General features: G+C 35.1%; 1 pseudogene; it reads right to left on the bottom strand.

Annotated features, from left to right (window-relative positions):
* Window positions 1-15928: 15928 nt before the first annotated feature.
* Window positions 15929-17026, bottom strand: LOC123845333 (heterogeneous nuclear ribonucleoprotein D-like; annotated as a pseudogene).
* Between the last annotated feature and the right edge of the window lie 55063 nt (window positions 17027-72089).

Below are 72089 nucleotides of genomic sequence, written 5' to 3' on the forward strand. Positions count from 1 at the left end.
TGTACCTAGAGGTAGCTAACTGTAGATATTTTTTCAGGCTGTGATTAATTCACCACACTTGAATCATGTATCCTCAATCTTAGTTCAGTGGCAGAAGCCATCACAAGGATGACTTGCCAACTCAATTTCCTGTGATGTAGTTATGGTACCCAGTAAGCCTGCAACATATATGAGGAAGTAATCTACTAAAACCCCTAACTGAAACTAACAGGTGCAAGCTGCATTTATGAGAGAATCTGTGCATCCCTTTTCCTAATGTCTGTTTTTTCAGCTATACTGTAATAGCAGTATAACCACCAAGACGTCTTTATGTGAGTGATAAATTGATTAAACAAGGAAGCCATTGGACAGAGGTGATTCTAATACCTTAGCAGTCTATGTAAGCAAACCAAAACCTAAGCCTGTAAGTGCTTCAAGGTTAAGAAATCAAAACCTAAGGACGATCAGGCAACTAGGTTTTCTCAAATAAGGCAAATGTTTAAGCTACAGCCCAATCATTTCCTTGTTCTGCCTGTTTTCTAAACTTCTAGTTTGGCTCTGCCCAATTAATTTTAAACTAATGATTACTACTGAAGATGTCAAAATCACAAATATATGAATGAACGCATGCTGGAGTTTTAATAAGTAATTACAACAATATTATTTAATCTTCCTTTAACCTTTTATCATAGGTCCTTGAGCTGAATTCATTTTGTGAAGTATCTTGACCCTGTAAAGGGAAGGGTATCAATATCTCTCTTATGAGATAAATAAAGTAAAACAAAGAAATCAAGTTAATTGTAGGAGGTTGACTTTTTTTAAAGTAAAGCAAAGACCCTTATGTAGTTCAGGGAGCTGGAAAATCACTTGGAAAACAAAGGCTATCAACTAATTCAAGGTCTATTGCTAGAGAAACAGCTTATGCCATTACAATGAAAGCCAACATGTTCAGTGTAGTTCCCATTTTTTTAAGTTTGGTCTGTATCAGTGGTTCTCAAATTTTAGTATGCATCAGAATCACTTGGAAGGCTAATTAAAACATAGGAGCCTAGGCCCTAACCCTAGAGTTTTTGATTCAGTAGTTTCAGGAAGGGAACCTAGGATTTGACGGTTCTCACTTCCCAGATGATGCTAATGCTTCTGGTCCAGGGACTACATTCTTAGAATCACTGGTTTTATTTATTCTTTTCAAATTGAGGTGTGTTTAAGAATCCTTGTAGATCTTGTTTAACATCCTAACTCCATGGCATGGTTTCTCCCCTGTTCAACCTCATTCATTTGGTTTGTGTGTCTTCAGCAATATGTGTGTGTGTGTGTGTGTGTGTGTTTTCAAACACCACAAATGATTTTTATGTTGAAGTAAGATTGCAAAAACACATCTAAATATCTGGGGTGGAGAGGAGGAGAATAAAAGAATGGTTGGTTCTGTTTGCCATAACTATATATGTGTGGAGCCACCTAGGTACATGGTAACACTTTTGTGGTGCTGACCCCTGGATAAATTGGACCATCCTCGTTTTCCCATAGGACTGCATTTCTGTCATGGTAGAACTGTGGCTTATTATTGAAACTGCTTAAATAAAAATGACTTAAGAATTCAGTCCTTGGACACTCAGCAATCAAAACAACTGCTGTAAGTAACTCTTACTCATTTTGAAGACAGAAGGTTCCTGTTTGGAAGAGGATGATGGAGTTTGATGTTTTTTTTTTATTAGAAATCTTCAATTAATAAACCAGAATTTGTATCAAGAGGAAGCATATATTTCTTTTAGAGCAATTTCAATTCCAAGAGACTCTTCAGACAAGTATGAGGTGCAATTGTTGCCCTTGTTTTCATGATTCACACATCTTTCTTGGATACCAATAGAGCACCTTTGAAAAACATTGTAATACAATTCAGCTTCATAGTCTCAGCCTTAAATATTAAGGTTCTTTAATGCTTTTCCACTTCTGATTTGGATTGAAATAAGTTCATGGTGAATAAGGATCATTTTAGAAATAATTCAAAGTTCAAAATGTAAAATGGTACTTATATATTATGTAACTTGAAGGTATATTTTACTTCTTGATTTCTGAGAACTGAATGCCAGTTGAGGAAGATATTACTGCCCCCAAACCCTCACAAGAATGCTGCAAGAAGATTTAAAATTGATTTTGGAAGATTTATGGATGACAAACTGAAAAGAATAATGTGAAGTGTCATTAAATATTTCCTCTATCAAAAAATCTGGAAATATTATATGTTATTTCCACTTCTTAGAGAAAATGCTGAACTTAATGTTTCCAGCTAGTATGTAACTTATATTTCTAGTTATTCCCATACTTCACAACCCGCAGTTCCTGAGGCAATATCAAAATGGACAAATAGTAAGCCTAATCAGATAGGACTATAATACAATGTTGCACGGGGTAAGCTAAGCGTGTTTTCTGTGTAAATGCAATATTTCCATAGCTCCTATAGGAATATGTACTTCTGATATAATACCATTTTCTATGAAAAATGTGTTAGTTTCTGAAGGAAATTCTTCATAATTCTCAGAAAAGTCATTAAAGTTAGCAGACAACTTCATGTAAGGATGAATATCCATTTGAAGTAAATAGCAGAATTACAAAACTAGGGGGAACATCTGAACAGCCCATCAATTCAACCATATAACCTAGGGCATTTTAAATACAAAGCATTTCATAGACATGCACGTTTCAAGTGATAGAGGTTTATTTATTGATATTTTTAAACTGATAAGAACATGGCTAAATGGCTTAGATGTCAAATTAATTAATCTGAGCATGAAAACTCTAATTCTTTAAAAACAAATTAATGCACAAAAGTAAGGGACTTAAATGTTCAGATGAATAAATGTTACTAGTCATCTTAAAGATAACCCTTCATTTACTGAATATTTATATATATAGTTATTGAAACATATAATTTATTATCACCTACACAGTGTAAAGTGAATACTGTTCATACTTTCAAAAATGTTTTATTATGACTATTTTGTAGAAATGTTGACAGTGCTTCTAGATGTAGTATGCAAGACTAGTTCTTGTATAATCTTGGATTAAGTGAAAAAAATGATTTCAAAGAGTAATTGAACTGACATCTAACAATGGAGTTATTGGCACTAGAAATTGGACAAAATATAATTTTTATTCAGGTACCACAGGACTGCAATTCCTCAGGGAAGAGAAACTCACAAGTGAGGCCCATTTCATTTAGCTCTTGAATTTTAAGGATTGAAGTATTACAAGTGCAAAAAATACACTAATAGATATTTTTGTAAGAATTCAGAAGGTTGATGAATTTCAGAGTGCTTTATAATTATGTAGTTATTATAGCTGGAGTTGAAATAGAGATGCCAAAAATCAGAACGCAACTGTTGTGTAGTCTGAACCACTTTTGAGAAAAGTACAGGGGATCTCTAACTCACAGAAATCAGTTGCAAATAATCTGGCACAAATTAGAACTGCTGCTCCTTTAAAACTCCTTTGTATATGTTTTTTTTTTTTCTCTTTGAAGCAGGACTCTTAACCCTAAAGTTCAAAATATCACATTCTATAAAAGAAATCCCTCTTTGGGAATTTTCCTCTGAATTTCCATCAAATTTCTCTCTTATATCTATACTCACTTCCCTTCTGATTTCCTTACTAAAACACATACAGCTATAAAATTTTAGTGGCAAGAGTAAAATTACTTGGGTCTTCTTTATATTTTTGGTCAGTATTATTGGCTTTGTGTGTTAAAGATATAGGATATAGTTTGGGACATGTGGAATTAGACCATGAAGACATAATGTGTATTATTAAATAGAATATGTTTAGCCAGAGACAGAGCTTGAAATGTGGTGATCAGGCAATAGTGATCCATAATTTGGACTCTGAATGATTATTGAATATGACTTTGAATCATCCAAGTGGGTAGTCCATGAAAAAGAAAATACAAAAAGGAGTGCCAACAAACAGTAGATCAAAAACCTGAACACTGCTGTGAAGATATTCTAATGGGATGACCATAGAAGGAAGAAACAAAAAGGAATACCAGAAGGAAAAAAAAAAAAAGAAAAATGAAAGAGGTGTGATTTCTCCCACATTCTCTACCTCATATGGTCCCTTTACAATCTTTTGGCTAGAAAAAGGAGGATTTATTTTGCAGTTTTGGCTGAGTCCACTCACGGTTCAGTCTAGGACCCAGCTCCACCCTCATGTCAAAATGGAGAAAAAATTGAGAAAAACAACTGTGAAATTTGACCACTTGAGGATCACAATGTTTAGGCTGTGGTTTCCTCTGTGATCCACCTGCTGCTGTTAACTTTTCATCATCCTCTGGTAGTTACTATTTGGGTTATTATGCCCTGAGCTTTGAGGTTATAATGAGCAGGGGGGATAAGCTATAGGGATTTCACTCCATCTTGCCTGGCAAGGTTGCCAACCCCATGAGTAATATATCAAATACAACAGAATTTGCATAGACCAGGAATACCAACTAGAATGTAAGAACTTTTGGGTTAGATGGTGTTTGAGAAACAAGATAGAGGAAAATAAGACCGAATTTCAAGTGAGTGCCTTATACAAGGGTGAACTCTAGATGGAATAAGATGATCTGTAAAACTGCAAGTAGTGTGGACAATGTGTGGACGATATTACTGCATCATAGTGTTGGAAAGTATTTCTATATACATGAAAAGCAAAAGGTATAAACTAAAAACCAAAAAATGAATTTGAATGTGTCAAAATTAAGAATTTTTATTCAATAAAACAAAGCATATCATAGAAATAATTATCAGAAGGTAACATTTTGAGAAAATACTCTTATTGTCTAAAAATGAGAAAGGATTATAGTATACAAGGGACTCTTGAAAACCAACTAGGAAAATACTAGAACCCCAATGAACAGGCAGTTTGTAAAAAGGAATCTCAGGAAGCTGAAAATCATATGAATACCGAAATTCATTTATAACCAGAGGAATACAGAATAAACTAATGGTGGATATTACTTTATGTTGATAAGATTAGAAATGTAGAGAAGGAAGTATCTACATAAGAACCTTCATGCACTACTGATGAGGATGTAGTTTGGAGCAGTCATCCTGGAAAGCAATCTGGCAGTATTTACTCAAGAATGTGCATGATTTATTCCATTCCTCAATATATATTTCAAATAAGTTCTAACACTGGTCCACAAAAGGACACATTAAAGGATATTCAATATGGCATTATATGTGGCGTTTTTGTGACATTGGAAAGTTGGAATCAATCTGTCCAGTAGTTGGAGAGTATATCAATTATTTATAGATCCGTGAAAAATGGAGTGGTTAGAAAAAGCAGATTCAATGTGCTCATACAACATGAATGAAGCATAGGAATATATTTGAGTTAAAATATGTATATTTAAAAATATATATAAATTTAAAATTTAACATGTCCCAGAAAGAACACATATAAATAAAACAATATATTAAAATCATTAGAATTATTATCTTTGGGGACATGGGGGAAACAGAAAAGGTGAGTGGAAATAAAGCAGAATAAATACATAAGACATTTATTTAATTTATATAATTTAATTAATTAACTAATTAATTAAATTAGAGTGAGAGAGACCATGAGGCGGGGGAGGGTAGGAGAGAGAAGCAGACTCCTGCTGAGCGGGGAGCCCAATGCAGGACTTGATCCTGGGACTCCGGGATCATAACCTGAGCAAAAGCAGTCACTTAACCAACTGAACCACCCAGGCGCCCAAGACATATTTTAATATATAAGAAATTACATAGTATTTTTTATAATTTTCCTTGAATTCTGAAGTACGATTAGCTCAACCCCCAATAACTCATGTTTTTTTTAAACACAAAAAATAACAATAAAATGCTCTTGTCATAAGTTTCAAAATATTTTGTATGAGACAGTACAATAGCAAGTGATTAACTTTCCTTAGGGAACTCCTGCTGTTTCCTGAAGAACTTTTGATGTGTGTCTTGAAAAATAAACAGAAGTTGACCATCAATGTGAGACAGAACATTCCAGAAATAAATGTTGGCACTATATCCTAGCTTTCTTCCTATTTTGTAGTCTCTCTGTCTTTCAGTATAAATGTACTACCACCTGAGTTGTTTTTATAAAACACAAGTTTGACCATCTCATTCCTCCACTGCTTTAAAACTTCCGCAGCTCTCTGATTTCTGAAAATAGATTACAGTTTTTAATTTTGTGTCTCATCACTACCCTCCAATTACCATTGGTCCACTTTATTCACATCTCAAAATGGTAGACTGAAATGTTGGGTTGTGATTGGTATTGGATTCCATCTCTCAGGGTGTCTTCTGTTAAAGTGAGGACATTGAATGGGAATGAATAGGATCCTGAAAATTAGAATGAGGTCATATGTGCTGATGAAGCTGGGGACATTGAACGCCTAAATTTTGCTGAGTCTTTTTTGCCAATAGAAGCAGCTGTTTCACTCCTGAGAAAGTTAACCCTGCTTTGCCTGAAGAATGTGTAATGGTCTCCCCTGAAGTAGTTGTTTAAAAGACAGATGATTCTCCTCAGGACCTACCCCTACCACCCTTCTTTGCTTCAAGACCTATAACTAGATTCCAGTCCCAGAAGTATCTGAAGGGAGAGGTACAAAGTATAACCCATGAGGTGTTGTACTATACTCCAAAATAATTGGATGAAGTTTTCTAATTTATATGGACAGAATGCTGGGTAATAGGGTGGGAGTGGTTATTAATGATGTGGGGCAATGATGGAAGAAACTAAAGTTATATCAAGACAAATTTATTGATATGGGCCACTAAGTAGAGATTCTCAATTCATTGTTGTAGTTCAGGGGATTAGTAAGGGCTCTAACTGTTTGTTTTGTTAGCTCAAAAGGCGGCCTGCACTAAATGAAGCCAAAATCCAGAACTGATTTGGTATACTGTAGAGGAAGGTATCCAAAGGTTTAGAGAGATTGGAACTTTAGAAGAGATTTATCATTTATCATTTATCCACTCCTCTCACTATGACTGTAAGTAATAAATTTGTGAGAGGAGCCCTGGTATTCTCGAAGAGTTCTATAGTTACTCTACTATGCGGGTCATACATTACAGTGGAAACTACTACCCTGGATTATGAACTGTTGCATTGGGGTTAATTGGATATCAGGAGACGGGGGCCAAGAGGCAACCTAATTGTCAAAAATAAGGTCATCATGGTGACTGTATTGGACAGCAATGTCAAAGCACTCCACAGGATAGGGTAAATAACTCACAGAGACTTATGTTGTTGACTAGCTGATCATGGATTCCCATGAGGGAGATCCCAAATAGAAGGGATCTACTAAATTCTTGTTTGACTTTACAAGGGTAAGAGTTCTAGATCCAGTGAGCAGAAGTCCAACTTGAATTATGAAAACAGAGTTACAATCCCTCTGTCAATTCCTAGACTTGCATCAGTTTACTGACACACACTCTGTGAAGGAAGGTGAAGCAGATTTCCTTGAGGAAAGATGCCACGACACTACCAAAAATTTCTACTTTTAACCTGTCTTCCAACCTTCCCCAACAGGACCTATGGCCTGTTGCCACAGTGAATGTGCATTTGGGGAAAAGGTAATAATCAGATTTTACAGGAGCTAATAGATAATGTCTCTGAACTGACACTAATTCCAGGAGATCCAGAACGTCACTGTGATCCACTAGTCAGAGTAGGAGCTAGTGGAGATCAGATGATTAATGGGATTTAGCTCAGGTCCATCTCACAGTGGGTCCGGTGCGTCTCCAGACCCATCCTTTGGTCATTTACCTGATTCCAGAATGCATAATTGGAATAGACATATGTGGCAGTTTGCAGAATCCTCATATTGATTCCCTAATTTTGGTTAAAAACAACAACAACAACAAAAAAGACAAGTGGGAGCTACTGCCTAGGAAGAGTAAACTAAAAGCAACACCCCCATATCCCTGGAGGGATTGCAGAGACTAGTGCCACCATCTGGGACTTGAATGATGCAAAGGTGTTGAGTCCTATGGAATCCTCATTTAACTCACCAATTCGTCCTGGGCAGAAAATGTAGAGATATTGGAGAATGGCAGTGGATTATCATAAATTTAACCAATTAATCCAATTGTAGCTGCTGTATTAGGTGTGTCTTTATTGTTCAGTGCATCCCTGGTATGTTAGCCATTGATCTAGCAAATGCTTTTTTTTCTTTTCTTTTCTTTCCTTTTTCCTTTCCTTTTCTTTCCTTTTTCCTTTCCTTTTCCCTTCTTTTTCCTTCCTTTCCCTTCCCTTCCCTCCCTTCCCTTCCCTTCCCTTCCCTTCCCTTCCCTTCCCTTCCCTTCCCTTCCTTCCCTTCCCTTCCCTTCCCTTCCCTTCCCTTCCCTTCCCTTCCCTTCCCTTCCCTTCCCTTCCCTTCCCTTCCCTTCCCTTTCCTTTCCTTTCCTTTCCTTTCCTTTCCTTTCCTTTCCTTTCCTTCTTTCCTTTCATCTCTTAATAAAAACCACCAGAAGCAGTTTGCTTTCAGCTGTCAAGACTAGCAGTACATGCTCACTGTCCTATCTCTGGCATATCAGCTTTCTAGTTCTGTATCATAATTTAGTAAACAGAGAACTTGATTGCATTTCTCTTCCATAAGACATCATACTCGTCCATTGCACTAAGATTATGCTGATTGGATCTGGTGAGCAAAAACTAACAACTATTCTAGATTTTGGGGGAAGACATTTGCATGTAAGATAGAAATAATTCTGACAAAAACTCAGAGGCCTTCCATCTTCAGAAAAATGTCTGGAGGTACAGTGGTGTGGGACATGTGGAGATACATTCTTTCTAGGATGAAGGATAAATTGTTCCTTCTGGCCCCTCTTGTTTTCATTTCTCTCTCTCTCCTTTTTTTTTCCTTCTTGCTTTCCTGTGGGTTATTTGAACCTTTTGGAGAGTCCACCTGAATTTATTTATTTAGTATTATTGAGAGTATCTCTTTTTACACTTTTTTATCATGATTGCTCTGGGTATTCCTATATATACACTTAAAATAAGTATATATATATTATATACATAATATATATATATATATACTTAAAAGAAACTATTGATAACAACTTCAAGTGAAATGTGGAAATGGTCCATTTAAGTACCTTTCCCACTTTTTTTTTTTTCTTTTTGAGAGAGAGAGACAGAGAGCATGCGTACAGGTGGGGTAGGGGCAGAGGGAGAGAGAGAATCCTAAGCAGGCTACAAACTCAGCTGAGACCCACGCAGGACTTGATCTCGCAACCCTGAGATCATGAACTGAGCCAAAACGAAGAGTCCCATGCTCAAAGGGCTGAGCCACCCAGGAGCCCCTCCCTTTCCCACTTTTAAATATCATTGTATTTGTATTAACACCAAGTATCTGGTGGTGTTAAATATCTTTGTTTTAATCATCAAATACTATAAAACTCAAGAGGAAAGGATAGTCCGTGTATGTACTCATCTTTCTATTCTTTCCATGGCCTCTTTTTTCTTTTTGATGATCTAAGTTAACTTCTTTATCATATCCCTTTTGTTTGAAGAACTTCAAACAAAGTATAGCTTCATGGTTGTAGAATTTGCCAGTGACATCTTTTTTTTTTCCCTCTTTCCCCCCACCCAGCACTTGAAAAATATTGTGCCACTTTCTTCTGGCGTCTATGGTCACAGATGAGAAATTTGCTGCCATTTTAATCGGTATTTTTTTATGGGTAATATGGTCTTTCTGGCTGTTTTAAAGATTTTTTCTTTGTCTTCAGTATTTAAAAAAGTATAATTATAATGTGTCTTGGTGTAAATTTCTTCGGTTGATTATGTTTGCAGTTTGCTTATCTTCTTGGGACCGTACATTTGTGCCTTTTGCCAAATTTGGGGAGTTTTCTGCTATCTTCAAATATTCTTTTAGCTCCAGTCTCATTTTCCTGTCCTTTTGGGACACCAATATACAAATGTTGGATCTTTTGTTATTGTCCCACTGCACTGGACCCTGAGGCTCTATTCAATTTTTTTCTTTTTCTATTTTCTCTGTTCTTTTTTGTTTGTTTTAAGATGGAATGAAATCTATTTTGCTGTCCTCAGTTCACCGAATTTTATCCTCTTTTATCTTGCTCTAATAAAAATCCCATGAGATTTTAATTTTTGCTTTATGTTTTTATATCTATAATTTCCATTTGTTTCTTTTTTACAACTTCTGTGTCTTTGCTGAGTATTTCTATTTTTTCATTTGGTTCAAGAGAATGTGCAAGTGAATGTTGAAATAATTTTATGAGGATTGCCTTAAAATTGTGGTCAGATAATTCCATCTGATTGAACTTGGTGTTAGTGTTCATTGATTTCCTTTTCTCATCCAAGTTGTGATATTACTGATTATTGGTATGATGGGGAATTGTTTATTGTATCCTAGACTTTTTTGTCTGTTATGTTAGGAGGCTCTAGTTCTTATTTAAATATTCTATTTTAGCTGGCAATCAATGTTTAGGGTTAGTATGTGGGTATCGGCCTACTTTGGTGTGATGTGTTTTTAACGACAGCTTAATTTTTAGAGTCTTTTGGTCTGTTTGGTTTATCTAGTGCTGCTTTTTCTCCCATTGGACTCTGATGGTGCTGCATAGCAGAGCAGAAATAGGTTGCTTGGCTTCTCTAGGTGGAGGAGGGGTGTGGAGGGATCCTGCTATCCAAGCCCTCTGGTGGCCCCACGTTCTTGAGCAGGTGAAGATGCTCTTGGGCCTGTGAGGCCAAAGAGGCTGCCTGGATCATGTTGTTGTGGTTGAGTCCCTTCTGCCTATTCAGGTATATCTGGGCAGGCCAGGAAATTCTTGAGCACATAGGACAAATAGGCTTCTAGGATAAGGCCACTTTCTATGAGTGGACCCCTTTCTCTTGTTCCATAGGCTCTCCCCAATATCCTTGAGTGAAGAGGAGAACCTTTGCCTGGAAGGACACGTTTATTGACTGAGATACTTCCTGTAATTGGGTCTCTTGTAGGTACTACCTGCATACTCTAGAATCCCTTGGCCGAAAAGTGGAGGCTCAAACCTGGCAGCAAAAGAGAATGCTTCCCCTGGCCACTTATTTTTGGGTTCTCAGTAGTGTTCCTAATTCATTTCCTAGTAGTGTTGGGTTCTTCTGAGGTTTTCAGAAGGATTCCCATCTAACCTGATAAAGGAATAAGCTTTCCTAGCTGCCTTCTGTTGCTAGGTCAAGAATTGGGATAAGGGAGGTCTGAGTGTTCTTTATCTGTTTGTTGAAGGGGTAACAAGTTGCCCTGACGCCATGATGTTTCTTCAGTCCTGAGGTGGCAAACCAGTTTGCCTTCTTCATGCCACCTTTAAAAGTTTTATCTTAGTTTTATCGTGTGTCATTTCTGGAGTTTGTAACTGTGATTTAGCAGGATAGAGCAGGGGAAAAACATCATCTTTTTCAGACTAGACATATTTGATTTAATAATTATCATTAAAAACATGTTTATTATTTCTAGTTAATTCTTGTAGGATTTCAGCTGATCTCTGCCCATCATTAAAATTATATATTTGCTTAACATCTTCAAAATGAATTCTGTGTTTAGTGTCTATTTTATTGTCTTACTATTTTTTATCTCTTATAATTTATTCTATCTTCATTTTATAATTGAGGAAAATTTGGATTCAGAAATGTAACTTTCCCAGTTTTACTTAGCCACCAAACAGAAGAGCGAAGATTAAAAGACTAATTAGACTCAGTCCTGATACCATTCTCTTTTCTTGGCTTTACATAGCCTCTTTTGTGAGAAAAGCACCCATAAGTGGGTGTTTCTTTTCTTAACACAGAAGAAACTAAATGTCCTTTGTGTGTGTATGTGTTTGTTTAATAAAGTCTTAGATGACACTACTGCTGTCCATTCCTCACAGATAATGTTAAGCATGACATAAACTTTATAAAGGTAGTGTTTTTAGTATTATTAGTGTTTTTGCTTATGTTAGTGGTATGCCCATTTTTTGACTGTAGCATGACTGAGCTAGTTATTGGAGAGACTCACATGCATATTTTCCAATGTGCACTTGACAATACAACCTATCAGTGGCCATATGTATATCTCAATGGATATGTGTTATAAAAATGGGAAATTATTTGCTAATCTAAGAGAATTATATTTCATGGTTATATATTTGTGATCTTCCTTTTTTAGAGTCATGTTTATTATTGTTCAAGTTTAATCCAGTTTCTAAAATACACTGATATATATATAAGAATTCATGCCATCTGGTATTCATTAAAAATTGCATAGAGGCCCCCATATATATACTAATTATTACAGGTTACAAGTTTATCATATAGTATAGATATTATCTATTAGAAGAAAGTGAATTCCTGAAGGAGCATTAGTATTTAAAAGAAGCAACATAAAAATGTTATTATTTATTTATTTTTTGATATACCTAAAAAAAAAAAGTAATGCAGGGCTTATTGTGAACTGTAAAATAAACTTCCAATAATATTAATAAGAAGCATTCTGAGGACTTCTACTTCCAGCCAAGATGGGGAAATAGGGACCAGATTTATCCTTCTGACTGAAATAATTAAAAAATAAATAAAAATGTATGACATAATGGTTTTAAAGCCATGGAACATTAGGTAATATAGAAGAGTGATCCTTAAACACAGGAAACACACAAGGTGAGAGGGAAGACTCCTCAGCTTACCACCTTGAGAGATTTTCCAGGCTGTGGTGCAGGGAGCAGGGGCCAGTGGCAGAGCCTTGCTGACCCTCTGAGTTGGAGGGATGTAGCTGAGAGGTTAGGGAAGCCATTGCAGTTGAAGTTCACAGGACAGGGAATGGAAAGGAGAGGGATCCATAGAGACCTCCAAGTGTCTGCACAAATGTTGAGTATTGAGTAGAATACTGACGAGCTCACACATGAAGTAGTGAAGACCGACTTGAGAATGGGAAATAGTACTCATTTATTAACACAGGCCACAAAACTGGCCTGTTTTCACCATAAGTTACGGAGTTGTGGATATAGTACACAAAAAGCTCTTGCCTTAGCAGTGAGAGATACTTAGAATAAATGCTGCCCTAGACTTGCCTAATATATCTTAAAAACAAGATATAACTATGGAACAATAGGTCATTGTTCAATGTGTATGATGTTTCAGTTATGCTAGATGAATAGGTTCTAAAGATCTGCTCTACCACGTAGTACCTATAGTTAACAATACAGTGTGGTATACTTCAAAATTTGTTAAGAAGGCAGATCTTAGGGCGCCTGGGTGGCTCAGTCGGTTGAGCGACTGCTTTCGGCTCAGGTCATGATCCTGGAGTCCCGGGATCGAGTTCCGCATCAGGCTCCCTGCTCGGCGGGGAGTCTGCTTCTCCCTCTGACCCTTTCATGCTCTATCTCATTCTCTGTCTCAAATAAATAAATAAAATCTTAAAAAAAAAAAAAAAAAAAAAGAAGGCAGATCTTACGTTAAGTGTTCCTACCACCAAAACACCCTCACAAACAGCACCACCAACACAAAAACAATAAAATCAAAGAGATGGAAAGAAACTCTGGTGAAGTCTTCAAAGTGGCATAATATCATTTAGAGATTAATGGAAGGTAGCTAATGATGTATACTATAAACTCTAAAACAACCACCAAAATAAAATTTGTTAAAGAGTGTTGTAGCTAATCAGCCAACAGAAGATATAAAATAGAATAATAGTACTTGATTGATCCAGGGTGAGAGAGAGAGAGAGATGTGAATGGAAGAAGACCAGATAGGACAATGTAAACAAATAAGATGAAAGATTTATACACATACATAAAAATATCATTAATTATAAATGGCATGGTATGGACATCCAAATTAAAAGCCTGACATGGTCAATTGCATAAAAAGCCAAGAAACAACTGTATGCTGCCTTTAAGATGTCCATTTTAAATATAAAGACACACATAGTTTAAAGTTAAAAAGGTGGTGGAGGGGCACCTGGGTGGCTCAGTTGGTTAAGCGACTGCCTTCGGCTCAGGTCATGATCCTGGAGTCCTGGGATCGAGTCCCGCATTGGGCTCCCTGCTCAGCAGGGAGTCTGCTTCTCCCTCTGACCCTCCTCCCTCTCATGCTCTCTGTCTCTCATTCTCTCTCTCTCAAATTAAAAAAAAAAAAATAGGTGGTGGAAACGTATAACTTGCTAGCATTAATCAAAAGAAAACTGAGGTGGCTCTTTTAATATCAGATAAAGTAGATTTCAGAGCAATGGATAAACCAGTTATTAAACATATTTTATAGGGGTGCCTGGGTGGCTCAGTCATTAAATGCCTGCCTTTGGCTCAGGTCATGATCCTGGGGTCCTGGGATCGAACCCCGCATCGGGCTCCCTGCTCAGCCAGGAGCCTGCTTCTCAACCTTTCCCACTCCCCCTGCTTGCGTTCCCTCTCTTGCTGTCTCTCTCTCTGTCAAATAAATAAATAAAATCTTTAAAAAAATATTTTATAATGACAAAGGGTACAATTCATGAAGAGGTCATAACAATACTAACCCTAATATAATTGTACACTTAATAACAGAGCTTCAAAATACAAGGAGCAAACAATGATAGATCTCCAGAGAGAAAAAGACAAATCCATAATTATAGTTAAATATTTTTATACCACTCTCAGTATTTGATAGACCAAACAGACTAAAAATCACTAAGGATATAGAAGACTTAACTGCATTTTAATGAATTGAAATCTGTTACACATTCCATCAACAAGAGAAGACACATTCTTCTAAAGACCACATCAAACATTTAACAAGACTCTCTTTCCATATTCTGGACAATAAAACATGTTTAATAAATTTTTTAAAGAGTTATGCTGTACAAAGTATATTCTCTGAATATAATAGAATCCAATTTGAAATCAATCTTGAAAATTCCCAAATATTTGCATTTTAAATAGAACAATTTAAAATAAAATCCAGACTTTAAAGAAGAAATAAAATTAAATTAGGTTTTTAACTGTATAAAAATTAAAACACTATCCAAATTTGTGGGATTCTACTAAAACAATACTGAGGAAATAATTTATAACACTAAACACTATATAAGAAAAGAAGAAAGGTCTAAAATGAAGAACCACAGCTTTCATTTAAAACAAACAAACAGGGGTGCCCGGGTGGTTCAGTCCATTAAGAGTCTGCCTTCAGCTCAGATCATGATCTCAGGGTCCTGGGATTGAGCTGAAATTGAGCCCTGTGTTGGACTCCCTGCTCAGTGAGGAGTCAGCGTCCCCTCTGTCCCACTGCCTTTCCCTCTCGAGCTCTCTCAAATAAATAAAATCTTTAAACAAACAAACAAAAACTAGAAAATGAAGAACAAATGAAACCCAAAGAAGGGAGGAGAAAGACAATAATACAAATGAGAGTGGCAATAATTAAACAGAAAACAGAAAAGTAAGGTGCCTGGGTGGCTCAGTTGTTAAGCATCTGCCTTTGGCTCAGGTCATGGTCCCAGGGCCCTGGGATTGAGCCCCACATCGGGCTCCCTGCTCAGCGGGAAGCCTGCTTCTCCCTCTCCCACTTCCCCTGCTCGTGTTCCCTCTATCGCTGTGTGTCTCTCTGTCAAATAAATAAATAAAAATTAAAAAAAAAAAAAAGAAAACAAAAATAGTAGGGAAAATCACAATAACCAAAAGTTGGTTCTTTTATATTTATTTATTCATTTATTTATTTCATATAAGGAAATATTTACTTGAGGTTTAACATGAAATCATACAAATAAAATTTGTATGAACACAAGTCCACATAGAGTCATAGCACAGATAGCAAAAGACAAAGTAAAAACAAAGAAAATTAATTGGCAGCTATATACAGTTGATCACAGTTGTGTCTTGTACACTAGAAAGTTTTTTTTACAAAATAATCATCTTAGATCAACAGAACACCAATCTTCAATGTTGTCCTGAAAGATAGGTTAACTTTAGCAATCTTCTCCTGTTTTCTCCAGCATCCTCCTTTAGTGTGGCTTGTAACTATTGTGCTGATTGCCACCCACTCCAGACACCTTGCCATAAGCGCTCTATTAGCCACTGTAGTCTGTATGTCCCTGTCCATATCCATAGTTCCCATAGTTATACCCAGTATAATCATAGCTTCCATAGCCACTATGGTTTTGATCACCACCATAGACACTACTGTAATTTCCATATGCTTGATCATAAGAGTTATTAAATCCCTGGTTCCAGTTTTGGCCCTGACCTCCTCCATGACCCCTAGTACCATCTTGTCCACCAGCTGCAGCACCTCTTCCTCCTTGTTCTTGTTGCTATTGCTGCCCAGGTACCTCTTTGGGTTGTGCAACTTTGATTTCACACTTCCCGGAACCAATTTGATATCTGTTTTCTTTTTCTTTTTTAAGATTTTATTTATGTATTTGAGAGAGAGTGAGCTGGAATGAGCATGAGCACGGGAGGTGTGGGGGGAACAGAGGAAGAGGGAGAAGCAGATTCCCCACCGGGCAGGGAGCCAAGTGTGGGGCTAGATCCCAGGACCAAAGGCAGACATTTAACCGACCGAGCCACTCAGGCGCCCTGATGATATCAGCTTTCTAACAATTTCTTTATTGGCTCCTCGTCTGTATATCTGATAAAACAAAATTCTCTTCTTTCATTTGTTTTTGTATCCATGGAGTTCAATATTTTCAATCTCTTCAAAACCTCCAAAGTATCCATTAATTTGTTCTTCAGAAACTATCTGGGCTAAATCCACCCACAAAAACCTTTTTGAGGGGTTCTTTCCTTTTTAAAGCTTTGGCCCTTTTGAGGCCTATCAATTTGCCATCCAGTTTGTGTTCCTTCAGTTCCCAAACGTTATCAACACTAGCAGCATCTTTGAAAAGCACAAATCCAAATTATCTTGATCTTCCGGTCACCGGATCTATTTTAATCGTACAGTCTACAACTTCCCCAAATCGAGACAAATATTCAGTTGGAACTTTCTTGCTTGTATCCCAGCTCAAGCCTCCAATAAACATTTTACTGTCATCCTGCTGATTCCCGCTCACATTGATCTTGGATCCCTCTGCGAATTCCTCTGTGTTGTTGTACTCCTTCATGTACTCCTTGGTGGTGGGGCTGTCCCCTGGGGTGCTGGTGTGCAGCTGGGGGTCACAGCAGCAGGAGGTAGTGGGGTCTTGTATGGAGCAAGATGTAAAATGGTGTGGAAGAGAAAAGTTGGTGCTTTCAGAAGATCAATAACATTGACAGATCTCTAGCGAGACTGATAAGGAAAAAAAGAAAGCAGACCCACATGACAAATACCAGAAATGAGAAGGTTACATCACTACAGATTCTACAAAGGTTAAGATATTAATAAGGGGGATATAATAAACATTTTTATGACAGTAAGTCCAACAACATAGAAAATAGACAAATCTAGGGGCACCTGGGGGCTCAGTCAGTTGGGTGTCTGACTCTTGATTTTGGCTGAGGTCATGATCTCAGGGTTGTGAAATTGAGCCTAGTCAGGCTCAGGACTGGTGGGGAGTCTGCTTGAGATTCTCTCTCTCCCCCTCCTTCTCTGCCCCTCCCCCTGCTTGCAGGCTCACTCTCTATCTCTAAATAAATAAATCTTTGGAAAATCTAAAAGCCATTCCTAATAAAAACTGTCAACAAATAGAAATACCAGGGAACTCCCTCAACTTGACAAAGGGCCTCTGTGAAAAACTTAATGCTAATATCATGTGTAATGATTAAATTAATTAATTAAATACCTTGATTAATTAAATAAAGATCAGGAAAAAAAGGAAGAATGTCTGCTTTAATCGCCTCTATTCAACATTGAATTGGAAGGCTAGCAAATGCAGTAAGAAAAAAATAAAAATAAAAGCATTCTGGCTAGAAAGGAAGAAGTAAAATAGTCTTTACAGAATACATCCTTGCCCAAGTAGAAAATTCAATGGAATCTAACAAAAAATCTGCTAGAACTTATAGCTGAGAAGAATATGGTTTTTAGATATAAGAACAATATACAAAAATTTTATTTCTATATATTAACAATAGGTACCCTCAAAATAAAATTTAAAAGATACCATTTACAATAGAGAAAAGGTATGGTAGGCTGATTTTAATTTAGAAATTCACAAGTTCTAATATAGACAAAATGACTTTGAAAACAAAAATTTTGAGGATTCACAGTATCTAATTTTAAGATTTATTGTAAAACTCTATGTTTCATGTCAATATGAAACTAACATAAAATATATAAAAAAGATTAACAGATGAATGAAAGAGAATAGACAGTATAGAGATGTGTGTGGATATATGTGTGTGTGTATATACAGAAAGAGCAAGCGAGAGAGAGAGAGAGAAGGTACACAGAGAAAGGATACATAGGGAGAATCACCTTTTAAAACAAAGGTCTTGGGACATTTGTATATCAAAATGCAGAAAAAAAGACAAAAGAAACTTAAATGCATACCAGGGACAGTATAATAAAAATAACTCAAAATGTATCATCAACATGAAAATAAGCTACACATTTTAAAATTTCTAAAAATAAAAAAAAGAGAAAATCTTTGTGTCCTATGTGTGTGCCAAAGTATGATTTATTTAAAAATATATATAAATTGAACTTATTAAAAAATAAGAATGTCTTTCAAAAGATACTGTTAAGAGAATTAACAGACTGGAGGAAAATATTTGAAAATCACGTATCTGATGAAAGACTTCTATCTAGAAGTTTGAAAAAAAAAAATGTAAAGTATAGACCTACCATCATCTGTGTATTTCTAGGTATTTATCCAAGACAAATCAAAGCATATGTCCCAATAAAAAGACTTGTACATGAATATTCATAGCATCTTTGTAATAGCTAAAACCTGAAAACAACCCCAATGTCCAAAAAAGATGAATGGATCAACAAAGTATGGTAGAGCTATACAATGGAATACTACTTAACAGTAAAAAAGAATTTATTACTAATACATAACACAACATGGCTGAATCTCAAAATAATTATTATGAAAGAATCCTGACAAAAATCTTTATAATTGTATTCACATAAAATTCAGTCAAATATATAATGAGAAATAAAAACAGATTAGTGGTTGCCTGGAAAAGGGTTTGGATGGTGAAGGGCTGGAAGAAGGAATTAAATGGTAGGAGAAAATTGTCAGGACTGATGGATATGTTTAGTAATGGATAATGGTTTCATGGACATATATGCCAGAAGTCATAAAATTGAACACTTGAAATAAGTGCAGTTTATTTTTGCAGATCATAAAAAAGTATTCTGGTTCACTATCAGAAAAATATAGAGCCATATTTTACCATATCACATGTACCAACTCAAGAAAGTTAAATATTATTTGTAAAACAATCTCGGTCACATACTTAATCTTAAAAAGATTCACAAATTCTTAATCACAAGCATCTGTGTACAGGTATTTAGGTAGATAATGTAGCTGATGTGATACGTTTATTAAGCCCTATGAGCAATGTTAACAACAATTATACTCCTCAAGCTAATAGAACATTCATGTTTGATGTTTAAATAATTTCATTATCAAGATGAATATAATAGGATTGACTTTGACAACTTTCTTAATTACTGATTTTGACAGGAAGCCAACACTAATTAGAATTTCATTTTTATAAAATGAATACAGTTTGTAATCAGCCAAACATTCCTCAATTAAATCAGAGCTCTAATATTGTCCAAGTTGTCATTTTAATTACTACATAATATATGTAGAAAAATAAGTATTTACGTTAATTTTAAAATATTACTTTATATACAGACTAATTCATATGTGAGTTTTTGGTAGTCTGCGATTTTTGCTACACGTGAAAGAGACATAAAAAGTATGTTTAGCACTTCAGTTAATATTTAAAAACTACAAGTTTCTAAAGATTAACCTTTTCTAATTATTTTGGAAATAAAATTATTTTACTCTCCTATGGAAATGGGGACATTACAATAACCAAAACAACACCCAAAAGTTTTCTTTGAAATTCCTCAAGTTTGACCCGTGGGGCACAGGGTGATAGTGTGTCCAAAGTGCACCCAGAAAACTGGTAGACCATATGGTTCCTAGTTCACTTGGAATTGTTGAATCTCATCTGTTTTTGGAGAAACTGCCTGAAGGAAGTTATTCCAGCATGTCCTTTTTGTTCATGCCAACACCAAGGTGACATTTCCACTCCATGAAATGACTGGGAATGGAAGTAGTCCCACTTGGGGATCCCCAGTAATGGTAAATAATCCTTTCTTTCCTGGAGTACCTTATGTGTCATTGGGATTGTATTTCTGGTACAGAGAACCAGGCATTAATTTCCATCCCTCTGGAAAAATAGTGACTTGCACCGGGAGAGGACACATGGGTTTGCCGACCAGTCTCTTTATTAGATAATCTATCTTTCCATGGCAGCAGATAGATAGGCTTATAAGCACCCCAGTTTAAAAGACTGGAGCTTTCTAAGCTTGAGGTTCCTCGGCTATAATCCAAGACCTCAGCATTCAGGACATCAGATGGGTCTTTTCATATTGCCTGATGGGATGGCAGGTTCTTGCCTCCCTTGCCACATTTCTAACCAAAGCATTAATTCCTGAGGATCAGGTTGGTGTTTCCTTACACAAAGAGATGAAAGAGATGGGGCAGCCATTATAGATTTTTATGTTTATTTGCACATTTGTTGTGTTACTTCATGGAAGCTTGTTTTTTAGGGACCCAGAATCTTTATATTGGCAAAGCCAAATTCCTTGAAATGTTTGGGTGTTCCCATTTTGTGAGTAAAGTCATTCTAGTGAACTGCCATAAGTCCCTTTTTAGGGGAGGACTGAGGGAATCATTACAGTGTATATTTGCCATAACTTTTCCTGGTCCTTCTCCTGGAATCCTGGCTACGTGTTTAGTCAGTCAATTCAAGCTGTGGTTCAACTGGTTCAGGTATGAATTGGCATAAAGCTTGTGACTTTAAACCAGGGTAACTACCAATTGTAAGTTCTTTTGTATAAATTAAGCAATTCCTTTTCTGGTTACTTATTTTTATCTCAAGGGAATCCATGTTCTCTTGATCATCCCCAGGGACTTCTAAGGATTTGTTCACCTGTCCACTACTCACATATTGATATTCTTTACAAGAATTGCAAACAGTCTGCTTCTGATGGTTAAGCAACATTATTGTCTCCTTTATGTCATGCCCTTTACTATCCAGATGGTCAAATCTATGATTGTATATCCTACCATCAGCTCTGACCTACCAAGATCATCCACCACCTTTTTTTCTAATAATGCCAGTACCCCTCTTGCCCAAGTGTCTTCAAGGCACTCTCCCAAATCATAGTCAATTGGTAGGCTGATGTTGTTACTCTCTTAATACAGGAGATTGCTACCATATTGATAATATTTGCCAACTTTATGTTCTTCACCTTTTGTTCTAGCTCCCACCAGATCCATTCTCTTCCTCACCCTGCCATTATATGTGGACTAAGCCCTACAGATATTGAAAGTGTAATATTCTTCCTCCTTTAGCTGATATTTCCCTTTCTTTGTCAGGTCATGTAGTGACAATTCTAGTTATTGATCTTATGGCTACAGTCTAGTCTAAATGAGGCATGTTATCTTTAAAGATAAAGGAATAAGCCACATCTGAAGGTCCTGTGAGTGAAGGAAGCCTGGGATTTCAAGGTTTTCAAGTGTATGTATACCCCAATTTCTCAATCCCATGTCTCAGGGTCCTAGTCCTCTCAGATCAGTACCCTTATATTTTCATAGTGGATTTGCTGGGTTTGAGAATTCAATCTCAATATTCAGCTCCATTGTTGTCAAGGTGGCTTTGTGATAGAGTGTGCTAGTCTCATGTTAGCCTGGAAGTAGAGAAATGCAACCCAAAGTGGGGACAAGGGGTGGGAGTGGGAGCTCTATCCACATACCAGTAGGAATTGTAGGAGATAGAGTTTGAGTTCAGACCCCCGAGAGAGTGGCTCTGTAATCAGAGTCTAAGCTCAAATAGAGTTACAGCAAATAAACTTGGTTCATCTCCAGAATTTGTATATATCAATTTTAGGGAGGTGGGAGGAGAAGTTATTCAGATCTAGCCAGTAACTGGAAGAAGGAGAGACTTCAGTGTTACTGAGGGGAGCCAATAAGCTTGTCCGATCCTAAGTAACACATTCTAGTAATTTGTTCTGAAGTGAATAGAAAGAGCAAGGTAAAACTTGAGCACAGGCCAATTGCCAAATATTGGACTAGCAAGAACAGAGCAGACACTCTTCCTTTTCTTTCTGGCTCCATTCTTCTCTTCTTCCTCTACAGCCTGCAAGTATGGCTTCACCCTTTTCTTCTCTTTTAGCTTCCTTGTCTCTGCAGTGCCCTTTGAGGGATAAAACATTTAGCTCACAAAGTACACAGGAATAAAGAAAAAGATAGAGATTTTATGCAGAAACTGTGGCTGAAACATACTGGGCAAGTAAGGGATTACAAACTACTACCTCTAATCCCTGTGCTTTTGTAAATGCAAAATTATTGGTATCCAGATGGCATCAGGGAGAGATTGGGCAGCTGGTAGTTAGTTCCATACTTAGGAACAACTGAGTTGGAGGTAACTGGAGGCAGGGCTAATAATCTTAATCTTACAAGGAAAAATCTATCTCAGGATTAAGGAGAATGATGACTGGTAATCTTTTTATCGAAACATATTATCAGTGGAAGACAGTGGATATAGACAGAAGAAAATATATGTGAGAGAAGGCAGGGAACTCTAAAGGAGCAATAACTTGATTTATTGTTCATTTATTAGCCTATTTAAGAAAATTAAATGGAACAAATCCATTATTTCATCAACAATAGGATGTTGATAACGGTGCCTTAAGATAAAAGAAATGTATGTTTAAACAATATTAGCAATTAAATAAAAAAATGTTGATGTAAAGCCAATATAGTTAAAAGTATATTTCCTTTATTCCTTTATTGACTTCCCTCAGGATAAAACTAAGAACCATAAAGTCAGTAATTTTACAAACATTTCCTTTTAATGTCATGAGGGCTGTTGAATTCTTGATTACTTTTCTGAAACATGGGGTTTAATATGGACATAAATGTGATTGTTTTCTTCCTTTTCTGAATGTACATAAACTAACTCCATATTACTAATTTGGGTGACAGTTCTCACACAAAAAGTGCATTTCCTATAGATTCCTATTAATAGAAGGATTTCCTAATAATAGAATTCTATTATCTGACGTAGTTTAGAAAAAGAATATATGAGACTTTAGAGAAAATTATCAATTTTCAGAAAGAAGTCTGAGTGAATTATTCTCTTTGGGAGAATAATGTCTAACTATAGAAGGAAAATAGAAATTTTGTAAGCTCAAATTGTATAAACTATAGAAACTAACTCAAAAGAATGTATCATCATCAATACTAAATGTTTAGTGAATGCTTACATATAGAACCTGTTCTTAGTGATGCAAATACAAATATACACACCTTCTCTAGAAGGAATTAATTGTTGTCAAGAGGTAGCATATGCTCAGTTCAAGAGCAAGGTGCCCATGTGGCTGGAATATGGTCATCTGGGAGAGAGCAGTAGAAAAGGATGCCTGAAAAGAGTCCTGTGGCCAGATCATGTAGGGGGCATTTTGGAACATAGTAAAGATTTCTGATTTTATGTGAAATGTGAGATTTGGAGGATTGTAAGCAGTGAAGAGACACCATCAGATCTGTGTTTTGAAGTGATTACTCAGATTGATGAATGAAGAATAGATCATAAGGGGAATGTGCTATAAATTATAAATAAGAATACTGATATGGGGGCTATTGCATAGTTGGATAAGTGACAGTGGTGCTTGGATTAAGATGACAGTGGAATTGTTGATAAATGATCAGACATGGGATATATTCTGAAAGCAGATGACAGGATACTCTTCTGTTTTATCTGGAGTATGACAAAGAGCAGTCAGGATGCTTCCAGGGGTTTGGGCTTGAGCAACTGCATAAATAGGATCAATATATAATGAAATAAAGATTTTGGGGATGGATCATGTTGGGTGTGGGATATCAAGATTTCTGCTTTGGACATGTATACTTAGTGGAAAATCTCTGCCTTGCTTTTCAGTCTCCTACCCTATACTACTTGAAAATTCAACAACAATTTTGGTGGAACATCTTGTATAATTTTGAGCTCAGTTCTCCATTTTTGTTTCACTAGAATTTTCAGCCTTTAGGTCTCTAATTTTTTTTTTTTTTCTGTTCAGCTATGTAAAGCTGTCTACACTCTGCCCAGCCCACACCTAGAACCTCAGACTTGCCTGCCATCAGCAGATGTCCTGTAGGACAATATTGGTGCAATGTGATGGCCTTCTTTTTGAGAGATTTCTCATGTCTGTGTTTTTTTCTGCTAAAGTTCTATTGCCCCAACAGTTTGCCAGTGTCTTCAGTGTTTCTGTTATATATTTTTTTTGTATTTTATGTAAATTTTCTAGCTGAGCTTGGTGGAAGAATCGATCTTTCAAAAGAGACTCATTCTCACTGTGTGATATATTCTTAAATATCAAAAACAAGAGAGTAAGCTCTACAGATCTTGGTCTGAAGACACACATGAACACACAAACATATAATTATTAAAATGAGTGTTGTCCATCAGGAATATATAGTCAATGATATCGTAATAGTGTTAGATGCCGACAGACAATAGCTATACTTACAGTGAGCACAGCATAATGTATAGACTTGTCAAATCGCCATGTTGTATGCCTGAAACTAATGTAACATTGTGTATCAACTATACTTTAATTAAAAAACAATGAGTGGTCTTCACTTTTAATCCAGTCTTATTTTTAATTTTAATTTTGTTGGTTATTATGTTCCTGTAGTTTCCAAAATTTCAAACAATGGAAATGGAAAACAATCCTTAGCAGAAGTAAACTTAGGTAGAGAAGGAATATGTTTTATTAAGGAGATATGTGTGGGTACTATGGAAATTAGATGGCCTAATGTATTTATTTGGAGTTTTTAGATATTTCTTTTATAATGCAATAACAAAAATGTATTTAGTGATGCAAAAGCATTTTGTTTGATTTACCAAAAATGACTTTAAATATTATTATAACATTTTAGCATAGTGAGAGGTGTTATTTATTTATTTTTCATAAGTATAGTTTTTATTATTAACTAGAGTAAGCATGGCCTTCTAAAGACCATTCTGGTTATCTTTGGTTTTCCTTGGGGGCAGGGGGCAGAACTCTGTGCCTGCGTTATTGTTATCTAATCAGTTTTTAGCTATGAACAGTTGAATTACCTACAAGATTGTTTTTTAAATAATACATGAGCTTGAACCCTATGATAACATTTTCAGAAGATAATTATTTGGTAGAGGAGTGTATTAGAGAGTATGTAAGAATCTTGTGAATCCTTGTGTTCTCCATCACTGCAAGTGCCTATCTAAAAAGCTTCCAAATTAAATGTACATTGCTGGTTGATGTTCACTGGTTTGTGGTTATTTTAACTCACACTGACATTTATACACCATCTGTGTGTATATATTGTTTACACATGTGCATATATGCATTGTATATACAGGACTGCATACACTGTGGCTGTTTCAGTTTCAGTGATGCAAAGATCAACATCAAGCAATATATATTGAGAATATTTAGTTTACATAAAAGGTAGTGGCAGAAATATGTTGATTATTTTAAAGCTGTCTTTGTTTATTTGAGAGGAATTTAAACTGTATTCTGCATTACAATGCTTTAGAAGTTTTCAACACTTGATGGCAGAACATACGATTAAATATGATTTAGCTTGTTTTAAAGTATTGGGTTCATAAATATTGTTACCAAGGTGATGATTTCATTTAATGAAAACATCCTTTGACTGAGTCAGATTTGGGACATTAAAAAGTTCAGTTAATAGTAATTTATATAGTGTTTGAAAAACAGAAGTAAGCTGTGCTTATTAGGAGATACTTATTTATTTACTTATTTATTTAGATGAGGGAGCAGCTTTACTGGATTCCCCAAATGCATAATAGTTAGAGAAGCAAATTGGGTCATGATAAATAAATGAGGATTCTGGTACACTTCATTTTTAAAAGGTGGAAGTATTTCCTTATCCAGGGAAAAGGTAGCCAACAATGGGTATTTAGGGAAGACATTATTACATTATTATCACAAAGACTGAACAATGTAATGGGTAAGAACCTAACATCAGGAATGAGATTGCCTTGGCTCATATCCCAGCAGTACCCCTTTTTTTTTTTTTTTTTTTATGTTATGTTAGACACCATACAGTACATCATTAGTTTTTGATGTAGTGTTCCATGATTCATTGTTTTGGTATAACACCCAGTCCTCCATGCAAATATGTGCCCTCCTTAATACAATTAACTAGCTGCATGGTTTTGAAAAAGTTACCATGCCCCCTTTCTTCATCTTTACAGTTGAGGAAATAAATAGTATTCATCAATAGGGTTAGTGTTGGGATTAAATTATTGTACATGAGATGCTTTGAAAAGCACTATGTAATCTTAGATAGTATTATCATTGAGATCAAATAGTGAAATAGTCTCTGAGAAAAAAGATAATATATTCACATTCACATTTTATTTGAAAGACATAACAGACTTTCTTCAATGTATTGTTCTTCTGACCAAAAATATATTCTGAAAAGGTGCTGAAAACAAACATTGGTAATAGTCCACATTATCAGTATTTGCCTTTTGAAATGTTGAGAATCAGTCATATTGTTAGACTTTATTTTTCTTTTCCTAATTAATATTTTATATGAGGTATTTTTCTTTCTGTCATGAGAGTTAATGTTTTTAGTGTAGTGTATGAGAATAGCTATTTGCCATTTTTTACAATGAGAAATTCAAGCAGTCTTCTGTAACCTTTAGATCTGTTTGCATCAATCTTTGCCACATTTTTAGGTCTTTCATAGCAAGATATTCCAGGGCAATCTTATACTTTCTCTGCTCCGCCACTGGGATCATCAATTTCCCCAAGAAACTTCATTTCCTATAAGTATAGTATTTAGAAAACATCTGGGTATTGGTATTTTCATTGCTGCCAGCTGTCATTGCTTCTAGTAGACACGTGTTTATAACAATCTTATCTAGCTATCCACCCACCCACTTACCTACCTGTATGTAGGTATTAAAAACCATAGATACATATTAAAATCCTCCAATTCCAATCTAATTAGCACAGGGTTCTTCTAGCATCTTTATATGTGTGTGTGTGTGTGTGTGTATGTATTTTTAATTTTATTTTATTGTTAGTTTCCTTGTCTAATAGAAAGAAACATATCTTCCATTTCCATCTATCTATCTATCTATCATCTATCTATCTATCAATCAATCTATCTATCTATCATCATCTATCTATATAGATAGATAGATCTTATTTGCTTAATCCTCAGACAGAAATGAAGTACAGGATTCAGACTCACTAATCCACGTTGCTATGGAAAATAAAATTACCATCAGGAGTTCAATATGAGTTTGCAGTTCTTTGATTTTTTAGCTAAAGCACATTTTCCAAATGCCTGTTTGTGTGACATTTGCTGATGATACGTTGGTGAAAGCATGACCATGTAAATGGAAAGGGAACCTCCTAAGTTCACGGATACAGAGAAGAGTGATGCCTGGGGGTAACAGTCCATCACAGTGTGTCACTGGACCCAATGATTCATAACCCTTCACATCTAAGGGTTCATTTATAAAATCCTCAAAGTCTTATCATGGCATCAGGCTCATAATCCATAATTTTGTGAGGATATCAAGCCTGGATGTAGATGAAGCTCTTCTGATGTACCTCCTCTTCATTCAGAGTTCCCTTAAGTAAAAAGACAAGTTATCCAGCCTGTTTACACTCTCAAAATGGTTACACTCTGTGATCTGCAGAATTCTAAGATGTTCCCAAGATTCCCAAGATTCCCTCCTCCTGGTATACATGCCCTGAATAACTCCCTCTGAGTGGGGATGGGACCTGTGAATATGATGTTCTGTCTCTTGTATGATTATATTATTAATCACTTCACTTTCAGTTAATCAAAAGGGTGATTACATTGAGTGGGGCTGACCTAAACAGGTGAGTCTGTATTTATTTATTTATTTATTTATTTATTTATTTATTTATTTATTTATTTATTTATTTATTTATTTGACAGAGAGAGAGACAGTGAGAGCAGGAACACAAGCAGGGGGAGTGGGAGAGGGAGAAGCAGGCTTCCTGCTGAGCAGGGACCCCGATGTGGGGCTCGATCCCAGGACCCTGGGATCATGACCTGAGCCGAAGGCAGACGCTTAATGACTGAGCCACCCAGGTGCTCCAACAGGTGAGTCTTTTAAAAGAAGGGGAAGTATCCGAGGCATGTTCCTTTTGATTTAGAAGGAAGCAAACTACCAGTTTGTAAAGAGAACCATATGGCAGAGAATGAGAGGTGTTCTCTAGTAACTGCAGTCCTTCATCCTGCAACCACAGAAACTGAATTCTGCCAACATTGGATCTTGGAAGAGTTACTTGAGCCTCAGAAGAGATCATGGGGTCTGGTCAACACCTTGCACTGAGCTGGGTGAGACTCTGAGCATGAACAGGGAACTAAGTAAGTTGCTGGTACCCAGACTTCTAATCCACGGACATTATGAGATAATAAAATACAAAATAAATTTGTATTCTGTTAAGGCAATAGTTTGTGGTGATTTATAGTGCAGCAATATCAAACTAATGTGTGCTCCCATTTAAAACAATAGAGGAAGAGCTTTTTTAGAGAAAATGTTAAATTCAGGCCCATGGGTTCCTGGTTTTCCTATTCTAGAAGCAGGGAATTGTCTCAGATTAGGCCCCAGTTTTGCTCCCTAGGAGTATTTTCATAGTCCAGCTTTCTCTGTAGTTCTTGGCTCTACCTTTTAGATTGCCCTTCCTTTTTCAAAAGAAATGGTCCATGTTTGCAGCAAAGCAACCCTCCTGCAGTGTCTGTTTCAAAAATGGGGCCAAGAGACCTCATTTGATTTCAGATTTTCTCAGCTCCTGTTTCTCAGTCCAAGCTGGCAGGGTTCTTAATAGTACACTTATTTAAATAACTTTAAATAACTGTGAGTTTCCTATGACATTTTGGAAGGTTTACTCCCTGCCCCAGAAGTCACATTAATTTCATGACAGATTTATCTCTACCTTAGGGGCATCAGGCTACTATGTAACAATATTCATGTGATTTTTTTAATTCCATTTTTTGTCAAGCTGATAAGATCTATTAGGCATAGCTTAAATCTTTCTGAGATCTTTAGAAAAGACTTTACAACTACAACCTTGCTTTGATCTTTACCTTGAGGCCACTTACTGCTTCCGAATCTTTGCCAGATCCAGAGACTTGAGATGTGAAAGCTTTATTTTCCAAACCAGCTAGTCACGACGCCTCCATTTTTCCTCCAGGTTGACCTTGCAACATGAATGATTCATTGCTCTGTCTTCTCTTTGTTCTCATACCTTATCATATCCAGCTAAAAGAAGCCAGAAGATAGTTTGCAAATTTGCTAGAACATGTGCTTAGCCAGATCCAGGAGTTCATTAGGTACAGTTGCTGTCTTTCTGGGTACTTTCATGTTGGTCAGATGTTTTGTCTCTACACACTTGCATCACCACCGATATCCCATCCTGCATGCAGTTTCTTCCCCACGTTTATAGATACAGTAGCAATTTGTTTGCAGTTCGTCCAGGCTTGACATGAGGCCTCTCCCTGCTTTTCCTCCTTCCCTGCTGATCACCTGCTGATGTCACAAAGACAAAGCAACATTTTAGGTTTTTCTTACGGCAACATTCCATTTCAAGGTACTGTTTCTATTTCAGATATGTATCTATAATTGTACACACACACACACACACACACACACCCCTCAAAAACCAGAAGGCTTAAACCACCAACAGTATTTTTTCTCACAATTCTGTGGATCAGCAATTTGGGCTGGACTCAACTGGATGTTTCTCCTGTTGTTTTCTACTGGAGGGACTCATGTGGCTGGTCATTCAGTTGAGGCTGGATGGACTCACAACACATGAGGTGGTTAATGTTGGTTGTCATCTGGGCTGAATGTCCATGCCAATTAGCCCGGGCTTCTTCCCATGTTAGAAATATTACAAGAAGTCCCAGTGCAAGAAAAGTTTTTTGTGTGTCTCTGCTTGTGTTACCTTTGTTTTTGTCATATTAGGCAAATCAAGTCACATGGCCAAACCCAGAATTAATGTGGAGGTGACTACAGAGGACATATATGCAATAGATACAGAAAGGTTCGTTGGGTGGTCATAACTCTGACACCTTTCAATTTGTTAATAGGAATGTTCTGTAATGTTAAAATGATGAGTTAGAATTTCTGTGACTTCCCCAACCTACAATGACACAATTACTTAAAATTTTTGGTACCATGCCTGGGTTTGCCATGTGTCTTTTTCAACTCTGTTAACAAAATTATTTTTCCTAAATCTCACCGGTCTGATTTTTTTCCTGTCTTCTTATTAATCTGTAATTGAGGGGGGCAGCATTTATCTCTCTTGGTTCCACATGAGTTTCCATAGGCACTCTATAGAACATTCACCTCCGGTCCTGCCATGGTATCTTTTTCTGTTCCACTCAGGTAGAAAGTGCTTTCTTCTCTAAAGAAGAGATACTGTCATCTTTAAGTTACAGCGATGACTAGGAATGAGCTCTTTCCTAAAATAAGTCATATTCTAATTAGAAAGGAAGATTTCTGAACAACTTAATCTTATAGTAACCCTAATTTAACTTACACGGGTATGATTTGGAAAAAGTGAGCTTGAAGGAATCTTCTCTCTCTGCCGTGATTTCCTAATAAAAAGTTATTGTGAGCCCATGGCATAATTATGAGTTTTTCCTTAAATCTCTTCTATCAGTTCATGGCTTCAGTGTATTTTTAACTGACTCAGAATAAAGAAGTCATTTTTTTTTCTTTGATAGTGTAGACATTAGAGTATGATCCCTAAAATTTCAATAGCTATCCTCTTCCACACTAAGTGAAGAAGACAGTCTGAAGAGTGAGAGAATGAAAAGGAGATTAAAAAAAAAAAAAAAAAAAGAAAATCCTAATGACTTTTGAGCCATTTGTTCTGGTCAATTCTAAGCATTACTACAGTTTCTTTCTTTCTTTTTCTTTTCTTTTCTTTTCTTTTCTTTTCTTTCTTTTCTTTTCTTTTCTTTTCTTTTTCCTTTCTTTTCTTTTCTTTTTCCTTTCCTTTCCTTTCCTTTCCTTTCCTTTCCTTTCCTTTCCTTTCCTTTCCTTTCCTTTCCTTTCCTTTTTTCTTCCTCTCTCTCTCTCTCTTTCTTCTTTCTTTATTTTCTGGATATATTTACTAATAATTACTTTCCTTTTATAAGTAGGAATTTTTTTCTATGTCACTTGCAACTAACACTGTACTTGATTAATATAAAACTGTAATTAAAACATCGATTTCAGAGGTGCCTGGATGGCTCAGTCAGTTAAGCCGAAAGGCAGAACTTTGGCTCAGGTCATGATCCCCAGGTCCTGGAATTGAGCCTCACAACAGGCTTCCTGTTCAGTGGGGAGTCTGCATGTCCCTCTCTCCCACTCATGCTCTCTCTCTCAAATAAATAAAACTTAAAAAAAAAGCATTATTCCATGGTTTAAATAATTTTTCTAGAGAGGTTATTTTGAGGGAAGTTCAATTATGACTACACATTACCAAAAATTAATGATTTTTTTTGTGGATGTGAAAGGTGTATGTTTGCATATAGTATGTTCAATCTCAATTTATATTTTTTCTATAAAAGTCACTATGCTGTCACCTTTCACATCATCTGTTTTTTGTTTAGACTTCCTCACACTAGCCAGTCATCCTGCAGATAGACCTTTATCATTTACTTTGATCTAGATACTATGCTTTGTGCTGGGGAACAATCACCAGCAAGGTATATGCCATTCATTCAAAGAGTTTTCTGTCCACTTTAGGAAAAGAGACAGTGAATTGAAGTACAGTATGATGAAAGTTAGTTGGGGGAGCTTTCTGGCATGATGGAAATCTATTTTAATTGGGTAATGCAGATGTATTCAATTGTCAGAACTCAGAAATTTACAAATACAATTGATGCTCCAATTTTATCTTATTTTCACGTTATAAACATCCTACTCTCTTCTAGTTTGTCTTATAATTACACTTGTCTTTCTCTGTTTTCCTTTCCTTAGGTGTATTCTTGTGGCCTTTACCAAATTCTAGCTATGGACTTAAATTTGATCACATATTCTTCTAGTGGGTCTTGAGCCTGCTGAATGTGACATATAATTTTTCTCCATTAATTACACAATATGCCTGACTACAAGAAAAAATGTACTAAAAAGGAAAACTTGAAAAAAACATGTAAAATTAGGGAATCATTTTGGAAAATATTGCAGGAGTAGATGGGTAAGGGTGAAAAGTTAATTGAGACTCTGAGGAAATAAGAGTTAGAAAAACAATATAGTTTATAAAACACACACCCACAACTCATTTGTGAGTGTTTAGACTTCAACTTGGGTTTTCTGCAGGTTTGTTTCTATCTGTTTAACAGATAATTATTTCATTCTTTTAGTTGATCTTTCTTTTAATAAAGGAAGCATATAACTCAGAGTAAAATAAAATAACTCCAAGTTAGAACTAGAGCAATGTGACTACCATCTGGAAGAGTGACCTAGTTGATGACCTCCACAGTTCCACTTTACTGTCCTCTATGCTCTTTGATGTGGAGCTAGAATCTCTCACCAGGAAGTAATTTATATGCAGAAAAATGATATTAACACAGCTCTGGGGGACCATCTTCCTTTATTTATTTACTGTGCATGTTTCTTTAATGGGAATTTCAATAAAAATAAGTACCCAATATTTATAAATATTCAGTTTGTAAATAATTTTTTAGATGCAGATTTCAACTTTTACATTCTTAGCAGGATTTTTTTTTAAAAGCGCCAGAACTTTTAATTTTAGTTATTAAAGCTTTATTGAGATTTTTAACATTATATTTAAGGTACTTTATAATATTTATCTAGTATGTATTTTGAACATATATTCATTTCTCAGAATATTATTACTTTAAAAAAGCCATTTGTTAGGCTTTTTTATATGTTTTATATGTATGGATTTATTAAAAAAATTTTTTTTTAAAGAAAGGCTGCGTTGAATTAGCAAATCCAGATCTTTTTTTTTTTTTAAAGATTTTATTTATTTATTTGAGAGAGAGAGAATGAGAGAGAGCACATGAGAGGGGGGAGGGTCAGAGGGAGAAGCAGACTCCCTGCCGAGCAGGGAGCCGGATGCGGGACTCGATCCAGGGACTCCGGGATCATGACCTAAGCCGAAGGCAGTGGCTTAACCAACTGAGCTACCCAGGCGCCCTTTTTTTTTTTTTTTTTTTGCAAATCCAGATCTTTTTGTTCTAATTCGTCAGTATCGGCCGTAGATTTAAGCAGCTACATGTGCAAGGCTGTCAAAATTTAGAAGAATGAGAAGGCAAATTAGTTTGGATTTTCATTTCACCCTTGATAGCAACTGACTTCAGAAACTTTTGTAGATTTAGGTTTGTAAGGATAGACTTTGAAAAGTGTTTTTCTTCCTCATAAACAATGATCCTGAAATTGAAATTGTCCCAAACAACTATGGTACTTTTAGTATTCCCTTTTAAATACACTTTAAATTAAATTTGAGCAGGACAATATTATTTGTAAACTATTATCAAATAATTATACAGATTCTACTTCCCTTGTTTTCAATTTATGAAGATATTTGATTGATTCAATAGAAAATGACCCTAATTTTAATTGAACTTACACATTTTGTGTAAAAAGGTGACCGATTTATTAAATCAGGTATGTTTATGCATTATAATAGTGTTATAATTTAGCCAAGTAGTTTACTTAAGATTTTTTTTAAGAAAATCAAAGTAACATCATAATACAACAGAAATTTTCCCTCAAATTGTTATTATGTAGGAAGAAGAAAATAGATTTTGTAAGGAAAATAAATACTTAAGTTTACTTTAAAGACTATCATCTGGGGTTTTTTGAAGATCAGTACAAAGGGAGAATAAAAAGTAAACTATGAAATAGGATAATTTTATGTGGTTATGTGAACCAATCATTTTGGAAAAGTGGTTGGCCCAAGGCGCCTGGGTGGCTCAGTTGGTTAAGTAACTGCCTTAGGCTCAGGTCATGAACCCAGGGTTCTGGGATTGGGACCCACATCGGGTTCTGTCCTCTGAGGGGAAACCTGCTTCTCCCTCTCCCTCTGCCTGCCACTCCCCACACTTGTGCTCTCTCTCTCTGTGTGTCAAATAAATAAAATCTTAAAAAAAGAAAGAAAGGTGGTTGACTGAAGGATTATTGTAATATTTTAAAGCAATACTTTTACACGGAGTTAAGGGATGGCATATAGTGGTTTTATTTTAAATAGGCAAATATTTGATTTGCAAATACTATTGAGTGCATGCAATTCTAAGTTGTATATATTCTTCTATGATGAATAATATAATACTACTTTGGTTGGTATCACTCAGTTTGGCTATTTTCTGATGTTTGTGGTGTCTATCTCTGTAACAAGCCAGCCCCAAATCAAATGACCTATATATAGCACTTTATTATTCTTAAGGATTCTCAGCCAAAGATTCAGAAAGGGAAAATAGGGATAGCTTTTCTTACCTCCATGTTGTCTGGGGCCTCCGCTGCAAGACTTGAATGGCTCAGGATGGCTTCTCTAGATGGAGTTGAAATACTTGGAGCTAGGTTATCCAACCTTTTTTTTTTTTTTTTTCCTGACACATCTGGCTCCTACTGGGATGGTTGAAGACAAAATGAGCTATATTGTTGTCTGCACTGTTCCAAAAAACCAGTATGGTCCCTGAATCCTGGGTATAACACCGCTTTACTCCATAGCTTTCAGGGTTTGCTGGAGCACCTTCTCTAGAAGCACTTCCTCTCGGAGCCCTGATGCACCATGCTTAAGAGGCTGTACGTAAACATCCCAGGCAAAGTCAGCCGTCTTTGTTGTACCTGCCCCTCAACTATCCCAGCTCAGGATTCAAATCACTACATCTGATATATCTTTAAAATAAAATGAAATTTTCTGTAACTGATACTTATCTTTATACAGATTGGCAATATACATATAATTACTGAAAAGATGCTTTTTATTTTTATTTATTTTTATTTTTTTTGAAAAGATGCTTTTTAAAACTCAAATCCTAGACATTATTAATTATTGTCAGCTGTGTTAAACTCATTATCTTATTGCCTATAATCTTGTAATTTTAATAGTTACTCCTTTAAGAAGGCAGGTTATTTCCTAATTTGTGACCATACTAATTGTTTTAAGTTTTATGTTTTTTTAAAGAATAATTGATACTCTCTGCATGTTTTGTACTATCAATCATATAGCTGATTATATCTGCTGTAATCCCTGTGACATCATCATCCAATAAATTATTTTGAAATTCCAAACATTTTACTATTTCACAAAAGTTTAATATTCTTTTTTTAAAAGATTTTCAAAATATTTATGTAAAATCCGTTTCTTTAAAATTTAGTAATAAATTATTAAAATAGAATTCATTATTAAATAAAACACTTTTCTTATATTTAAGGATGGATCGCTGGCTTGATAAAAAATGAGAAAACTCACTTTCTCAATGTAAAGTTGTACTACCTACATAAAAAATACTGGAAAAAAAAAAGTGAAACTGACATTACAAGGAATTCTCTGATTCATGGATGGAAGAAATGGGGCAAAATTGCCAATGAAAAAAATTATGAAAAGTATAGCTTTTTCTTGGCTTTGTATATATTTTAACTTACCAGAATGTGTCTCATACAACAGGACATATTTGAATAGTATATGGTGCCTGTAAACTTTCAATTCCATATTGATTCCAATCATTCAGAATTTTTTTTAGGAGAAATAGAAATTATAAACGTAGGTATGGTAATCTCTTAACTGTCAACAACTGTTTTTTACGTCTTTTCAAATTTGAACTGAAGAAGAGAAATATCTTACAGAGTAAGTTGCCGTATTTCAGAGGCTGGAGAGAATACACAATGGCTAAGATACCAATTATGCCTTGTACAGTTGACACAACTAAGTGCTTACCGAATGGAAAATCAGGAAAGCACATGATTTTCAGGCCCTACCACTCTTCAGTAATGCAGTTATTTGTTAAATTATAGATTTAAGGGGCGCCCCCAGTGGCTCAGTCAGTTAAGCATCTACCTTCGGCTCAGGTCATGATCTCAGGGTCCTGGGATTGAGCCCTACATCGGGGCTCCCTGCTCAGGGGGAAGCCTGCTTCTCCCTCTCCCTCTGCCTGCGCTCTGCCTACTTGTGCTCTCTCCGTATCAAATGAATAAAATCTTTTAAAAATTATAGACTTAACTGTAAAAAGTAGGTTAATATCTGATCAGTGGATGGATTTAAAGGTGTGACTGGACTTGCTGTTTTTCTTGCTTCCTTGCAGGTTCAATTCCAAATTATTACTGAAGGTGTGTGTGTGTGTGTATGTGTGTGTTGAGCAATAACAGTAAAGTACTCACATCATCGAATGTTAAATGTTAAGTACATTTAAAAAATTTTTCTGATTTATATAGAACAGCTCTGTTGACATTTACTCTAATGTTGCCAAAGCAGTGGTATGAAGAATGGTTGGTGCCTTAGCACAAATCAAGACAGTGACACCAGAACATATTAGTAGTCATTTTTCTTCACTGCCATATATACTGGCTCAAAAAAAAAATAGTTTCACTAAAGAATGCCTTTAATAAAAGTGAACATTATTAAATTTTATTACATTTGGCGCTTGAATATGTCTATTTTTAATATGTCTACTGAGATTTAATTGACATACCATCAACTGCACATATTTAGGACATATGATTTAGTACTTTTGACTAATGTATACACCTGTGAAACCATCACCACAATCATGATAATGAACAAATCTATCAGCCCCAGATGTTTTCCCATGCTCCAGAGCAATCTCTTTCTGCTTTTTCATGCCACCTCTCTCACTACCTATCCCCTGGCAATGAATCCTATGCTTCACTGTAATTTAGTTTGTATTTTCTGTATTTCTATGCTTTTTGCCAACTCTGTATCTTCTTTGGTGAGGTATCTGCTTAAATTATTTGTCTGTTTTTTATTCAGCAGTTCATTTTCTTATTAGTTTTTTTTAAGATTTTATTTATTTATTTGAGAGAGAGACTGAGATAGAGAGAGCATGAGAGGGGGGAGGGTCAGAGGGAGAAGCAGACCCCCCGCTGAGCAGGGAGCCCGATGCGGGACTCGATTCCGGGACTCCAGGATCATGACTTGAGCCAAAGGCAGTCGCTCAACCAACTGAGCCACCCAGGCGCCCATTTTCTTATTAATTTTTTTTAAGATTTTATTTATTTGAGAGAGAGAGAGAGATTGAGAGAATGAGTGGGGGGGGAGGGCAGAGGGAGAAGCAGACTCCCCATGGAGCAGGGAGCCCAACATGGGACTTGATCCCAGGACCCTGGGATCATGACCTGAGCCGAAGGCAGATGCTTACCCGGCTGAGCCACCCAGGTGCCCTCTTACTGAGTTTTGAGAGCTCTTAATGTATTCTAAGTATAAGTCTTCTATCAGATGTGCAATTTTCAAATACTTTCTCTTACTCTGTATCTTGCCTTTTTATTTTCTTTATGGTATATTTTGAAGAACAGAATTTTACATTTTGATGAGGTCCAACTTCTTATTTCTCTTCTTTAAGGAACTGTCACTTAACAAGTTTTGGTGTAGTGTCAAACAAGAATATCTAAGATGATCTGAAATGACTGTTAAAATACTTACCGATAAGAATTTTTTTCATATATTCCAAACAAAGTTTGGAGTAAAGTATTGCAACATGTTAAATGCAGAAACAGATACAAGAATTCAGCTCTCCTCTGCCAAGCTAGACATTAAGGAGACTTGCAAAAATGTAATTCAATGCTAATCTCATTTTTTTGTTTGCTTTGGAAAATGTAATTATTTTTCATAAAATAAATTTTATATTAACATGTGGCAGGTGTATTATTGTTATTTTAAGTAATTAATACATATATATTTTTAAAATGTTCTCATTTCAAATTTCCAGTATGGCAAATATTGGTAGATACAGCCACATAAACAAAATCTTTTTGGGGGAGCCCAATAACGTTTAAGTGTGTAAAGAATCCTAAGACCAAAAAGTTTGAGGAATGCTAATTTAAGACATATATCAAAAATAAATGATTTGAGTTATCATTATTTCCCTTTTACACACAAGGAAGTTAATTCTCAGGTAAGTCAAGGAATTGTCCACTCCACTCACCTAGAATATGACAGAGTTTAGGTTCTGACCGAGGCTTTGATTTAGGAATGGCTATGGGAAGTAAAGAAAAAAAGGAGGAATAAGGGAAAAGGAAAAAGTGATTAAAAAAAAAAAGGAATAGTACATGGAAATCTGATCCTGAGGGAGAGGAGGAGATTATGAGTCTCATGTTATTAGACTCTATTTTTGCAGTCTAATGTGCTTTCAGTGAATATTTGTACTTTCTAATACTAATTCTGATAAAATTGCTAGAACATTTTATTGTTTTGTTTTTGAATTTTGGATTTAGAATTCTTTGTTATTTTGTTATTTTTTGGTTTTGCCTTCAAAGTTTCATTGAGAGAAATTAGGCTAAGATAAAATAATCATTTGTTTGAAAACTAGTGATGCCTTCAGGAAATTGTAAAGGATCTTTTTATTTACTGTTACTCTGTTACTTCTTCTCTGGCATCAATTTCTCTTTCCTTTAAGCACTCTTCTTCCTGGCATACAGTGCCCTATTTTTTTTCTTTTTTTTTTTTTGAGGGCTTACTAGAGCAGATGTCTGAGAAATTTCAAATTTCTTCTCCTCCTTTTCTCTTTATTCTTTTTCCTGATGACTTTAAAAGTGTGTTTCATTATCTCCATCTTCTTTCTTAGTTTGGTGATTCATAACTTGCCATTAATGATTTGTTAAAGAAAAACAATGAAATAATGATTTCTACCTCCCATAGACATATGCATTTTAATGCATATTTTAGCTGATATGCATTTCCGAAATGGATATGAATTTTTGGATGACTTTATAATTACAATAAATTGCATCATTTATTCATGAAGGATTCTTTCAATTATACTTATTTTTGTAAAGTTTTTATTAAAGGCTATCTTATTAAAATATGTAGAGACTTCTTATTAATACTGATTAATACTTATTGATACTGGTAGTACTTATTGACCCTCATAAAGCGTTGGTAAAACAGAAGTAAAATGGCAGATACGGTCTCTATTTTCAAAGAGCTTACACTCTGAGAAGCATAGACAAATATAATTAAACAAATTAATTAAAAACTCATTTAAAAATAGAGCCGTTGAATAGTAATGAGTTATTATGAAAGTAAAACAGGGAAAGAATGTGGGCCAGATGATAGTAAGTTGTTCTTTTATAGGTAGGAGAGAAAAGGCCTTTAAGGAACTTTAACTGAAAAGTAAACATTAAAAGGACCAGTTGAAAGGGAGGGAAGATTTTAGGTGAGAGTGAACCACAGTGCAGAGGTCTATGTGTGGAACTAACTTGGCTGCTCAATGGCAGAAGGAAGCTGAATTTGCCAGATCACAGTGACAAGAGTGGGGGTTCATCAAGTCAATAAGCTAGAGGAGTGCAAGATCACATAGGACTTTGCAGATCAAAATAAGAAATTTGGATTGTAGTCTAAGTGCAACAGGAAAACATGGAAGTGTTTAAAGAAAGAATGGCATGATTTAAAGTTAGATAGATTACTCATGGAATCTAATAGACTGAGAGGGGAAGAGCAGAAGCAGAAAAATCATTTAGAAGATTATTCCCTAACTCCAGAGAACATCCAGCGTTGGCTTGCCTGTGGGTAGAAATAGAGAGCACAGTGGTGAAAACCAGGATATAGTTTGGTGGAAGTGACACACTGAGATGTGATTCAGGCTGCTACTCAGTGCTTAGGCTCTACTGATTGGGGGGAATGATAGTACCAGGAAGCGGAGATTGAAAGCTAGATTTGGAGGCATCAGAAGTGGTGTTTGTTGTTGAAACCATGAAGTCAGACTTGTGTACAGCAAGTACATTCAGACTTATTCCCTAGAAACAAATACCCGTTAGTATGAAAGAAGTAGTCCGGTTTCATGTATGCTTTACTTGTTTTCATGGGTATGTTTATACAACTTGGAGTTGGTGAGGATAGCTTTCCCATCTTTTCTGTTAATTTCTAGTGAACAATCTCCAACTAGTAGCATATTTGAACTCTTTTTTTCCTATTACAACAATACTTCTCAAAACTTGTCCTTTAATGAAATTCTTTCTCTTAAGAAAGAGGAGAATATTTAGAATTTACAACTGATGATCTCATAACACATATCTTCCAGGATTAAGCTTCAAGATGATTTGATTCTTCAGTAAGCATTTTAAATGTATTTGTCACTTGAAAACATTCCACATTTTCTTTTCTTTTTCCCCCCCCACATTTTCTTTTTATTTTTAATGTGGTTACCATGGTAATCATCGCTGTTACTTGATGTTTGCCTCAAAAAAGGAACATGTCATTTTAGACAGAAATGATGAAGAATGTAGTTTCCCAACCTACCTGTATCTTTTTTCTTTATTATTAGCATAACGTGATGATAATTTTACTTTATTTTTTGTGATGATAATTTTAAAGTTCAGAATATATAAATCCCAACTTGCTCAAGGATTTGTGGCGTGTGTTAGATCTTTTTGCTTCATGTTGCTATAATGTAAATACCACACGACTACCTGATTGTAACACTTAAGCAACAGTTGTTTTAGTAGGATAGTTCTGTGGCGTGAAAATTGATTCCCTGTGTGAGGTAGAGACCTTGAATCATGCTGCATAGTAAGTGGTTATATAAATAATTGGCAAAACTTCTAGCAAAGGTGAAACTGCCACTAAAATACTCATATTTAAGATTTGATTTTTTGAGGAACCTCCACACTGTTTTCCAAAGTGGCCGTACCAACTTGCATTCCCACCAACAGTGTAAGAAGGTTCCCCTTTCTCCACAACCTCTCCAACATTTGTTGTTTCTTTCCCTGTCAATTTTTGCCATAACTGGTGTAAGGTGGTATCTCAATGTGGTTTTGATTTGGATTTCCCTGATGGCTAATGATAATGAACATTTTTTCATGTGTCTGTTAGCCATTTGTATGTCTTCTTCAGAGAAGTGTCTTTTCATATCTTCTGCCCACGTTTTGACTTGATTATTTGTTTTTTGGGTGTTGAGTTTGAGAAGTTCTTTATAGGTCTTGGATACCAGTCCTTCATCTATAGTGTCATTTGCAAATATCTTCTCCCATTCTGTGGGTTGCCTCTTTGTTTTGTTGACTGTTTCCTTTGCTGTGCAGAAGCTTTTTATCTTGATAAAGTCCCCAAAGTTCATTTTTGCTTTTGTTTCACTAGCCTTTGGAGATGTATCTTGAAAGAAGTTGCTGTGGCCGATGTCGAAGAGGTTACTGCCTATGTTCTCCTTTAGGATTTTGATGGATTTCTGTCTCACATTGAGGTCTTTCATCCATTTTTGAGTTTATCTTTGTGTATGGTGTTAGAGAATGGTTGAGTTTCATTCTTCTGCATGTGGCTGTCCAATTTCCCCAGCACCATTTATTGAAGAGACTGTCTTTTTTCCATTGCATATTTTTTCCTGCTTTGTCGAAGATTATTTGACCATAGAGTTGAGGGTCCATATCTGGGCTCTCTATTCTGTTCCATTGGTCTATATGTCTGTTTTTGTGCCAGTACCATGCTGTCTTGGTGATCACTGCTTTGTAATAGAGCTTGAAATTGGGCAACGTGATGCCCCCAGCTTTGTTTTTCTTTTTCAACATTTCCTTGGTGATTCGGGGTCTTTTCTGATTCCATACAAATTTTAGGATTGTTTGTTCCAGCACTTTGAAAAATGTCATTGGAATTTTGATCGGGATGGCATTGAAGGTATAGATTGCTCTGGGTTGCCTAGACATCTTAACAATGTTTATTCTTTTGATCCACGAGCATGGAATGTTTTTTCATCTTTTTGCGTCTTCTTCAATTTCTTTCATGAGTGTTCTGTAGTTCCTAGAGTATAGATCCTTTACCTGTTTGGTTAGGTTTTTCTGAGGTATCTTATGGTTTTTGGTGCTATTGTAAATGGAATTGTTTCTCTAATTTCTCTTTCTACAGTTGCATCGTTAGTGTATAACAAAGCAAGTGATTTCTGTGTATTGATTTTTTTATCCTGCCACATTACTGAATTGCTGTATGAGTTCTAGTAATTTGGTGGTGGAGTCTTTTGGGTTTTCCACATAAAGCATCATGTCGTCTGTGAAAAGAGAGAGTTTGACTTCTTCTTTGCCAATTTGAATACCTTTTATTTCTTTTTGCTGTCTGATTGCTGTTGCTAGGTCTTCTAGTACTATGTTGAGCAATAGTGGCAAGAGTGGGCATCCTTGACGTGTTCCTGATCTTAAGGGAAAGGCTCTCAGCTTTTCCCCATTGAGGATGATATTCGTTGTGGGTTTTTCATAGATGGATTAAAAATAGAGCTACCCTATGACCCAGCAATTGCACTACTGGGTATTTACCCCAAAGACACAGATGTAGTGAAAAGAAGGGCCATATGCACCCCAGTATTCATAGCAGCAATGTCCACAATAGTCAAACTGTGGAAAGAGCTGAGATGCCCTTCAACAAATGAATGGATAAAGAAGATGTGGTCCATATATACAATGGAATATTACTCAGCCATCAGAAAGGATGAATACCCAACTTTTGCATCCACATGGATGGGACTGGAGGAGATTATGCTAAGTGAAATAAGTCAAGCAGAGAAAGTCAATTATCATATGGTTTCCCTTATTTGTGGAACATAAGGAATAGCATGGAGGACAGTAGGAGAAGGAAGGGAAAAATGGAAAGGGGGAAAATTGGAGGGAGAGACGAACCATGAGAGACTATGGACTCCAAGAAACAAACTGAGGGTTTTAGAGGGGTGGGGTTGGGCAGGTGGGTTAGCCCGGTGATGGGTATTAAGGAGGGCGTGTACTGCATGGAGCACTGGGTGTTATACGAAAACAATGAATCGTGGATCTCTACATCAAAAACTAATGATGTATTGTATGGTGACTAACATAACATAATAAAATTAAATTAAATTAAAAAAAAAGATTTGAGCTGCGTGATGTGCTATGTCTGCAAGTCTAAATTTTAAAATGAGTTTCCTGATGCGTGATTTTAATTTTATCTGAGTCAACTACCCATTTGACCCAATTTTATGTACATCTTTAATCCCCTTTCCTAAGAAAACTTGGTATAGGAGAGAACTGCTACTTGACTGTTCAATATCAATTTTCACCTTCAATTAGTGGAACTTGATTTTATTTAGGGTGGCGATATGCCCACTTCTTTAGCAGGTAAAGATTGCCATCAAGCTATATATAAAAAGTATGTTAGTCTGTCAGGTTTCTGGGAAAGGTTTTTAAAAGGTTCTTACCTGTGACATTTGCTGTTTTCCCTTTTTTCTTTTTTTTTTTTTTTAAGATTTTATTTATTTTGACAGAGAGATACAGCGAGAGAGGGAACACAGCAGTGGGAGTGGGAGAGGGAGAAGCAGGCCTCCCGCGGAGCCGGGAGCCCGATGCGGGGCTCGATCCCAGGACCTGGAATCATGACCTGAGCCGAAGGCAGACGCTTAACGACGAGCCACCCAGGCGCCCCTTCCCTTTTTTCTTACATACTTTCTAGAGGTTATGACATATTGCTTCAGAGGCCATACCTGGCCATAAAGTACTTTGGGCATAGGAGCTTTGAGTTAAGGATGGCCAGGGAGAAAGACTTAAAATAAGAAACAAGAAGAGGACAGGAGAAGAGAGGAGGGGAGGGGAAGGGAGGGGAGGGAAGGAAAGGGAAGAGAAGAGAAGAGAAAAAAAAGAAAAGAGAGAAAAAAAAAAAAAAAAGAGAAAAGAAAACCCTGAGATTCTTAGGTCATTCTGGAGCCTCCTGTACTACCTACCTCTGGATTTCATGTTATATAAAATAAAATAAGGCTTTTTACACTGGTTAAGTCACAAGGTTTTCTGTTATGTTTTGCCAGGTACACTACCCAACTCATTCGCCTTACGTAACAAAGTCAGTTGTTTTCGTGTGCACATTTCAGTATGCAGTATCTCTACTAATATTGGTAATTCTCTCTGAGGTTTACTGTATGTTTGTTCTGTATGAGCTGCTTTGAATCTTTCATTCAACCTTTACAACAGCTCTATGGGGTATATTGTTATCTCCCTTATTTGATGAGAGAAATAAGTACTAGGATGGGTAAAGGCTTTTACCATGGTCACATGGCTTCTAGAATTCACCTCGCCTGACTCAGAGGCCACATTCCTCACATGCCTTTATCTGCCTTCTAGACTGTTTTACATCTGTGCTTGAAATAGGGCCCCAAAATGGAGTTTGTGGAAGAATATTTTGTTGCTGAAGGTAGCTAGCAATAAACCTGAGAGTAGGTGACAATCATATGCAATTTTACTCAGCAGCTTATTATTTGTCTGGCTAAACAAACATTTCTCATTGTTTGTTTTAAACTTTGTGCTTCAGGAAGTTAGTAATAAACAAGGAGAAGAATGTTCTTTCTTTTAATAGGCCTACCATTAATAATCTGTGGATCAAAATAGGAAAGTGAAATTCAGTCTCAAGATTACAAATAAAGGAAACGATGATACAATAAAGAGTCAAAATTCTAGAAAATCCTCCATGGGAATTAATTATATGGGTCCTATAACTGCAGATATATCAATTTATTGAGTAAACTCTATCTGCTGGGGTATGTGTTAAGCTCAGTACAGAAATTATCATATTTAATTCAAGCAACATTATACCTAGGATGCAATGCATTCCTTATTTCATAGAGAGTAGAGAACTAAAGAAATACCAGGTAATTTGGCACATTCAAACACACAGACTCCACGAGAGTAGGAAAAATATCTTACTTCATGTTGTATTACTTCTCCGAAAATAGTACCTGTCATATAGTAGATACTCAGTGATATTGTCCGTGAATAAAAATAGCACATCTGGGAAGGGAAGAAGGTAGTTTTAAGAAACCTTGCTTTGTTTAACTCCACAATGCAACTTTAAACCACTCTTCAGTATTCTTTAATTTCAAGAAATTGACAATTCTATTCTGAAAATAGAAATCAGAAGAGACGGTTTAAGAATAAATAGACACTAGTAAAATAATTATTATGCTTAGATATTATTTCTTGAGGAAGGACCCTTGACAATAAGAAGAAAACAGGGATTTTAATGCCAAGTTAACATAAAGCAAATTATTTATATACATATTTTTGTTATTGTTCTAAACTCATTGAGAGTGTAAGTATGAAGATTAACTTTTAAACTTGTGTTTCTCCCTTGACTCTATTTCTTTGCCTGTAGCATCTGCTGATATAGGATCCATACAGGGATGGACTCATAGCCGTATCTCATTAAGCCTAAACCTTTTACTGAAATACTAGGTTTATGATTTAATATAAAGTTTATTGATTTTATTTAAATATAAAAGCAGTAGTAATAATAATAGTTACTCATTAGTGCACTTACTCTGTTCCCTTTCTTTTTTTTTTTATTCTTATGTTAATCCCCATACATTACATCATTAGTTCTAGATGAAGTGTTCCATGATTCATTGTTTGTGCATAACACCCAGTGCTCCATGCAGAATGTGCCCTCCTCAGTACCCACCACCAGGCTAACCCATCCTCCCACCCCCCTCCCCTCTAGAACCTTGTTTGTTTTTCAGCGTCCATCGTCTCTCATGGTTCGTCTACCCCTCCGATTTCCCCCGCTTCATTCTTCCCCTCCCGCTACCTTCTTCTTTTTTTTTTCTTAACATATATTGCATTATTTGTTTCAGAGGTACAGATCTGAGATTCAACAGTCTTGCACAATTCACAGTGCTTACCAGATCTGTGCCCTTTCTTGTTCTCCAAACTGACTCTGATGATCTATTGTGATAGTAGCACATAGGGAAGCATTGGATCTAACTTGTCCCCTAAATACCATTTTAACTATGTGTGTGTGTTTGTGTGTGTGTGAATTGATGTGGTATTTATCTGTGAATGTGTGAAAGAGGTGTTGTTTGAATTAGCCAGATAATCAGATAATTGAGTCTTAAGGTATCCATCCATATACTCATATATTTAACAATTGTTGAGCAACTGACATCTATAGAAAAAGATTTCAATAGTTAGAAAAACTAAATATTTATTCTGACTGTCTTGCTATTATCTTAAAATAAGATAAATCAGTTCTGCTCAATCTTTTTTTTCCCCACTATTACCCACCCTAAGGAGCTTTTTTAGATATTATTTTCCTAATCACCTCCCATGAAATTTTAATACCACATATATACTGTATATTTGCTTATGTACTTTACATATAACTGTGCTTTATAAATACATACATACATACTTTTTGTTCTTCCTATACAGATCAGATTTAGTGGCCTCAGGGGTGATACCTCTCGTGAGAATGCATGAGATAAATAATCATTTGTGTAGTATCATTAGTAAGAACTTCATGACAATAAAAATAAATGAGTTGATGCAGACTCAATGAGACCTACTTCATTATTTAATTGTAATAGTGGAACTGAACTTGAAGTGCTTATAAAATGTGTGCACAAAGTTTTTATGGGGTACCTGGGTGGCTCAATCAGTTAAATGTTGGACTCTTGATTTCGGCTCAGGTCATGATTTCAGGGTCATGAGATTGAGCTTCATGTTGGGCTCTGTGCTCAGCGGGGAGTCGGCTTGAGATTCTGTCTTCCTCTTCCTCTGCCCCTACCTACCCTCTGTGTTCGCTCGCACTCTCTCTTTCCCCCAAATAAATAAATAAATAAATAAATCTTAAAAAAAAAGTTTTTGCTACTACTCTCTTTAAGAAGTGGAGCTTAATACTTTTCTTAGGTGTGGGCTGCATTTAGTGACTTACTTCTAACAAATAGAATACGATAGAAGTGACAGTGTGTAACTTATGAGAGTCTGCCATAGAAATCATTGCAGCTTCTCCTAGCTCTCTCTTTGGGGTCATTGGCTTTCGGGAAAGATCTGTCAAGTTGCAGGAACACTCAAATCCTATATTTATTTATTCATTTTGATGAGGAGTGGGTGGTTTTATTTTTGTTTTTAAGTATAGGATAATAAAAGAATATTATATTAATTTCAGGTCTATAATGTAGTGATTTGACAATTCTATACAGTACAAAATGCTCACCATGGTAAGTGTAGTTGCCATCTGTCACCATACAGAGTTATTTTGTATACAGTATTCATACAGTATTATTGACTATATTTGCTATGCTGTACTTTTCATTCTTGTGACTTATTTATTTTATAACTGGAAGTTTGTACCTCTTAATCTCCTTTACCTATTTTGCCTATCTCCCCACTCACCTCTGGCAACCACCAGTTTGTTCTCTGCATTTATGAGTCTATTTTTGGTTTTTATTTGTTTGTTCATTTGTTTTTTGTTTTTTTTAGCTTCCATATATAAATGATATCATGTAGTATTCATTTTTTTCTGTCTTTTTTATTTAGCATAGTACCCTTTAGGTCCATCCATGTTGCCATGAATGGCAACATTTCATTTTTTAAAAAATATATATGTTATATATTATATTTTGCAATATATATACATATATATGTGTGTATGTGTGTGTGTGTTTGTGTGTTTGTGTGTGTGTGTGTGTATACCACATCTTCTTTATCCATTCATCTTTCAATGGACACTTAGGTTGCTTCCCTATCTTGGCTGTTGTAAAAAAAAGCTGCAATAAACATAAGGCTGAATATATCTTTACAAATTAGCATTTTTGTTTTCTTCAGGTAAATACCCAGAGGTGGAATCACTGGGTCATATGGTATTTTTATTTTTAACTTTTTGAGGAATCTCCAGACTGTTTTCTGTCGTGGCCTTACCAATTTACACTCCCACCAGCAATGCATGAGGATTCCTTTATCCTCCACATCTTTGCCAACATTTATTATTTCTTATCTTTTTTATTAATTTTTTTTAAAATTTAATTCCAGTATACTTAACATACAGTATTCTATTAATTTCAGGTTATTTCTTGTCTTTTTGATACTAGCTATTTGGACAGGTATGAGGTGATATCTTATTATGGTTTTGATTTGCATTTCCCTGATGATTAGTGATGTTGAGCATCTTTTCATGTGTCTGTTGGCCATCTGGATGACTTCTTTGAAAAAAATGCTTATTTAGGCCCTCTGCTCATTTTTTAATCAGATTTTTTTTTGGTGTCGATTTGTATAAGTTCTTTATATATTCAGATATTACCCCGTATTGGATATGTCGTTAGCAAATATCTTCTACCATTCAGTGGGTTTCCTTTTCATTTTGTTGTTGGTTTCTTCAACTGTGCAAAAGCTTTTTAGTTTGATATAGTCCCAATTGCTTGCTTTTGCTTTAGTTTCCCTTGCCTGAAGAGACAAATCCAGAAAAATATTGCTAAGGCTGATGTCAAAGAGAGTACTATTTTTTTCTTTGAAGAGTTTTATGGTTTTAGTCTTAAATGTAGGTTTTTAATCCATATTGAGTTTATTTGTGTGTATGGTGTAAGAAAGTGGTCCAATTTTGGAAAGGTCCACGTGGCAAGAGGCTGAGGTCGCCGGCAAACAGCCATATGAGTGAGCCATTTGGCAGCGGATCCTCAAGTGCCACTCAAACCTTCAAACTGTTGTAGCCACTGCCAAGATCTTGACTGCACCCTAGTGAGAATCCCATGTCAGAAACACCCAGCTCAGGCTGCCGCAGAACCATTCCCAGAATTCTGACCCACAGAAACCATGAGATTCAAAGTTTGTTTTATGCTGCTAATTTTTGTGGCAATTTGTCATACAGCAAATGATAACTAATATACCATGTTTAATGATCTTTTCACGTATTTGCTTTATTTTGATAAAATTATTCTCATTATGGGAATAGATTCTGTGGAATTATGTTATTGCATTTAAATAGTACAGCCAATTACCTCTTCTAATATCCAAACTTTTGTTCGAGGATCTGCAAATACCTTAGATTTTAAAGCTGTGGTCATAATAAAAATTAATTTTGTATTTGTCTATTATTTATAGTTTACAATCACTTTATCATTACATTACCATGTTTAAGCCTTAAATAGTGCTGAAAGGTACATTAATCATATTTTCCTACTTTATGAAGGAAAAAAAGGCTCAGAGCTTTTAAGTATTATGTTCCCAGAGTCACACAGCAGGTGACTCAGTGCCAGGCCTTTGATTCAAGAATAGCGCTATTTCCAAGGCATCATTTTGCCTATTAATGGCTTCTAATATATGACATGTGAAGATGAAAGAAATGGATGTAGGCTGACTGTATTCCACTACTAAAAACTATCTATCTGAGGCAAATTATATTGGAATGTTAAAATATGTATTTATGCAATGATCATTTTAGGCAAATTGTCAAATGACTATGTGCATTAAGTGAAACATTCTAAAATGTAAATGATTAACTTCTTAGAAGTACATTATTTATTTTTATAAGGGTTTTATATTTTTATATAAAGGTTTTTATTTTTATAAGGGTTTCATTGTGAGAACAAATGGAGAAGGAATCACAATGTTAGGCCATTCTTGTTGAATTAGAGATAAGTATTAGTTAGGACATAATATGATGAAAAGGCCCCCTTAAGTCTTCATCCATCTGCTTCTTTGGATTTTTTTTAATTTTTTTTCTTCTTTTTTTTTTTCTCTCTGCTCCTTTGAATTTTAGATGCTTTCTTTTCCTTATATATTATTTTTCTATTTTTGTGACATGTTTAGGAACTGGCATAAGATTCTTACTGGGAATAATGGGAAAATATTGGTAGTACTCACTGTATGATAGTTAAAAATATAATTACATAGAATCCCTAAAATTGATTTTTTGAGCAATACTATTTCTTTGAAAATAACAATACTGAATTTTGGATGGCTCATTATAATGAATTAATTTTAATCACATCAAAGAGGCACTGCTATGATAGACTTCTTTGGAAACAGAAACAACATCATATTAACTTCAAAACAATTGTATCAAAGTTTTGTAAAAGAATTTTGCATGTATTAAATTTACCATCTGCATATCTTAGAGAGGATCATCAGCCTTAAAAATAACATAAGTCATATTAAATGTTATTATCTGATATTTTTCCAGGAGAATCTAGCAGGGTGGAATATATAAATGTAATATATTTCACTAGGGTATTAAGACTATATATACAAAGAAATACAGCGTGGTAGTTGAGCACATGGGTTTAGCTGGCAGATTTAGTGGGCTTAAAACCTTACTCTGCCACTTACTGTATTTGAAATCCTGGACAAGTTATTTCAATTCTGTCTTAATTCCTACATTTTTCTATATCTTAAGCCACTAAATTTTCTCTTATATATTAATAATAACAGTTTCTAACTGATGCACTTGCTGGTATCATGTTTTCTTAGTATAATTTATTATTCATTATTTTGTTACTATTAATAATGCTAAATTAAGTATTCAGTAATATTACATATTATTATAAATAGCATGAACAATCTATATTGACCTCATACTAATGGTACAATCCATCCATAGTATAATTTCTCCTAAGACTTCTGTTAATGACTTAGTATTTTATATTTCCAAAGGCTACTCTGGGTACTGTCCTCTCTCTTTAAGCCATATAGGCTCAAAATATATTATTTTTCACCTTTCTAATTAGTTAATTTTAAAGTACAATTCTTTTGGGGCGCCTGGGTGGCTCAGTCACTTGAGCACCAACTCCTGGTTTTGACTGTCATGATCTCGTAGTTGTGAGATCAAGCCCTGCACTGGGCTCTGTGCTCAGCAGAGTCTACTTGAGATTATCTCTCCCTTTCCCTCTGCCCCTCCTGCTTGTGCTCTCCCTCTTTCTAAAATAAATAAATAAATAAATAAATAAATAAATAAATAAATAAGTCTAAAAAAATAAAATATAATTCTTTTATTGTCATAAAAGATTTTTTTTTTCCTGATGTTACATTGTAATGAGGACATTAGTTTGTAGTCTTTTTTATGATCATTTATATATGAGCTTTAGGAAAAAAAACCTCAACAGTAATCTTGATATAATGTATTTCTTTAGTCTTCTTATAATGCAAGATGCTTCTTTTCAGATTCTGTTTTCTGTCTGTGTCATGAAGAAAAAAAAAAAAATCCTTGGGGAGCATACCTTGTATAAATGGTGTACTATATAAACATCTTAGGTTAATGGGAAGTGAATCTTCCAACTTGCTAAGTGTTTTAAATTTGCTATGCTTTTCTGCCTTTGAAATCACTCATACATTTGGAGATTGGGAAAATCCTGTATTTATTGGAGAATATAGGGATTTTCATATGGATTTTTTGTTGTTGTTCCAGAACATAATCCACCTTATTTTAATAACCATCATCATCTGCCTCACATCATCTAACATTTGTAACTGCGTCTCTTATTGTGTTTGTGTTATTCTTTACAGTTTACAAAGCACGTATGCTTTTATATCATAGCACACGTGAAACTTTTAAAAATAGTCATTATTATTTTCATATCGCGGATGACAAATATTGTCCTATATCACCTATTAGAAACTTGTGGAATCAGTACTTAAAATTGGGTCTTGTTACTCTAAACCCAGTGATGCTGAGGCTATATTATATATGGTAAATTAAATCGTTGGTTACAAGCGTTCCCTCTCCTTTTACTTACATGCATCTGCCACAAGCCATGATGGATGGAGTATACTTCCCTGATACTATCAACCATGTGACTTGCTTTAGTTAATAGGATGTGAGTAGATGTGATGGCAGCAGGAACTTGAATACACTATGTGGTCATGATGCCTCTCTTGTACTTCTGACACCACTAGAAGAAGCTGCCCATCAGTCAAAGGAGTCAGAGAGACAAGTGAAGCAGACCAAGCCCCATTTGACCCGGTCGGACTCAAAATCTTTCAACTGTCTGACCCACGGCACACGAGGCAGTTTTCTGATGCTTTGTTATATGGTGTTATTGTGACAGTAGCTCATTGAAACACCGTGTTCTAAGGGTGAATCAACTGTGTAAAAAACAGATGATGGAGCTATGAGGAAGATAAATATATGGACTTAGTCCTTGTGTTATTTAAAACATAGTTATTAAGAACACGGTAAAGTACTTATTTTTTTTCCATTCAAACAGCAGAATGATGTTGGAGCTGCAGTATATAATCCAAGGGTAAAAATTTATCTTCCACTATCACATCAGCTCTACCATCCCCAATAGACCATTTTTTCTCAGAATGCAACTTAGAAATTTAGCTACAAAAAAAGAGGTTTCCTTGTATGCTGGTCTCAGCCTAGTGATAGGTGAAAGCACCTAGGAATGCCTGAGGCACTCACCAGGGACTACTTGGGGTGAGTCCCTCCAGACATTGCCCCAGTCAGAGACAATGCCTTTTCTGGACAGGACTTTGTCATTCTTATTATGATTGCAAGTTGAACCTCAGCAACAATCATCAGATGACTTTGGAAAAAAAAAAAAACAAAAGCAAAAAACAGTATTTATTATTCACAGTTCCTGAAGGCCACATGGTGGGCCCAAAGACACAGGGAGGTGGCAGGGGGACAGGGAGAGTGCAGACCTGGGGTTATGCCTTCATTGGGTATCAAGGGTGGAGTTCCTAGAGCTTGGTGGGTTCATTTGGTGAATTAAAAACGTGAGCAGAAATTAGTGTGAGGAAAGGGAAAAGTGGGGTTACTGAAGCGATGGGTTATCTAGGTCACCCTGGGCTTTCTGAAAAGGGACCATCATAGGTAAGAAAGGCTTGATTCCTTATCTAGTTGTTTTGCTAGTAGCCTGTCATACAGGTGGTAATATGTTTATTCATCATGGATGTCTTTGAAATTGATGCCTCAGCAATCAAAAGCTTAATGTTGGGCACTTATAATCAAAAAGGCTTATTGTCAGGCAATTAACACTACATATTCATATATGAAAAACATGAGGTATTCCCCTATAAACTCTTTTTTATTTATTTTTCTAAAAATGGTGTGTCTCTTAAAATGTCTTGGTCATAAAATGCTATGAAAAACAGGACTATTTTGAACACTCTCCCAGTAAATTTATAGGTATATGTGTGTGTGTGTGTGTGTGTATACACATATATATTCATATATGTACAATATTTCATATTTACCAGGAAAATATTTAAAAGAATAGATTTCCAGTCCCTACAACTTACAAATTGAATTTGTATATTTTAAATTCTCCTCATAAGATTTTGATGAAGCCCTTTTAGAAAAAAATATTTGAATCCTATACCATTGTTTGAGCATTTTGCGTTTTGTGGTATTTTCTAGTTCTTCAACTGATGATGATTAGAATACAAGAGTAGCATATTCTCTGTCTTTTTCTACCATGAATGTATCTCCTAAATCCTTGAAAACACTACATTTGTTTAGGGAATATCTCATTGCATTTGGGGAGAGATTCTGGAGATGAGAACTTCTGATACACATTATAATTTCTTTTCAGTGAATATTACTTTAATTAAATGGGAAATCACACTAACATTTTAGTTTTTAATTAAAGAGACAAATGTTTATGCCTAAATAAATCATCTCCCTCACATGTATAAACCAGATATATTTCAGAAGTAATTTTTTGCTTTTGGTCAAAAATTAACAAATATTTTCATGGTAAATACACTTTTGGAATGGAAGAAAATTTTAAACTCTACAGATTTGAGGGTAAAATAATTACATTTGAAAAGAGTTGCTTAAATTGAGGTTGAACAGTTATTTTTATAACTTACTGCTTAGAAGTGTATATTAACATTGCCAAAATTTTTCCTTTCCTTTTTTTAAAAATACCTCTAGAAACAATTCTCAAAGGAGATACATGACCAGTATTTCCTCAGAAGGATCATTTTGGGAATTTAGGGAGGTAGTTTTTTTGTTGTGTTGGTAACAGATCTATGTTACCTTTATGGACTGGTATGATGGAGGTCATACAAAACAAAGTAGATATTTTAAACAAAAACATTTAGAGTCCCCCAAAATGTTACAATGGTAACAAAATAAATTTGGGAGGCCAGTGTATCACTCCTGTATAGTAGTTGTTATCACAGTGATTGTGTACGCACTTCAGTTATTTATTCTGCTATCACAGTACCTAAGAACTGCTTACATCATGAGATATGTATTCATTTATGGAAATTTGGTTTCCTTTTTTCTCCTTCATATTAGAGTTATAAAACAGAATGACAGAAATTGATGTTTAGTATTTAATTCCAGTGAACATTTTGGTTTTAGTGTCTTGGCAATACTGTCCTCATAATATAAATTGAGAGTATTCTCTTCTCGTGTATTTTCTGGGAGAGTTTGTGCAAAATGGGGGTGATTTCTTCTTTAAATGTCTGCAAGAATTTACCAGTGAACTCAACTGGACTGTTTTATGTTGTGAGATATTTCATAATGAAAGGAATTTCTTTAATAGAGGTAAAGACTACTCAGGCTATTTCTTCTTTACTGACTTAATGTATTTGGTTTTTATTATTGATTGATTGATTAATTGATTGTTAAAGATTTAATTTATTTTGGGGGGGAGGTGCAGAGGGAGAGAGAATCTCAAGTAGATTCCTCCTTGAGCACGGAACCTGACATGGGGCTCGATCTCACGACCCTGAGATCGTAATCTGAGCTGAAATCAAGAGCCAGATGCTCAACTGACTGTGCCACTGAGGTACCCCTAATGTGTTTGGTTTTTAAAGATATAAATTATGTAGTAATCCTTTAGGTGCATCCTTCAAGTTTTGATATACTGAATTTTTATATTCATTCAATTCAAAATATTTTATAATATCTCTGGTGACTTCCTTTATTTATTAATATATTGTTTCTTTTGAAGTTTTTTGGTGGAATTTTTCTCTTGTTAATTTCCATTTTGATTCCATTATGATTATAAAATATGCTTCATATGATTTAAATCCTTTTAAATATGCTTCATATGATTTAAATCCTTTTAAATATTCCCAGGCTTATTTATGATCTAGAATATGCCCTACTTTGATGGATATTCCTTATGCTCTTGAAAAGAGCATATCTTCTGCTGATATTGAGTGGAGTGTTCTATAATTATCTATTCGCTTTATAATTATCCATTAGTCTCAGTTGACTAGTATTGTTCAAATATTTCATACTTTTACTGAATTTTCAAACTTTCTGTACTGCTTAATAAAGTTGAAGACCACAACTATAATTTTGAATTTGTTCACTCCTCCTTTTAGTTCTATCACTTTTTGTTTATGTATTTTGAAATTTTGTTGTTAACACACATAGACATTTAAGATTAGTGTGGGTTTTTTTTTTGGTGTGTGAAAAGTTGACCAATTTTTATGATGCAGTGTTCCTTTTACTCCTGCTGCTATTCCTTGTTCTGAAGTCTCTTTTGTTTAATATTCTCTTCACTCCAGAATTCGTTTACTTAGTAGTTAAGTACCATATTTTCCATTATTTACCCTTAACTTATCCATGTCTCTATCTAATCCATTATTTACCCTTAACTTATCCATGTTTCTATCTAATCTTACTGGTGTATTGGTGTATTCTAGAACGTTTGTACTTAACATGATTAAGATGGTTAAACTTAAATCTGCCATTTTGCTACTTGCTTCTCTTCATTTTTTTTTCTCTTTTCTTCATGCTTTTGATTCAGTCAGTGATGTTTTTTTTTAATCTTACCATTCCATATTATCTGCACTATTGGCCTACTACTTTTATCTCTTTTCCAATAATTTAATAGATGCCTTAGGATTGAGGCACACCAATAGGAACAGGAGCTGAAGATGATTGAAAGGAGTTGACAGAAAGCTAGTTATTCGAACTGAAGGAGCTCAGCAATGGGTATTACCCTTCAGGGCACTTGGGAGAATAGTGCCATAAGGATACCTGTTACAGAGAGGTCATCATTGACATGCAGTGTGAGCCAGAGAAAAGTGATAATCAATTCAGATCTAAAACAAACAAACAAACAAAAAGTCAATTATAAGTATGTTACATATTAACATATCCATACCTTTATCATTTCAGCATATCAGAAGTGAGAGAAAAGATAAAAAAGAACCACCACCACCAACAAAAACATTGATGCATTGAGAATCACATTTTATGCTGCAGAAGGATGACTATAATAATGAGATAGAGAGAAAAAATTGTTAGTGGTAGCAAGTTCAGAATAGTACAAAATCTTACTACCCAAAGGAGGGAATATATTTTTTAATGATGATGAAAATATAACTACCACAGAGAAATTATAAAAGATGATCTCTGAATTTAGCATTTAGTAAGCCGTTGAAGATATTCAGAAGTAATGACTTCTGAGACCTTAGTATCATAGTAATATGGATTCATGGGACTTAAATAGGTATTGTAGAAATGTATTTGATGGAGACAATTTATTCAAGATATGTGTGAAAGTAATATGAGAAGAAAAAAAATGGCCTAATAAACAATGGCGAGTAGCAAAAAGGCTAAAAAAATGAAAGGAGATCTGTGCATGCAAAAGGATAAAGAAATGGAAAAAAGACTGAAGGTACAGGAGTGGAAAGTGGGAAAAGGAGAAATTAGTAATTAGTTCCTATATAAGCCTTCCTTCTCTTCCTCCCACCCTAAATCACTAGGGTTAAGAAAAAGAATATGGAATTCAACCGTATCTATGTGTTGAGAATGGAATTGTAATGAATACGTTGTTTTAGTAATATAGCAAAACCCTTGCTTTTGGTAAAAGCCCACCAATTTTCTAACTTCATGGTCTCTTTTTTGTTGTTGTTGTTGTTGGGGGTTGGCGGGGGGCAGTGGTCCTTTCAAGGTTAAAGGATTTGGAGAAAAATGAGAGTCATTCATTTTACCTGGAATAGAAATAGTTCAATTGCATTGGTCTATTCAAAGCGGTTTCTTAAGAATTGCAGAACTCCTAAAAAGCACAGAGGATAAACTCATCAGCCAAACTTCTCTTACTGATATTATATTCAGATTGGGTTTTTGAATTTTGGCAAATTAAAGTGAAATCAATAGGAATCCCATGGGTCATATATATTGTTATGTTTACTTTTTATGTGTTTGTGACAATAATTAATCTCCCAATGCACCAAAGAAAACCGTGTGTTTAAGCTGTAGCAAGTATTCCCTTATGATATCTGCAGAAAAGGTGCAATTTGTTCTCTTAAAATAGCAGTTTTGAGAAGCTATCACAATTCACAAAGGACATTCAGATTCATATGGTAAGGTTAAGTGACATTTAATTTGCATTTTTACTTTCAGGGTTTTTTTGTATGCTGGTGAAGCATTTTGAAATGTTTCTAGCTTTTAAAAATGGAAACCCTTGTTCAGCCTTACACCAACTTCACTACTTTACCATTACAGTAAAGGTAAAATATATATATTAGCTCAGTATTTTCCATAGGGGATAACTGGCAATAGATTGTTTTTCCTTTATTTTGCCCACCAAAACCTATATTCATTCATTCTCCTACCCCTTTTCTCCCACTTATTCAAACACGCAATTATAGGGAATGTGTCTCAGTCACTGTGTTAAACACTGAGAATACCCCAGAGACTATATATCACTGACAGCAGCTACTCCTTTCATCGAGTTTATAATCTAGCTGATAAATTTTAAGAGTGAGATTTTAATTGAGATTGTGTACAGAATGTATTATGAAGCCTATAATAGAGCGCTTAGTATAAATCTGGGTACTCGTCTGCGAAAACAGAAACATTTTAACTTAAGCAGCAAAGGGATCTATTGGAAGATATCTAGTAACTCAGAGAGTCAAAGGGGAAGATGTTGCGCCAGGCTCAAATAGGAACCAAGGGAGAGAAGGCATGGCCAACATCCCACCACAGGTACTATCGTCCTAGGGTGTCCACGTTGTCTTGACTCTGAAGGTGCCATTTTACATTATCTAAAGGATCCTACAGCGCTAAATTACTCCATCAGGATTCGGAGCCCTTCAGCACACATATTTTTACCTATTTGCCAAATACAATGCTCACCATGTAGTACTAGCTGTCTCAAGTTTTCTACGTATTTTAACTCACTCCAAACTCATCATAACCCAAGGAGCTGGACAGTGTTTTTATGTCCATTTTATCTTCATTTTATATTTGAGGAAGCTGAGGCAGGAAGTAAAAGGAACTTTTCCAAGGTCACATAGCCCAAAGTGGCATAGCCTCCCATTATGCTGTATTGCCCCATGTGACTGATGTGTGAGGTCTGGAACATGCACAGGGAGAGGGAATTTCTGACCATCTTGCAGTCCTTAGTGGAAGGAAGCACTCTGCTTCCCACTTATATCTGGATTCCCTTCAAGTTGGGAGTTGACATACTGGTCAGCAAAAATGGAAAAAAATCTTCCCTAGTCGATGTGGGGAGATAGCTCCATCACCTCTGACTCAGGTCTCAGTCTGTGCCTTACATTTTACTTTCTCCAGCAAGAGCATTTTCTAGCGGTTAGAAGCTCCTTTTATATGAAACCATGTGTCCTCAACTTAAATAGCATTATGACATCTCTTATCATTACTTAGTCCCTTGGTTTTCACATTCAAAAATACAGAAGGGATGGTTTTATTGATGAGAAAAATCATATGCTTTCATTCTTGACTTTGTGACTTAGAAAATGCAGATTTTATGTTGTTTTTATCAGTGTAATAATTGCTGGTACAATTATGAATGGGAGGCATTGCTTTTAAATCCATGGAAAATAACAAAGAACACACATTAGAAAATGAAGAGTTAAAATAAAACTAGAGGCACCTGGGTGGCTCAGTCAGTTAAGCATCAGACTCTTGGTTTTGGCTCAGATCCTGATCTCAGGGTCATGAGATCGAGCACGGGGTTGAGCTCCGCACTCAGGAATGAGTGCGGAGTCGGCTTGAGATTCTCTACTCTCTCTCTCCCTCTACCCCTCTCCCTGCTCGCACTCTCTCTCTCTAAAATAAGGAAATAAATAAATAAAATAAAAATAAAAGCATAAAACAAAATAATAGAAACAGAAATCATACAAGTTATTAAAAAACGAAAACTTTTTAACTCACCACTCAGAAGAAAATTAATATTAGGTTGAATTAAAATTTGTTTCTAGTGGAAACATCACGAATGAATAGTACCTGGAACACACTAGGCTCTCAATAATTAGTTGCTGAATGGGAGAACTATTTTCCGCTTACAAACGATTTAGGTATTAGGAGACAATAAATACAAATAAGAGGATGATATAATACTGATTAGAAAAGTTCCAACACAGTATTTATGATTAAAATGTAAAATGAAAACTAGCATGACAATATTAATTTTAGACAAAGTGAAGAAAAGCAAAGGAAATTATAAAATTCACAGTTAAATGAAGATAATATTTGGAAATATTTAAGTGGCAAATTACATATCATTAAATATAAAGTGAGAACTGTTAGATAGGTTTTCTCGTTGGCTCCTTAAAACTCTCAAGCAAATTAAAATATGAATATTGCTTATCATAGTCTGGTAGATACTAAAAAAAATACCATGATTACTATCATTTTTTTATCATTATTATTACCATTTTATGATCTTTTAGGATTACAAAGATAAGTGAGTTAGGAATATTAGAGATAAAATCAAAGAAATCAGTAAATCTTAAAGATTAAATACTAAGAAGTGACACACAAATATCTGAAAAATTATTTGTGGAAAAGGCAACTGATTGCCTACCCTGCCTCTCCTTTTTTTCTTATTAAGAGTGCCCCCATTAGAGCACAGTATATCTAAGTAAAAGACATTTCTCAACAATCACTGCAGGTAGGTAATATTTGACTATTATCTGACACGTGAGATATAAGATGGACCTATTGGATACTCCATATATAACTCCATAAAATAGGGGTGAGGAGCAGACAACTGGGATGATCACATTTACCCTCATACTGATGCCTGGAATACAGACATGATGGATAGAGCTTTAGCAACTTGTCTTGGCCCATGAAGATATAACCGTGAAGCTGGAAGAGAAAGATAGAAGTCCAGTTCTTTTTTTTTTTTTTTTTTTTAAGATTTTATTTATTTGACAGAGAGACACAGCGAGAGAGGGAACACAAGCAGGGGGAGTGGGAGAGGGAGAAGCAGGCTTCCCACAGAGCAGGGAGCCCGACGCAGGGCTCGATCCCAGGACCCTGGGATCATGACCTGAGCCGAAGGCAGACGCTTAACGACTGAGCCACTCAGGCACCCCTAGAAGTCTAGTTCTTGATAAAACCATTGAGCTACTATGTCAACCCTGAACTCTAATCCCTACTAGACTTTTTTAGCATGAGGAAGAAAACAACTTTTATTTAATTCACTGTTATTTCTCATACCTCTTAACAGCAGGTGACTATAATTCCTAAATAAAATAACATTTTATATTATAAATATATCAATAAGGTAGCCAGATAAAAACAATAAAGTTAGTAGTTTTTCTTTAATGCATCATTATCAGTTAGAATATGTAATGAACAAATGAGACTATTCACAAAAGCAACATAATTCTTAAAATAGATTTGAAGAAATTTAACGAGAATTGTGCAGGGCTTACATTAACATTATAAAATTTACTAGGGGTTTAAGAAATGGAAAATAATATTATAATAGTGGAAAGGACAACAGAACATCATAAATCAGTGTGAAGAAACAATGTATTCTCCACTGGATTTCATTTAAAATTGGTAAAAATGATTCTTAAATTCATCTTGAGTGGTAAGTGAAAAATCATAAACAAATTGAAATATAAAATTAAAAAGTTTTATGAACATAACAGTATATTCAAATGGATCTTAATGATTAGTAACTGACTAGTATGTTTTATTAAAAAATACTTATTTTAAATATATTGAATATTTGCTATCATGTCAGTGATTCAGCTAATTCACAGCAAATTCTTGAGAGCAAATATAGGTTTCAGAAGCTATGAGCAGAGTCTGTTGATACTGTGTCACTATGAGAGACTCGGAACAATATAAATAGTTAAAATATTTTAATGCATTGTGTTAAGTACAAAACTGTGACACGTGTTTAAAGTGACATGTTGTAGTGTTTTATATTTGGTTTGAAAACATTTTTTTTTTTAAAGATTTTATTTATTTATTTGACAGAGAGACAGCGAGAGCAGGAACACAAGCAGGGGGAGTGGGAGAGGGAGAAGCAGGCTTCCCGCAGAGCAGGGAGCCCAATGCGGGGCTCTATCCCAGGACCCCAGGATCATGACCTGAGCCAAAGGCAGACGCTCAACGACTGAGCCACCCAGGCGCCCCGGTTTGAAAACATTTTAAGTGAAAGCTTAGGCACACAGCATAATTCTTATAAAATTCCATAATCTGTCATCTGTCAGTGTTCATATTTATAATATATAAGAGGTATGCTGTTAATTTGTCATCAAATGTGTTTGAAATGGTCATGCCAAAGCCATGTCCTTTGTGTATAGGTACTGTGTTTCTTGTGTTTAGAGCTTAAATTTCCTCTTTCCCTTCCCAACAGGGAAAGTTGAGTTTTTGAGTTTTTGCGCGGAGGATTCATGAGCTACTTGGAAAGCTGACTAAAGGCCTTGAATTTACGGAGTGGATCTTTTGATTTTGTGCTTTCCCTGGTCTCGGCTGTTGTGTTAGGAATGAACTAAATCTGTCCAATCAGAATGAATTTCAAAAGGTTGCTTTCTTCAACTTGAATATAAAAGAAGCTACCTTGAGAAGGAAGGGGGGAAAACAAAACAAAACAAAAATATGGATGGAGCCTGAGATCAGATGGTGTCATACCCACCCTATCAGACTATGCCTACAAGTAACACCTGTGCTTGATTTAATTCCTATAAATCACATTTGTGGTTTAAGGATGCTTGACTTTGATTTTCTATAACTTGTAACTGAAAAATTATAACTGAATTTATACACTTTGAAAATGATACACAGGCCTAAGTGTAAAAGTGAAAAAGATACTTTATAAACAATCAAAGACCTCAGCCTAGTTTTCTTGGTAGAGCTAATCGGCAGACTTAGGCAGTTAGGGCAGGACACTGGACACTCCATGGGAGATTCTCCATGGGAGCTGAGCCTTGCAACAGGAGGAAAACGCCGTCAGGGAAGGCAAAGTAGACTACAGCCAGGGGTAGGGACAGGGTTATGGAGAATTTTGAACAGAAAGAATATTCACCTAATGACTACATTTGAAAGTTATAACCTGCTGACTATTTATTAGTTTTGACAAATCACAGGCATAGATTAGACTTTCCAGACCCAGTTCAAAACATACTGTAAGTGACTCCAAGCCAGGTCATTATTAGACATAGGTTGTGTTTCTACTACCCTTAGATATCAAAATACAATGGAGGATCATAATGCCTGACATTGGTGTGGATGGGGTAGGTGAAAAGCTTTGAGGTTTTCTTGATGCTTTTTATCATCTTAGTTTATTGCTGAACAATAAGCATCTCTCTAGGTTAGCTGTTCAGCCAATTATGTGGAGAATTTATCTGCTGTAGCCCAGTCTCACCTCTGCCATACTTTTTTAAATTTCATTCTCACAGTGCCCCAAAAGCAGGATTAGAAAGTGGGATTAGCCAAGGGTGAGACCAGCACCTAGCTCCCACTTCTGAATGGAAACAGGGTGACTTGGTAGGAGATTAAACCACTGTCCCAAATTCTGCCGCGATCCAGGGGTCTCAGAGATCTGTGGTCCCTGTCACATTTTCACTCCCCTCCCACATATGCCCATGACTTTTGAGGATTATTATAGGCAACATAACTGGCTGGTCATGAACAAGCGTATGCTCCAAGGTTTCTTGGCATGGGTTTTGGACCCTCTTGGCAATTAGCTTCTGTGATTTTCCAAGCCTCTTAAACAACTTTATCTTCTGTAAAATGAGAATAATAAAAACAGTAATGTTATCAGATTGTTTTGAGAATTGTTTAATGCATATAAAGAGCCCAGCAAAGGTCTAGAAAGAGAAGATTTCAATTAAAGATAGTTACCATTTCTTTTCTCTACTTAAGAATTATTCCCCAAAGATCAGTGAGTATAGTTTTGTAAATTACTTGATGTTTTTGTGCTCACTGGTAAGAGAGAACACATGAAAATCGTGCCCAGATGTGCCTATTGTATTTCTACATAGTTGATAGAGATGTTTACCCTATAAAATATCACAGTGTACAAGTAAAACAGTGATATTACCACAGAACTGTCAGAACAGTGAATCGGAATAAATTGCATTGTAATCTATTCTAGAATACCTAAGACTCTAGAATACCTAAGTACATAGATAAGGGAAAGAATGTGTTCCAACAATATGCTCCTAAAATTTAGCAAATGGTATTGGAAATCTAATCTATTTGAAAAAAAAATAGTTTACCTTAATTGTAACATCAAATAAAACATCTTTAAAAAAATTAAGAAAATTTAGAAATATGTAAGAGAAAATGTGTAATGCTTACATTATAAAAATTGGCAAAAGAAATACACAGATGGTTTGCAAAATAAACGTAAAGGCTAAAACAAAAGCAGAAAGTCCAACTTTAATAATAAACTGTAAAAATATTTTTCCATATAAAATTGATAGAAACATAGAAACATTAAAGCTTTGATTAAGAAACAGTAAAGCATTAAATGCTGTTTTTCTCAATTCTGGAAAGACCATTGTTACAATTTCTCATTTTGTAGGAATGCAAATAGCTGGAGTCCCTTAGAGTAAATTTAGTAAGTTAAAAAAAATCATATTTCCATTTATAAGATTATGATAAACTATTTAAAGGAGGGGGAATACATATTTCTTTTTTTTAATTAAATATATTTTTTTATTCTTATGTTAATCCCCATACATTACATCATTAGTTTTAGATGAGGGAATACATATTTCTATTCCTGACTGTACTCTTTACATATTTCTCTTCCTTTTTACTGTACTATTTATACCTGTAAAATATTATCAACTGTGGAAGCGTTTAACAAAATGGCTAACTGACTTAGATATACTTAATGGAATATTTAGTAGTCCTTAACAATGTTATCACAATGTTATCAATCAATAATTATGGACAAGAGAAACAGATCTGTATGATAAAAAATGAAAAAGTCAATATTCAAAGCTTTCTTTAAGCTTGATTGGAGTATATACATAGCTTTGTTGTGTTTACGTGTGCACGTTTATGCATTTGTGTGCTCTTTGGCAATACCACCTCCAGTGCATCTGCTGTATTTCAGCTCTAGGCCAGTCATGATAATTCCATCTCCTTTCCTACTGACTGATTCTGGAACAGTGATGTGGCTCAATCTGACTGATGACACTCCAGGGTTTCTCCTAAAGGAGACACATAGGAAAAGATACTCTGTCCTTCTTCTAGATACCACTGTGCTTGAAGTCCAGCAATTGTGTATGTGATCAGCAACTGCAGCCTTGTTATTCCATAATAATGAAGCCAACAAACACTGCAGACGGTAGAATCTCTGAATGAGTCAATTTGGGGGCCCACTTACCTCTGGACTTAGTGTTATTTCTGTATGCTTATTATTAAAACGAATTGTTAATTGTAGTCCAGCATGTTTTAGTTAATATTTTCTACATCATCACTTATCTATGTAAAAAAATCTGTTTAGTATATATTCCATATTAATTATAATATATGTATATATGGAGATAGGCTACTCTTATGCCAATACTTGGAATTTTCATTTCGATGGACCTGAGTTTTTCTTTAATACTTTTTCCTGAAATTCTTTTTTTCCAGAAAAATTAGCTTATTTACCCTTTTTTTTTTGAATATATTCTGTTGGTTCCCATTTTATTTTATTTTTTTTCCTTTTCTTAATTAATTGTCTTTGGTATCCAACACTCTTTTCTGAGTTTTTGGTCAGGGCACATCGTTTTTAATTTTAGTATGTAGTTCAGATTTCTTAAGAAAGATACTGAGAACCACAGAGATCCCCCCTCCCCCGAGCTATATTGAGAAAGAAAATAGTGAATTCATAGATTCAGGGGCAGGCATCTGCTAAGCCTGGTGCATGCCATGCAATCAGGACACTAATCCCATCTTTTCTCTGCTGCTTTTTATGCTTCTGCTTAGTTTTTAACTTTCATTACAGACCATCCTCCTCTCCACTCCCCACCTCCCTCAGGTTACATGACCTAAAATATCAACCAGAGCACTGTGTTTCTTTTTTTTGGTAATAGTAAACCAAATTCAGCCTTTGGATCTCAGTTCCAGTTCCAAATTGTCAAGAAGTAAACATTGCCTCACTTTAAACACTAAATTTTCAATTAATCAAATATAAGAGGATGTAGGATTTGGAGAGGGAATTCTAATGGGTGAGCTTGGATCACATGTCACAGGCAAAATCAAATAGAGAGAGAAAGAGCGTTTTTGTTTTTTTTTTTACATATTAATTTGTACAAAATGAGTTTAGGGGCTTGCCTTATAAGGATGATCAAAAGAGGACACCATTCATAGAAAAGTGTTCTGTATGTATGTGGCAGAGGAGGGCTGGATATACAATCAAAAAAGTGTCCAGCAGAGTGTATGTGAGAACAGAAACGACATTGTCTTGGATTCCAGTCCTCACCTTGCTTTATTCCAGGTGTGTTTTTGGCAAGTCATCCATTGTCTGTGAAACTTAATTTTCCCTTTATAAAATGTTGTATTGGACACAATTCTAACTTGAGTTCCTTCTATAAGGTACTCTCAGGTTTTATAATCCTATAGTAATGTTGTCTTTTTTTTTCTACAGGTATATGCATTCATTGTAAAACTCCTTGCAATTCCCTCTCATTGATCTGCATTACAACTTTATTGCTTTTTTGATTATCTCCTATACCATTTCTTCTTCTCCTCCTCCTCCTCCTTCTCCTTTTTTTTTTTTTGATTAATTAAGGTAATTTCTCACTAAATGTACCCTAGGGCCTAGACCATACATAAATTCAACAGTGCCACCAACAAATTTGTTTCATATATATGTGTATGTTATATGTATATATACAAACTAAGTATATATATACATGCACATATATATATGCACATATATATGCACATAAAGTGTATATATGTGTATATGTATATCCACATATATATGTATGTGTATATACATATAGTCATCATTTGTCATCTAGATGCAATGAACTATCTCTATATTTGTATACTTTGTCAGCTTATGAATAATTTACAGAAGAATAAAAGAGATAGTGAAAAAAGTTTCTTAGAAATATCTGTAAGAATTGAAGCAAAGGAGACCCACATATTTTGTTCAATATTTCCTGGTTTTGCAATAATAGATGCCTATAATTGGCAATACAACTGTAATGCAACTAACTGTTCAAAAACTCTTGGTACCTATTCATAATACTGATCCCAGATTATAAAAGCCAAAATAAATGCATCTCCATTGAGTTTTAATTTAAAATTATTTATGTGTCAAATTTTACTGCATGTTGAATAGTAATGCTTTGCCAAAATTTTAACAATGTAATATTTTTAATGAGAGGACCTCATCGTCTTTGCTCCATAATTTAAAAACACTTTCTTTTTTAGATTTATAAACATCAGAATGATCAATTCAACTAATATTTTCCTTTCTATATCATATATTCTTCTAATCTTCCCATATAAATATGTCCTCACATTTTGTTTGTAATTTAGGAACCGTGTCAAGTAAAGTTTGATGTACAAACATAATGCAAGATGAAAAGATTTTCACACATTTTATAGAAAAATGAGATAATTAAGTTTCTTGTCACAAAATATTCTATAAGGGAATTGTTCATTTTGGATAATTAATTGGGCAGAGTACCATATTCATTTTTGTCCTTAGGAATATATTGTATACTCTTCAGTTCTTGAATTTGAGGATTTATATACAGTATATCATCATCTGAGGACTCATAGTCTGTGATTTTGCTTATAATATCTACTTAACCATTACCATTAGAATCTAAAGTGCTATTATCTGTCTCTGATCCATCTAACTGCAAAACATATTTCTCTCAACTGTATTCATGAAAGCTAAACAAACAAAAAACTATAAAAAATGTTTCCTATTTTATTTTATAGTTTCTTGAAAAAATAAAGCATTGCCTTCTTATTAAAATTTATTCCTAACCCCAAAATCAGTATTCACAGCAATTTTCATGGTCATTTGAAGTCATGTGCATACCAATGAAAAATCACTGCTTTGGCAGTAGTATGCTAGGAAAACCAAAGGATGCCGCAAAAGTAATAATTCTATCATTATTCATTTTATAATTAGTAATTTTTGGTATGCCTAGAAATAACTTAATGGTGAAATAATTTATAGGGTATAAAATAGCAAACTTCTTCAAGCTATAGGAAAAATAAGATGATTAAGATTCTTTAAGAATCTTAGACTTATCAAATAGTCTCAGGGAACCATGTGGTAATTGCAAAATAGAATAAGTTTATTTTATATAAAAGATAAAAGTGAGGGGTACCTGGGTGGTTTAGTAGTTAAGCATCTGCCTTTGGCTCAGGTCCTGATCCCAGGGGTCCTGGGATAGAGCCCCTCGTGGGCTTCCCTGCTCAGAAGGAAGCCTGCTTCTCCTTCTCCCACTCCCCTTGCTTGTGTTCCCTCTCTCGCTGTGTCTCTCTCTGTCAAATAAATAAATAAATAAATAAATAAATAAATAAATAAATCTTTAAAAAAAAGATAAGTGAATTTTCTTTTGTTCTCTGAAAGACTACTAAAAATGATAAAAGTTATGAAATATCAATATTTACTATTAGAACTACTTACAACAAATTTTTTAAAATTTACTCCAGTGCATCCTGGTGATACTACACACTAAGTGAAAAGAGCTAAAAGCAGTTTTTTAAAAGGTACATAAAAAATGCAATTTTACATTTCATCTTACATTAAAATGGATTCCTATTATATTGCTATTGTTTTCTTCTAAAAGGAAGGAAGGAAGGAAGGAAGGAAGGAAGGAAGGAAGGAAGGAAGGAAGGAAGGAAGGAAGGAAGGAAGGAAGGAAGGAAGGAAGGAAGGAAGGAAGGAAGGAAGGAAGGAAGGAAGGAAGGAAGGAAGGAAGGAAGGAAGGAAGGAAGGAAGGAAGGAAGGAAGGAACCAAACTCTCCTCTTTTAGCCCAGAGAAAAGGCATAAAAACAATAAAAGTGCCAAAAATGTCAAAATATCAATGAGCACATATAGCACCTGGTATCAGCTCTTCAAATGTTATTTCCAACTAAAATGTCCATGAATTTTGGATAAATGTCTGATTCTAGGTCTCAGGCAAGTTGTATCAAATGAATGAATCATGGGTAGGGTTATTGCAAAGTCCCAGGAGCCAAAATAAAGGGGATTAAACTGGCCTAGGAGAGTGCAATTTGTACACAATCAACACAAACAAACACAGTATTTGCTTAAGAAAACATCAAATGTATAAATATCCATGAGTTCATAATGATAACTTTAAAAAAATTTTACTATGTACCATTTGAAATTGATAAGGAAAAAGTCAAGCGCTCAAGTAATTATCTTTTATAGATTCCATAACTGGGGTTTCCTTAAAATGGGATGGGTGGGGGAAGAAAAGGAGGGGGGGGACGAAAATTAAAAGAAAGACAGCAAAGAGAGAAGTTAGATTCAAAACAAGGAAAGCAGCAGTTACAGTCCAGGTTTTCACAGAGGATAGATAAGGCCAGGGTAAACTGTGGTTATACATAAATTGTGTCAGATGAGTAACCACGTGTTTGTGGGGAAAAGTGGAGAAATTCTTAATAGAATAATCCTATCTAATAATTGTAGGAGATGTAATTTTTTTTAATTACAAATTTAACATCCCTTTTGAAATTCATAAATCTGATACTGCTGCAATGACTAGGTGGATGGTTAATGGCAAATTTGTAATCAAGGAAATCAGGTCAAAACCGTCTGGGCTCATTGATTAGTTGTAGCATCTCCAGTTGTGAGATGTCTTTACTTTATGTGTCTCCTTCTGTGGCTGTAATAGGAATGACATTGCCTGGAAGGTATTCTCGTCTCTAGATTTTAAAAATTTATCTTACTTTTATTATTTTTTATTCTACTTTATCGAAGTATGATTGACATGTAAAAAGATATGCATATGTAATATATACTTGATGAGTTTGGGGATAAGTATACATCTGTGAAGTCATTACTATTCTCAAGACCATAGATATTTCCATCACCTCACAAAATTTCCACTCAATCACTTCATTATTACCATTACTGTTGTCATGATGATCATCATCTTGTGGTAAAAACATTTAACATAACATATACCCTTTTAGCAAATGTTAAGTATGCAATACAGTATTTATTATTAGCTACAGGCACTTTGCTATAGAAGAGACCTCCAAAACTTATTTGTCTCATATAACTGAGACTTTGTAGCTTTCACCATCACCTATCTTTTTCCATCTTCCTGCATCTCCTGCAGTCCCTAGTCTCTGCTTCCTTAAGTTTGACTGTTTTAGATTATACATATGAGTGAAATCATACAGTATTTATCTTCTTCCAGCTTATTTCATTTAGCACAATATCCTCCAGATCCATCCCTGTGGTCACAAATAGCAAGATTTCCTTTTTTTTTTTTAAGGCTAAATAATACTCCATTGAAAGTATGTACCACATTTTGTTTACCCATTCATCCATTGGTGGACATTTAGGTTGTTTCAAAATCTTGGCTAATATGAATAATCTCAGTGAAGATGGAAGTACAGGTATCTTGAGATCCTGATTTCATTTCCTTTGGATAAGTACTCAGAAATGGCCTTGATGGATCATATGGTAATTCTATTTTCAATTTTTGAAGGAACCTCCACATTGTTTTCCATAATAGCGACAGCAGTTTACATTCCCACCAATTGTGTCTCAGTGTTCCCTTTTCTCCACATCTTTGCCAACACTTGCTATCTTGTTTTTATTTTCATTTTTTTTTTATAATAATTTAAATCCTGACAGGTGTGGGGTGATATCTCTTTGTGGTTTTGATTTTCATTTCTCTGATGATTAGTGAAGTCGAGCACATTGTCATTAACCTGTTAGCCATTTGTATGATATTTTTAGAGAAATGGCTATTCAGGTCCTTTGCTCAGTTTGAAATTAAGTTATTTGTTTTAATGCTGTTAACTTGTAGGAGTTGCTTATATATTTTGAATATTAATCCCTTATCAGGAACATTTGCAAATAATTTTTTCATTTCATTGGTTGTCTTTTCATTTAGTTTATTGTTTCCTTTGCTGTGTAGAAGCATTTTAGTTTGATATAATCTCACTTGTTTATTTTTGCTTTTATTTCCTGTACTTTTGTTGTCATATCCAAACAGTCACTGCTAACGACAATGTCAAGGATCTTTTTCTCTGTTTTCTTCTAGGAGTTTTATGGTTTCAGTCTTATGGTTAAGTTTTAAATCCATTTTAAGTTTTTTTTTGTATGGTGTGAGATATGGATTCATTTTCATCCTTTTGCATCTGGATATCCAGTTTTCCCAACAACTTTTATTGAAGAGTCTATCCATTACTCATTTTATATTCTTGTTACCCTTTTTGAAGGTCAGTTAACCATGTATGTATGAGTTTATTTCACAGCTCTCTCTTCTGTCCCATTGTTCCTGTATGTCTGTTTTTTGCCAGAGCCATACTATTTTGCTTACTATAGCTTTGTAATATAGTTTGAAATTAAAGAGTGATACCTTCAGCTTTGTTCTTTGTCAAGATTACTTTGGCTATTGGGGTCTTTTATTGGTTCAATATGAATTTTAGGAGTGTGCATTTTTTTTTCTATTTCTGTAAGGAATGCAATTGGAATTTTGATAAGGATTGCATTGAATCTGTAGATCACTTGGGGTAGTATGGACATTTAAACAATATTGATTCTTTTAATCCATGAATATAGGTTATCTTCCCATTTATTTGTATCTTCAATTTCTTTCATCATTATTTTATAGTTTTCATCATACAGATCTTTCACCTCTTATTCCTAAGTGGGGCACCTGGGTGGCTCAATTGGTTAAGCATCTGACTCTTGATATCAGCTCAGGTCTTGATTTCAGGGTCATGAGTTCAAGCCCCACATTGAGCTCCATGGTGGGTGTGGAGCTTACTTAAAACAAAACAAAACAGGGCGCCTGGGTGGCTCAGTTGGCTAAGCGACTGCCTTCGGCTCAGGTCATGATCCTGGAGTCCCTGGATCGAGTCCCGCATCGGGCTCCCTGCTCGGCAGGGAGTCTGCTTCTCCCTCTGACCCTCCCCCATCTCATGTGCTTTCTCTCATTCTCTCTCTCTCAAATAAATAAATAAAAAATCTTAAAAAAACAAAACAAAACAAAAAAACATTATATGTTAATTAACTTGAATTTAAATAAAATTAAAAAAAAAACTTATTACTAAGTATTTCATTGTGTTTGATAATATTGTGAATGGGATTGCTTTCTTAATTTCTTTTTCAGATATTTCATTGCTAGTGTATGGGAAATGTAACTGATTTTTGTATGCTGATTTTGTGTCCTTGCAACTTTACTGAGTTCATTTATTAGCGCTAACTGCTTTTTGGTGGAATTTTCAGGGTATTCTGTAAAATAACCTTATACATCTGCAAACAAAGACAGTTTTACTTGTTTCTTTCAAATTCTGATGCTTTATATTTATTTATTTTTCTTGACTAATTGCTCTGGCTCAGACTTCCAGTACTATGTTGAATTGAAGTGAGGAGAGTGGTCATCTTTCTCTTTTTCCTGATCATAGAAGAAAAGCTTTTAGCTATTCACCATTGAGTATGATGTTAATTGTGGGCTTCTTATATATAACCTTTATTATTTTTTCTATACCTAATTTTGTTGAGAGTTTTTAATCAGATACAGAAGTTTGTCAAATTCTTTTTCTGCCATCTACTGAGATGATGAAATGATTTTTATCCATTCCATTAAAGTGGCTATCATGTTTACTGATTTGCATATATCCTTGCATCCTGGGGATACATCTCATTTGACTATGCTGTATGATCCTTTTAACATGCTCTCAA

The sequence above is a fragment of the Mirounga angustirostris genome, unplaced genomic scaffold, assembly GCF_029215605.1.
Source record: "Mirounga angustirostris isolate CCGP_5_RB_7025 unplaced genomic scaffold, mMirAng1.0.hap1 SCAF_6, whole genome shotgun sequence".
Taxonomy (NCBI): Eukaryota; Metazoa; Chordata; class Mammalia; order Carnivora; family Phocidae; genus Mirounga; species Mirounga angustirostris.